Source organism: Notolabrus celidotus, chromosome 20 (genome assembly GCF_009762535.1).
Source record: "Notolabrus celidotus isolate fNotCel1 chromosome 20, fNotCel1.pri, whole genome shotgun sequence".
NCBI classification, from domain to species: domain Eukaryota; kingdom Metazoa; phylum Chordata; class Actinopteri; order Labriformes; family Labridae; genus Notolabrus; species Notolabrus celidotus.
In genome coordinates, this window is record NC_048291.1 from 11169586 (window position 1) to 11239649 (window position 70064).

General features: G+C 40.6%; 8 protein-coding genes across 8 annotated transcripts in view; 5 read left to right on the plus strand and 3 right to left on the minus strand.

Annotated features, from left to right (window-relative positions):
• The first annotated feature begins 430 nt into the window (after nucleotides 1-430).
• On the plus strand, nucleotides 431-3979 carry LOC117832033 (60S ribosomal protein L3-like). The gene is made up of 9 exons (XM_034710989.1): nucleotides 431-646; nucleotides 846-1014; nucleotides 1131-1266; nucleotides 2320-2506; nucleotides 2598-2758; nucleotides 2890-2991; nucleotides 3409-3504; nucleotides 3644-3763; nucleotides 3847-3979. The coding sequence occupies exons 1-9, from the start codon at nucleotides 490-492 to the stop codon at nucleotides 3904-3906; spliced, it is 1188 nt and encodes a 395-aa protein (XP_034566880.1). The 5' UTR covers nucleotides 431-489; the 3' UTR covers nucleotides 3907-3979.
• A 103-nt stretch (nucleotides 3980-4082) lies between these two features.
• On the minus strand, nucleotides 4083-18830 carry LOC117832021 (testis-expressed protein 2-like). The gene is made up of 12 exons (XM_034710966.1): nucleotides 18319-18830; nucleotides 13689-14998; nucleotides 11001-11201; nucleotides 9336-9618; nucleotides 8760-8947; nucleotides 8010-8210; nucleotides 7243-7342; nucleotides 6066-6198; nucleotides 5838-5975; nucleotides 5209-5418; nucleotides 5002-5122; nucleotides 4083-4759 (listed from the first exon to the last, which is right to left on the minus strand). The coding sequence occupies exons 2-12, from the start codon at nucleotides 14868-14870 to the stop codon at nucleotides 4613-4615; spliced, it is 2904 nt and encodes a 967-aa protein (XP_034566857.1). The 5' UTR covers nucleotides 14871-14998; nucleotides 18319-18830; the 3' UTR covers nucleotides 4083-4612.
• Nucleotides 18831-19575: 745 nt separating this feature from the next.
• On the minus strand, nucleotides 19576-23109 carry LOC117832037 (zinc finger protein 177-like). Its single transcript, XM_034710994.1, has 2 exons — nucleotides 22801-23109; nucleotides 19576-22299 (listed from the first exon to the last, which is right to left on the minus strand). The coding sequence occupies exons 1-2, from the start codon at nucleotides 22970-22972 to the stop codon at nucleotides 21425-21427; spliced, it is 1047 nt and encodes a 348-aa protein (XP_034566885.1). The 5' UTR covers nucleotides 22973-23109; the 3' UTR covers nucleotides 19576-21424.
• A 1255-nt stretch (nucleotides 23110-24364) lies between these two features.
• Nucleotides 24365-27261, minus strand: LOC117832031 (zinc finger protein 287-like). The gene is made up of 2 exons (XM_034710987.1): nucleotides 26958-27261; nucleotides 24365-26389 (listed from the first exon to the last, which is right to left on the minus strand). Exons 1-2 carry the CDS (start codon nucleotides 27139-27141, stop codon nucleotides 25191-25193), a joined length of 1383 nt encoding a protein of 460 aa, XP_034566878.1. The 5' UTR covers nucleotides 27142-27261; the 3' UTR covers nucleotides 24365-25190.
• Nucleotides 27262-28981: 1720 nt separating this feature from the next.
• Nucleotides 28982-31778, plus strand: LOC117832050 (methionine-R-sulfoxide reductase B1-A-like). The gene is made up of 4 exons (XM_034711014.1): nucleotides 28982-29113; nucleotides 29664-29806; nucleotides 30897-31011; nucleotides 31216-31778. Exons 1-4 carry the CDS (start codon nucleotides 29059-29061, stop codon nucleotides 31233-31235), a joined length of 333 nt encoding a protein of 110 aa, XP_034566905.1. The 5' UTR covers nucleotides 28982-29058; the 3' UTR covers nucleotides 31236-31778.
• A 339-nt stretch (nucleotides 31779-32117) lies between these two features.
• LOC117832049 (methionine-R-sulfoxide reductase B1-A-like) lies at nucleotides 32118-33953 on the plus strand. The gene is made up of 4 exons (XM_034711013.1): nucleotides 32118-32304; nucleotides 32393-32535; nucleotides 32710-32824; nucleotides 33446-33953. The coding sequence occupies exons 1-4, from the start codon at nucleotides 32232-32234 to the stop codon at nucleotides 33475-33477; spliced, it is 363 nt and encodes a 120-aa protein (XP_034566904.1). The 5' UTR covers nucleotides 32118-32231; the 3' UTR covers nucleotides 33478-33953.
• Nucleotides 33954-35967: 2014 nt separating this feature from the next.
• LOC117832034 (alpha-1-antitrypsin homolog) lies at nucleotides 35968-51471 on the plus strand. The gene is made up of 6 exons (XM_034710991.1): nucleotides 35968-36029; nucleotides 49003-49065; nucleotides 49386-49959; nucleotides 50126-50396; nucleotides 50562-50709; nucleotides 50920-51471. The coding sequence occupies exons 3-6, from the start codon at nucleotides 49395-49397 to the stop codon at nucleotides 51157-51159; spliced, it is 1224 nt and encodes a 407-aa protein (XP_034566882.1). The 5' UTR covers nucleotides 35968-36029; nucleotides 49003-49065; nucleotides 49386-49394; the 3' UTR covers nucleotides 51160-51471.
• A 4316-nt stretch (nucleotides 51472-55787) lies between these two features.
• LOC117832035 (heparan sulfate glucosamine 3-O-sulfotransferase 6-like) overlaps nucleotides 55788-70064 on the plus strand; it is a 15773-nt gene continuing 1496 nt past the window's right edge. Inside the window, exon 1 of the mRNA XM_034710992.1 lies at nucleotides 55788-56546. Within this exon, the coding sequence (XP_034566883.1) occupies nucleotides 56029-56546 (518 nt within the window). The 5' untranslated portion in view covers nucleotides 55788-56028. The remainder of the gene's footprint in view (nucleotides 56547-70064) is intronic.

The following is a 70064-nucleotide window of genomic DNA, read 5'->3' on the forward strand; positions in this document are numbered from 1 at the left end:
TTTCCTGAGGGCTTAGAGACTTGACTGTTACATTATGCTGTTATTATCTCTTGCTAAACTAAATTAAAAGCATTAATATCATAACAAAATAATTATTGGAAAGTATTCAAAAACAGGATGTATACATTTTATTCCATGAATTACAGGAAAGGATCAACACTGTTTTTTTTAGAACTTCTGTTTGTGCAGAATAAGAACACAGAGCAAGTAAACAACAGCACTCTCAGTGTCAAGGAACGTTGAATAATACATGAAAGTGTTTATTGTTGTGTGTGCAATAAGTTATATAGAAGAGCTGAACTGATTTTTGGCAGGAAATTACAAGAGGACGGAAAAGGGCAAAATCCTTGCAGGATGAAATACCGAAACAATAGTCAATGTAAAATAGTATCATTTTGTGTGTGTTTCATTTGAATAAATGTTGACTCTATTTGACTTCTGCTGTTCTTCTAGTCTCATCGTAAATTTCATGCACCCCGTCATGGACACATGGGGTTCCTGCCCCACAAGCGTAGCAAGAAGCACAGAGGCAAGGTGCGCACGTGGCCCAAAGATGACCCTAGCCAACCCGTCCACCTCACTGCCTTCCTGGGATACAAGGCTGGCATGACACACACCCTGAGGGAGATGCACCGAGTTGGCCTCAGTATGTATGAATGGACTAACTGTAACATGGATCCATGGGACTGTTGGAGAAATTTAATGGACTTTCAAATGTTTCTATAGAATATATTTGTTCTCTGTTTGATATCAATGAAACATCTCACATATCTACTGCTTGATTTGGCTTCACTGCATACTAAAAACCATTAACATACACATTTTGCATTTTTTTCTTGCTACAGAGCAATCAAAGCGAGAGGAAGTAGAGGCAGTCACCATCATTGACACTCCTCCGATTATGGTGGTTGGGGTTGTGGGATATATTAAAACTGTCCGTGGCTTGAGATCCTTTAAAACCATCTTTGCTGAGCACCTAAGTGATGAGTGCAAACGCAGATTCTACAAAAGCTGGTGTGTGACTATTCTTAAATTCCCTCCATGTATTTTGCTGTCCAGCTGACACATTTGGCTCTTGGACAATAATTTGGAACTATAAAAGGTACCAAACAAGCTTGTTTGTGTTTCAGGTACAAGAGCAAGAAGAAGGCCTTCACCAAATACAGTAAGAAGTGGCAGGATGAGACAGGAAAGAAACAGCTGGACAAGGATTTTGCCACAATGAAGAAATACTGCTCAGTAATCAGGGTTATTGTTCACACTCAGGTAGGCCTGCCAGGTAACAACTACCAGATTCATGTCGGCCGTTTTAGCTTTAAAGTCATGGGAAGCTCAACTGCTGTTTTGTTATTGCTTGTTGTTGGGTTGCTTTTAACATAAGTCCCGCCTCAAAAGGTCAAATAGCCAATCATAGAAATGGAATGTTTGGGTGGCACTAAGGGTGGCCTATCAGATTTCTTGGTGGCACATACCATCCCTGGCCCTTCCTCAGCACACGCCCCTGTTCCCAGAAGTTGGTGTTCGCTTACATCGGGGATTGTCTGATTGTGGCTCATGAGTTATCGAACACATTATTTTAATTTTGAGACGTGGCTCAATGTCCCTCTAGATTTTCAGTGTTAATGACTTTGCAGTTGCTAATCAATCTGTGAGTGATAACATTATATTGATTTGTCAGATTCCTTATGTTTAAAGATACACAGCAGTGGATAATTGGAAAATCATTTGAGCTTCCACCCTGAGTGTGCCGTCAGAGATGCTACAGTTCTACTTTCTGGGAGCCTTTAACTGCACGTCGCCATATGTCTTCAGTCCATCCATGCATAAGGGCACAGGTGTCAGACTTACCCTTCTGACTGCATGCAATGGAAAGAAAAAGCTGCCACATTCCAGATCTCCGTGCAGCCTACAGTCAAACAACTCTAGGCCGTGATACTCCGCCCGTGGGGTGCACTGCAGGGTGACGTTTCAAATGGCAGTTTAAAAATAATTTTCATGGCAGAACCTCGCTGCTCAGCCATGCTTTGCCAAGTAAAAACATATATATTAATAGAAGCAGCAGGATTACACAAGATTTCTACCTTACTGTTTCATTAGTCTTTCTCTGGGCAGGTTTTAGCTTCAGAAGTGGGAACAAGACCAAAATATGCTTTTACATATCAGGGCTGGGATGACCGCCTGGTGTTGGTACGAGTAGTTTAAACATGATCCTGTGCTGAGTAATACATCCAAACATAGAAAGCTGGTGTTGATGTCCTTTAAGTATAGTAACTTACTATGCTTGGACTCCTTTCAGCTGCTGTTTTTTTCCATTTGCAGATGCGACTGCTGGCAATAAAGCAGAAGAAGGCCCATGTCATGGAGGTGCAGCTAAATGGTGGGAGCACCTCAGACAAAGTGGACTGGGCAAAAGAGCATCTGGAAAAGGCTGTCCCCATCGCTACTGTCTTCAGCCAAGATGAGATGATTGATGTTATAGGAATTACCAAGGGTCATGGCTTTAAAGGTGAAACACCCCCCGCCCATACCTCTGGTCAGGTGCTTGGAAGACAAATGTACTTGGAGATAAACTTATGTTAGGCTCTTTGTGCTGATAGGTGTGACAAGCCGTTGGCACACGAAGAAGCTCCCCAGGAAGACTCACAAGGGTCTGAGGAAGGTGGCCTGTATCGGGGCCTGGCATCCGGCCCGTGTGGCTTACACTATCGCTCGTGCTGGACAGAAAGGCTATAACCACCGCACTGAGATCAACAAGAAGGTCAGCTATTGGATCAAAGTCCATTTTGACTTACAATTCTCGGCTAAACCTTTAACAACTGTCATAGGAATGAACAATCATACCCATAATATTCCAATTATTCCAATGTCCTGTGTCCCTTTTATCCCCAGATCTACCGTATTGGCAAGGGTTTGCACATCCAGGATGGAAAAGTGATCCGGAACAATGCCTCCACAAACTACGACTCCAGCCAGAAGGCCATCACACCCATGGTACTCTCATTTTTGGGACAACATTTTTAATTTGCTCTTAAGAGGACAACAAATAGATTTCAAAATCTTCCAGCCTGTGTAAATGAAAGAAATACTTTTTATGAATCCCATACCGGTAATGTGACTATCTCACTCTTTTTTTTAAGGCTTGCAAGGTTAGACCCAGAACTTTTTTAGCAGAGTGGGACAGCCGTTGGTTTTTTTTTTCAGGAGAAGCTGGAATATGTAGCTGGGAAGAGAAACATCTTGTCTTCCTTGTTCAGTATAATACCAACGCAAAACTCAACCACAGATATGAAAGGAAAATGCATGACTACTGGTTAGAAGTTTTTGTAGTGCTTTCTCATCTTATGATACACTCAAAAGTTCACACTATACTTTATTTACCTCTTCTCCCTTGTCACGTTGTCTCTTCAGGGAGGCTTCCCCCACTACGGTGAAGTGAAAAATGACTTTTTGATGATAAAGGGCTGCGTGGCTGGGGTTAAAAAACGTGTTCTCACTCTCAGAAAGGTACAGTTTACATGTGCTTACAGTATGCAAACACTGTTTTCTGATTTTTAAGTTTCATAGAGAGAGCGTCTCCTTTACTCTCCAAATTTAAGCAGCACTTCTACAATATTCATACATCCTTGTGCATCCCCCTCTCTAGTCTTTGCTCGTGCACACATCTCGCAAGTCAAAGGAGTCCATCGAGCTTAAATTCATCGACACCACTTCCAAATTTGGTCACGGCCGCTTCCAGACTGCCCAGGAGAAGAGGGCATTCATGGTAAGTGTGAGAGAAGTTCAGAGCACACACACCTCCTGAGTTCTTCTGCACTACTTTAGCACTAACCTCTGGTTCACCTACAGGGGCCACTGAAGAAGGACACCCAGAAACCACTGCCGGAGCCTCTGAGTGAAGAGGCCTGAAAAAAAGGATCTTAAAATTTTAATTCAGGTGTCTTAAAGATAATAAAGCTGAGAGCAAATGCATCCTCTGAGAGCAAAGGCATTCAGTGTTTTTCTATTTCTCGTGTGTCTGTTGTAACTGCGTCAGCTGCAACCTTCTTTGTGCAGGTCAAAATTAACATATCACACAGAATGAGAGGCTTTTAAACAGGCTTTTATGCATGGATAAACCCACAAGCATATTAAGACTTTTAGGAAATAACATGCACCAAGGAAGCTTGATGGCACAAAATCATAAGAGAAACATTTTCATATTTTCAAGGTTTCTAATTTGTTCCAGTTTTGGATCTTTGACAGGATCCACACGTTGTGCATTCAGAGTCATCAACTTCATCATGATTTGACGTGCAGTAAAGATGGACAAGCTTTCAGTCTTGTATTTTAGTAAGGGTCAAAATGAATTCAGAAAAATTCCCCTTTGGAAAACCAGTGCTCTGCCTGGTTTCAATCAGTCATCTTCACAGTAGGGGGCGCTGTAGCATCATTCTCTCATCCTGACATCTCTGCAGTGTCGCCTTCTGGAGATGTCTATCCTGCACTGGTTACAGGGGACGCACTCAGGATAAACACAGAGTGGGAACCCAGCTGCAGCGTCCTCTGAATCCATCAGAGATTCATGGCAATCGCAGCACAACACCTGTTTGCGTCACATAAACACCATCTGTGGCTACTCCGAGAGGTACTCCTGGGACTCCATGGAAGACTGGTGGGACGAGGAGTGGATGGAGGATTGGTGTGATACAGACGGGTTGTCAAGGCCGGATGTCATCAGGGGCAGATATAGATCGTCCATGTTTGGCATGACAAGGACTTTCTGTTTTGGAACAAAGGGAAGCAAAGTATTCATGAAATGAGAAGTAAAACCAAGGTTTTTTTTTTGCAATGTGAGTTTAGACATATAGAAATTTGTCTTGGTGTTTTAGTGCACAGAAACAAATAACATAAAAAAGCAATAAGTATAACAACACAATGTAAATGAAGAGGCTAGCAGCAGATGGAAAAAATTGTGCCAAACTGTAGTTTTTGTCAGTAAGAAAAATACCTGACAGGACTCACCTGGAACTCACACTGCAGCTTCCTCTCAATCCACTCAGTGACATGAGTAAAGGTGACCTCCCTCTCCCCAAGCGTGGGACGCACATGCAGGTCTAACCTGGGAGGCACTCGGAAACTGTACCTGAAGAGACAGAATGAAGGAAAAGCAGAGTGAGAGAAAAAACTGCAAAAGTGTGATTTGAAATGACAAAAAGAGAAACTCTGTACCATATCCTGTCAGTAGGGGGAGGTGGGATGTTGACAGCCAGAGTGCCAGAGAGCTCCAGGACCTCCACACTGAGCATAAGAGGCATGTTAGACACCTCGGCTATCTTCTTCCTGATGTACTCGTTCTCTGTGGCTTTCTGGAAGTACTTGGACTTAGCTATTTTGTCCACAAATCTCAAGATTTTCCGACTCGTGCTGCCACCAGTGTGCCTGGAAGAGTACAGGGACACAAATGGAGTACAGCATGAGGTGTCAAGTGAGAATACCTTCACCAGGAGCGAAGTGACTACTATTGTTGCTGGTTTACATACTTGACATGTCCAGTTTTGTCAACTTAGGACCACATAAGGAGTGTAAATATCCATTTAAGGTTATACTTTTTGATACAAGTATATGGTATTTATATGAATGTAAATATATTGCTCATTATATATTTGAAAGGGGAATAAGGAGTAGATAATTGGGTTGAAATTTGCATTGTTTTTGTCAGCTACATAGTTATTAATGATATTATAATTTAAAAGAAGCCACTACTGTTGCAACACACCCAAGAAAACACTTTTTCCTTTAGTGCAATCCATGTCTTTTTTTTTTGTCATAGAAAAGAAGAATAAAGTGTGTTAATTTACCCTTCAGCTGTTACTACAGTGCTCTTATCTCCAAGAGACCCCTGTGTCTCAGACAGAGGGACCTCCTCTTCATCAGATGAGCCTGCACTGGATGACTCTTCATCACTATCAGCCAGGATACACAGCCTCGGCTTAGAGCTGAAAAACACAGTAATAGTTCTAGTTAGTACAAATTTAACTTATCTCTCTCTTTTTAATTGATGTAAATCAAACTGAGACAGGCCTCACCCCACTTGCTGTGTCTCTGGTACACTGTGAACCTTGTCCTCTCCATCTTTACCCAGCTTACACAGGTTCATCTTGGTCTCCAGGGTCATCTGAAGACATCCTGTGTACACCACCTCCAGCTCCAGCCACAAGCCTGGGGATAAAGAGAAGGCCAGAAGAACAAGACAGGTAATGCTTTGGAGTTCTTAAGAGACTTTGATCTGAAGCCAGAGTTTGGATAGGAGTCTTAAACAGCATCTCCTCTCAGTCTGGCCTTGCATTGATGTTGTTCCAGAATACACTTGAGACAAACAGAGGAAAGCTCAGGCATGTCATTGTGAGTTGAGTTGAGTCAAGTCAAGAGGATTTGTAATCCCTCAGGGAGGAGACAATGAAAAGCTTTTGGGCCGGGCATTACAAACTCTTTAATGAAACAAATGGGATCATAGGCTGAGCTGACTGCACCAATGTGTTTGAGAAAAGAGATCTGGGTACAGACTGTTGGGTACAAATCTTGTTTGATGTATCATCCACATGCACAGTGATAAAAGCAAGATTTTAAACAATCGCATAGATTGAAGGTCAGGGTGTCACAGGCCTACAATCCATCCAGCACACATAGAGGTATTGATGTATGGATGGTTGGAAACCCCTGTGAAGAGTTTTTACACAGTGGCAACCTTCAGAGTTGTAAAAATGAAGCAAATGCAGGACTGCAGTTCCTCAAGTGTCCACTTGAGGCTGGCTACAAAAGCTAAGGAGCCTCATCGATGACAGCAAAATTAAACATGCTTATAGCCTTTGACAAGAAACAGTTTAGTCTGAATAGCTTGACTCTTTATTCTTACACAGTGCACAGGGAGTGATTCCTTTATAACTCATTTGTTTTGATTATACATTATAAGTTTAAGAGCTTCGTATCTATTTGCATAATAAAGCGCAGCTGATTTGCCTGATTGGTGGGTGCGATGTAGTTGTTTGCAAAGATGCCAAAGGCACGTCTCAACTCCACCTCTATGTCTATTTCTAAGGTTTTTTTTTAGACAAACTATCTCTGCCATCCTGTAACTGTTGTTAAGTTTCAGACTATGGTGACCATCAACAGTGCCAAACTGCTTTGCTATCACTTCTAATCAAAGAAGCACCAAGTGTATAAAGAGCAAACAACATGAACAAGATTTATCACACACAGGTATACCTCTTCGGTCCAGGGTAGGTGTGGAGGTGCTGAGGACTTGAGGTAGACAGGTGCCCATGTCCAGATCAGCCAGAGTCAGCTCATTCATAAAATACGGCAACTACAAAGAGACAAACAACACCTCTGATTAGTTCATATGCTGCATTCATTGAATTACTTTCAACACAAGAGCAAGCAGGGGAACTCTGCAGTGTGTGCGTGTGAGTGTGTGTGTGTGAAGGACAAAGAAGCACGAAAGAAAAGTTAAAACTATGAAACTATGGAGTGTGTCAAGGAGGAGAGCAGGAAATGAGTAATGAGATGCTACGGTGCCATCAGTGCTTTTCTCCCCTCTTCCTCCTCCTGCCTGAGGAACTAGAGAGAGTGCATTATCAGCAGACTGTCAAATACACACACACAAACAAACACAGGCACACAGGCGCACACACACACACACACACACACACACACACACACACACACACACACACACACACACACACACACACACACACACACACACACAGAGGAAACAGAGCTGAAGTGCTGATATGCCTAATGTCCCCTCTTTTGACCTTGTGTTGAAACCAGTGCTGATGTGTTTGTCCTGTCATGCAGTGAAAATTTGTAGAGATGTGACCTCTTCTCTGTGTAGAGCAAAGTCCTTAGTCAGTGTGACACTGATGATGGTGGGAATGTGAATATAAAAAGCATAATGAGGCGCATCAATCTTTTCTGAATTGAGGACTTCATTTTTATTGCATAAGTCACCTTCTTCTCCCCCTCACCTTGATCTTGCTGAGTTTCTTCTGGATCTTGTGTGCCACCTGATCCGTCCAGTACTTCTCTCGGAGAAAGTCCCAGAAGATCCGTCCCACCAGGGAGTTTACCCAGGTGGACTGGCCCTCTGCAGAGAATGCTCCTGTCCCTGGACCTGCACTGGGCTCAGCTCCAGGCTGACCTCCAGAGCCTGGCTCTTCATTGTGAATCTGAAAGTGATGACAAATACATTAGGACACAATATCAGCGATAATTAGGTGTGAAAAAAATGGAGATGCATGATACAAATCTGTGCCATTGCTGTGCTAAAATAACTACAACCCCTATTTACGGTGACTCTCAGGACAGGTGTTCTCTTCTAGGGGTGCCAATAGAAAACAGCATGGGCCAGAATTAGCAGCTCTGTAAGGTTTATTGCTGATGTATTAAGATAGTCCTTTACTCGTCCCACAACGGGGAAATTGAAGAGTCAGCTCCTTTTATCAACATCCTTCCAGGAAGGTGAAACTGTATCTGCCAATATTTGGTTAAAAAGGCATGGATGTGTTCTGCTGAGCCAGCATCCTGGGCAAGACTGGTCCAACTGCAGAGCCGACAATGGAGCAGCGGCTGATATTGACCAGTTGTGATCGATGAGCATTATGTAGAGCACTAGTACAACATGCGGAGGGTAAGTAGAGCAAAGACAAGCTCCTACATCTGTGGACAATGGAAAGAGATGCAGTGATCATATGGATCTAAAAGTGGTGCTCACTGACCTTCTTGTGCGCTGTGGGGCTTCCCTTGTCACTGTCGCAGGGGCTTGGGATGGGGCTGCAGCTCTGGCTTACAATCAGTTGAGTCATGTAGTTGCTGTAGTCCAAAAGTGTTCTTGTTTTTGGGGCTCCTGCCAAGTCGTGCTGCTCCTCTGGGATTTCTTTAACAGTGTCACCACCACATAGCGTTTCTGAACGCAAGGGAAAAGAAAATATTGGAGGGAGTAGTTTCAACCCATACAACATTGATTCAGCAGTGATTATGTATAAGAATAAGTACATGTAATCAAAACAAGATTAGATAAATAGCTAAATAAGGAGATAAAATTGAAGAATCAAAAACAAAGTATACACTTATTTATTCCTAAACCACGTCTTCCACTCAATAACTGCACATTATTTACAGTATACAGTTATTTAAGATCTATCTGATGATCCAAATATTCACCCCATGTTTCCTGAGTCCCTCAACCTCTGTCAAATAGAATTGTTTAAATGTAGGCTAAAATTCTCTGCTACAAAAACAATATTTTGTCTCAATGAATCCCTCTGTCACCATGATCCATTACATCTCCTCACCCATGTTCTCCTCCCCACACACACTGCTCTTGGCTCCAGCCTGGGACGCAGACAGAAGGTGCTGGAACCACTCCTCCTTCTCTCTCCCCGTGCGACCGAACAGGTACAGAGTGACAGGGAGCTGGTGGTCGGGGACAGTGTGTGTCTCCCTTCTGTCTTCTTCTTCTTCTTGCCCCTCAATGACACTCTCCTCTGCGACCCCATCTTCTGCAAGAGTGATGCAGATGGGGTACTTCTTATTCCAAACCCGCTTGCGAGCCAAACCAGGCGGCAACAGAGACACCTATGACAGAGAGAAATGATACAGTTCAAGCGTCTATTTCTTCGTATTTACATTGTCATCAGTGAGCACACAACCGTGTCTACATGAATTATGCACAAACAATTAGGATTAGATTATGATGACATCACATCGCTGCACTTCTGCAGGATTGGACATGTCATTGTTCCTTTTGGGGGAAATGCTCCAAGAGTGTGAGGCTGATTGGATTCACACTTTCCATACACCAACCCTAAAAGGACTTAATGTCTGAGATTCCTTTTCATTGCACAGCTGATGTTTATATTTTTCAGTGTTTTTTTGTTTGTTTTATTGATCATGAATGTGTCTGTTGTCTCCTGCCCAGCTCCAGACAGTCCTGGATACATATAAAGTATGCAGATTGATAATCAGGTTGATCCTTTTACATTTAAATGACTGTATGTTTTTGTTTTTGGTTAGGGCCATATTTTATTATAGACACAAAGTTTTACTTTTTGCGTTAGGTTGATCTACATGCCATAGATGTGCATTTTCTGACTGTTCCTTTCAGCGAGGCTTGTGGGGCCTTTTTCTTGTGACCTTTAGAGCCCTTTAAACTTCATTTTTTTAGTTAATTTAGTAGCCATATGGTTCTTTTATTATGGACTACTTCTTTATCTTCATTTAACTTTATGGTATGGCACAGTAATGCGCTTCATGATGCTGTTCTTCAGGCCTCCCTTGCATGCCAACAGTTGGTCCAAAATGCTGCTGCTTGTCTTTTAAAAAGCTCACAAATGTCAACACATTACCCCCACCCTGACCTCTGTCCTTTGACTCTTTGTTCTTTTTTAGATTAATTCTAAGATTTTATTGTTTTTAATCTTTAAAACTGGCCAGCACCCCTCTGACCTCTTGCTTGTCTACAACCCCTTGAGGTATTTGTGGTTTGTGGATCAGATGCTATTTGTTTTCCTTATAAGACCAGGCAATATGATATGATGGTATTGACTGGTTGCAGGTTTGCAGCCACTCTCTACTTACGATGACCTTTTTTACAAACCTGATTAAGGTCTTGCCAAAATGCAGCCATGTGTCTATACAAGGATTGCAAGCAGGACTTTAAGTCACAATGTGAATTAACCAAACAGCTTCCAACATCAGTTAGCCAGAGTGTCAGAGTTATTCAGTTACCCTTTTGGGAGCTAATGCATCAATAAACTCCAGGGACAGTGGCCGGGTCAAGTTTATTCAGCACATCATCACATCAATCCCTCGGGTCTTTCACCTCGTGTTAGATGACATTGTGGGTGCAGAGAGATGAGAGTTCAGGTGAGGGGTCACTTTGCCTCTCGCTTGAACTCCCCTCTGAGGGGCATGACCCCGCTACCGGGACCCAGAGATGTGTCCACAAATGCACTGACCTTACAGTTAGCAAGCTGGTAAGTGCGTGTACGCAAAAACACAGCCTCGTGGGAGGACTCATCGAAGGACGCCCACCGGGGGATGTTGGTGTGTGGGTATGCAAGGCGCAGCCGGCTTCCCTCCAGGGTGACAAACACAGAATGGAGCATGGAGGGGTGAAAAGTCTCAGCATCATAGCTGTGTGTTTCATTCATCCAGCCCTGGAAACAAAAAAAGAAACAAGGAGTGTTAAGTCCTGCAGAGGCATCAGAAGAAGTCATAAATGAATAAGCATTTTCCTGTAGAACTGACCCACACTGAAAATTACACTGAAGCTGCATTTAGGGCTTTTAACTGAGTGTGTATGTAGCAGAAAATGTGCCAACCTATCATAGTCTCCACTCAGGCAGAAGAAATTCACAGTGAGTACTGCAAACTGCGACAACTCAGCTCAGCAGGAGGGGAAACACGAGACATGGCAGGATACACCTGTCTCATTCCACACTGTGGGAGAGCCTGCTGTTTGTTACTCTTCCATCCTCATAAAGTTTACCTTCTTTGAACCTGCTGACTCTGCATTTATGAAATCAAAAGGCCAGCTCTGTGCTCTCAGTACAGCTTTCAGGAGGTGCTCTAAGAAAACTATTATCAAATCAGCCAGCTAAATATGCTTAACCTGCTTTCATCAATGTGTTTTTTATGATCATTAGCCAAAATTATTCCATAACCCACTAATCAAAACTCTATCTGAAGTACTCTCCAATGCCTCACGTGATTACTATATTTTTCTGTTTCATCTCTCACTTTGCAGAACAAACATTAGAGCTTTCAGCTTATTTCCCTACAGCCAAATCAGGGTCAGAAAAAACAGAAAGGGCTTTGGTTTCCCTTATATAAGCAAGGCTAGCATGACTTTGCTGTTCTAAAAGCTCCGTGAGACTGCAGGTTAATATCAACAAATGGAAAATGCTGTTATAACATCTTACAACCTGCATACAAAAAATATGATGAACTATGAAAATCTCATTGGGCATTAGGCTGGTCTAATAACATATTCTATTACCCAACAGTGACCATCAGACAACATCTAAATAATGCATTCAGCTGTACCAAGCTAACATTACCAAATATTCTGTATTTCAAACATAAAATTGACCATCGTCAGCATTTTGTTGTTGCAGCATGATCTGGTTACATGCTATTTACTAACCCCCATAAGGAACAGCTGAGGCTCAAGGGAAATTAATTAGTACATTGGGTAACTAAAAAGTTGTCAACAACATTATGGCTAGCACAGTTTAAAGTTGAGAGCTAAACATGGTTTACAGGTGTCATACATGTGCAAAAGACGCGCTAAACTGCACACACACATTTCTGCAGACAACCATTGTAATTGAATTCAATGATCTCTTAGGTTTGCAATTTTGCAAGGGGGAATCAAGGCAGCACAACAAACGGCAACCTCCAGTGTTGAAAAAAAGAAAGCCAACGCAGATACGTAAAAAAGCTGCAGTTCCTCCTGTGTCCACTTGAGGCTTGCTGCAAAAGCCAAAGGGCGTTTTTCTACCGCAGGAACTTTACCCCTGAACTACGTGCGTTTCGACCTGACGAACCAGGGTCTAAATTTAGTTCAGGGGTAGATAATCTCCCCCCTGAAAAGCCCCTGCTTGGGGGGTAGCACTTTCAAAGGTCCTGGGTCTTTGGTTGAACGTTACGGAGTTGTTGAAACACAGAGGGAGTTCCTGGGAATGCATACTAGTTTAGTTTTTTGTTAAGATTTCAAAATATAATTTAATATACATTTTTTTTCTCCATATGTCACTGGACTGATTATTGTCTGTGGTCGAAACACTGACAATAATGGGGGCACAGGAACCTTTAGTTCCGGGGAAAGTAGTTCTGGGCGCAAAAAGACCCCAGAACTATTGGTCGAAATGCACCTAAAGTATCCCCATTAAGTCCCTTGTTAAAATGCCCAGTGTTCAGTCTGGTATCTCTACAGCTCAATACAACACAGGGGATTCTTGTTTTTTTTTTATAACATATCCATTTTGATTGTATTAGGTAAGAGTTTTGCTTGATAAGGTCCATAGCTAATGTGACAGATTGTGACAGCGTGTTGTAGTTCTTTGCCATGCGGTAAGACTATGGCCTCTTTGCCAGTTTCTAGATTGGCCAAAAGTTACTGAGAGTCAGCATTTCCAATACCGCAACCGCCATCTTTGGGCTTTATAAGAGACTTAAGAAATGGGGGATGCCATTACCAACATGTTATATACACTCTATGATACAATCACCACAAAGGCACCGTCATGCAAAATGCAGGTCTAATATCCAATTGTCATTGGTAGTGGCAAGTGGGTCAGCCTCACCGAATGGTTGAGCTTTGAAATTTCAATGGTCAAATGACAAACTTGAAATGTGTGCAAAAGAAAAGTGGATTGGCTTTGCTAATGGAAGACAACAAATCTATTCAACCCTTTCCTCACAAAGTACTAAAGGAACTGGCAGGCAATATTCACATTGCTCAATCACCTTTGACTCATATGAGAATGGTGTTTTTAAACCAGCTGTCTTCTGAAAGTAGTACCTGGCCTCTTGTGGTGCACAGTTTGTATAAAAGTAGAGAACCATAGATCAAATGTAACCATGTGAGCGTCATGATTACACACTCTATATTTTCACAGTGAGTTTAACATGTTTATTACCTCTAAGAACTCTTGACCTGTGAACTCCTCATCCAATGAATCCAGGTTCAGAGGTCTGGATTTGCTCAAACGAGAGCCCTTATTGCTTCTGGCAGATGAGCGCCGAGGGGCAAACATGTAAACTACCACCAGGCCCAATATGAAGCCACATGCGACCCCCACAGACAGACCTGTCACATAGGAGGGCAGGGGCAACACGAAGAAACCATAAGCCAAGAGACCCACTGGGAAGAGCCAATGAAAAGGCAGTGATGGCCTTGGAAAAGAAATTCTAGACTGGGAGTAAGCTCTACGATGAGTCCCTTTGTATCCATTCTGAATCTCCAGCACCTGTATCATATCCCCATAAGTCTGAATTTCAAAATGGCTGTCTCTGCTGTGCGTGTGGTGTTCTGGGGATGTGGAGGATTTTATTAATGAGCCGTGTTGGAGTCTTCTCAGAGGTGAGTCACACACACTTCTTTGATCACTATCAATTCTTCTACGGCACTTTGGCTCTGTATCTTCACCCCCGCAGTTGCCTTGGGAGGCCGTTGAGTCTCCAGGCCTCCCTTGCTTGGGGCTGCTGGAGCTTTCGTCCCCCATGATCTTACTCAGCATGCTCAGAGGATCCTGCATGGCCTCAGAAAACTTCCTCCGTGTGTCCTCCAGCTCAGCTATCAGCGAGCTTCCCCGAGGTTCAGCAAGAGGCACACTGCCAGGGGAAGGAGGTGATTCCCAGCAGTCGTCCTCATTATGTCCTCTCAGTTCAGGTTTGGCCTCTGGGATCCTCGGATGAGTAAGCTGCTTTCTGGGATGTAAATGCAGCTTGGAGTCCGACTTGGAGAGGTTGACCTCTGGCTCGACCCGGCGGGAAATCTCCGTGCTCAGAGACTTGACCAGGCTGAGCAGAGGTTTGCCTCGCAGAGAGCCGGTCTCTCTTGGCTCCAGATCCGTGGAGGAGGATTTGACGAGGTTGCTGGAGACGAGAAGATCTGCAGACAGATCAGCCAGAGAGCCCGGTGAAGAGGGGGAGTGGGACAGGAGTGGTGGGTGGGAGCGGTGTCCTTGGCTCAGATCCAGTTCCATTCCTAGAGTGAGGTCAGGCTGGTTCTCCCTGCCTGGTGGTTTATCTTTAGAGAAGGCCACGATGGGACCTTCATCCTGGTGGTCCAGGCTGAAAATGAGCTTGCTTTCCTCCATACTGGCTGGAAGAAGCTGTCAGAACCAATCTAATGGAGAAGCTGTCCTTGGAGACGAGGAGCTTGGTTGCAGCATTTGCAGATTCCAGACATCCTTCTCAGTTTTCTCTAAGTCCATCATGTTTGAGGCTGAAAAGATGGTGAGAAAAAAGGAAAATGTATTTAAATGCCGGTGCTTTGCAAACAGCATTTTGTGAATTTAGGATGTAGTGGATTATTTAAACAACTTCACAAACCCTTACTTTCAATCACAGCATATCACTTAACTTTTAGCCTCTCTGCTCCTTCTTAGCTGCTCTGACCTCTTTCCTATTCTCGTCCTCTCTGCTCCCTCCTCTCCCTTTTCTAATTTCCTCTCCTCTTTCACCTCCATGCCTGTCTTTCTAATCCCCTCTTGCACTTAATGCTTTGTCCTTTTTACTTATTCCTCTGCAGGGATTCAGAGAACTTTCTGGGTTTCACTCTGTGTGTGTTTGTCAGCTGCCAGTTCACATAAAGTGCTTTGTTTCTGGAATGATCATAAGGAGTCGTTAGCACAGAGACGTTAATCCCAGAGTCACAGCTAATCCCAAATTAGAGGCAAGGATCCAATTCATTAACCATGATCCCTTAGGGTTTTTTGTGCCTACTCAACAAGTTGGTCTTACTTACTGATCTTTACTCTACTTTTTATGCTCATTTAATTTTGCCTACGGGATAAATGATTGTTTTGTGATTTCTATCTCTTCACCAGATTTTCCCAGATGGTTCGATGTCAGTCTGCAACCTCATACTGCACAGAACACTTTATATTCTTAATTTAATAACCTTTAACCCTCTGTTAATGTAGCTATATTGTGTCTAGTTTTTTGTGAGTATACTATCCCCTTTTTGAACGTGTTACCTTGTGTTTTTATGCCAAATATTGGCACACAGGAGCCAAAGACAAATTTCTGCCTTTTGTCCACAAAGTAGACAATAAAGATATCTTTATTCAGAAGTCCTCAATCATAATCTCACTTGAGAGTGAACATTTACTGTTCTTCAACTCTGAAATTCATGGTTTGAAGTGCACATAGGTCTCTAACACTCCCTTTATAACTTGTTTGTATGTGACAATGACTAACAAGTATCATGCAGTCCAAATCACAGAGTCACCAGCTCAATGCGACCCAGACTGATAGTGGATTAACTGTGATCCTCTGTATTTAAGAGGCTTTTACGGCAGGAAATTAAGACACTTGGCGCATGAATTAAATCTGATGAATGGGCAATCAGTGGATCTGTCTGTTCCAGATACATTTTCAGTTACGTTGGCACTTACTTGTGATAACTGTCAGCTTGGCATGCATGATGCAGTGTCTGATTTAGTCATTTTATGAGCTAAGCAGTGCATCGAGAAATTTACAGCTTGAGTAAAGTGATAAATATCAGCAAGAACTCAGTTTCAACCAGCCAAAGATCCTTTTTTGAATGTTGTTACGGCCACAGGGATTAGCTTGGGACACACGCACATTCACTTCAGGATAATTTCTGTTGAAGACACAGTTTGGGGATGCTGTTTCTTTTGTTAGTTAGGTTAGAGTAAGTAGCTAGGTTTGTTTTATTATTTTCCCTGCTTGGAAAGATTGCAATCCAATCTCCAGTTAAGAGTTAGCTTTTTGTCATATTTCATTGATTGATTTGAACGGCACTCACCGACCCTTTTCAACCTGCACAATATGCCAGCACCCATCTAGGCGATATTTTGGCTTCACTTCTTACAATGGGAAGAGGTGGGGATGTGCCATCCATATTTCTATACAGTCAGTAGGTGTTGTGAAAAGAAATTACATCACAATCAACAAACATACTAAATCTACTGCGAGGAGCGCTTGATTGGTGTGGATTTAGGAATTAACCCCACAGAATATTTCTGTGTTTCAGAGGCCAGAATTTGACATTAAAGCAGCAGAAGGAAATACAGCAGTAGAATACTCCGGAGCGTTGATCGGAAATTGTCTTTTATGTTGGAAATGCTTTGCCCTATATGAAACCAGTTTTCAAGGCCACAGATTTGTTACATGATGGTCACATACAGATTATTTAACCTTATCACTGGCTCCTGCATTATCTCCTCACTGCTCTGCATGCTGTTTATATGGAGACATACTCCTTTTTGCACCAACCTGCTCAGCTGTTTGTCAAATCTAATCAACCCAAAGTGCTGCTCCGCCAGTGCTTATCCTCCCTCCAGACAGCCCTGCATTACCCTAATCAATTTCTGCTTCACAGTCGATTTGGATCGGTTCTTGCTGACAGGGAGAGGGAAACCTTTGCAGCCCTGTGGAGTACACAGTCAGCAAGGATTTGGCTGCTACCCAGTCAGGGCTGTGAATGAAATTCTGCAGGAACAAGAGGGATGAAAAAAACTAACGGACAACTTCTGCCTGGAACCCAGAACTTGGATTTGTCCCTTGAGGACAGAGAAAGAAGCAGACACAGTAATTAATTATCATTGAGGAGGAAATTCTAAATATAGTAAATTCTTGATGATGGAGAGAAAGCGTCTTTGATGCCCCACAGCTTGTTCTGCAATAATCAATAATGCTATCTGTACTGCAGAGCCAACTGACTCCTGGCCATTCAGTGTGGACCACACAGTTAATGCATTTAAAAGGAGTCATATATTTTTAGAAAATGCTGTCATTTGAACTGCAGGAATTAATCATAGGCTGAGAATTAAATAAATTCCCCACACAAGCAACATAGTCATGTTTTTACCTCTGCCTTCCATACAGAACACTTATGCCAGTGCCAGCCAAACCCGGGGGAAGCCAGATCAAACCTGAATATTTGCTTATGATGGGACAGGTATATTCAGGGGTTAATCAATGAGGATTAAGAGATGCAGCAATAACATGACCAGCAGAAAATCCTGTTTTGATCCATGATGTTGCCATCAGATTGAAATCCTGCCTCTCTGCCCTCCTGTTGGCCTCTCTATCTTTTTCAAACAACACAAGGGGATCAAAATGACTCAGAATATCTTCTTTCTTCGTAAAAATTAATTTCATAGAATCCCAGTGGAATACTGTGGGATTACGTGACCGTCCATGGAGCCTGGTATTACTCTTACAGAGAAACTGGACTATAATTCAGAGAAATTCCTGTGCTCTAATATGTCCTCAAAGTAACATTTGACCCAGACACACTTGGCACAGGGCTGTGTGATTGTCTGGGCTTCACATGATCAGTGTTTTCAGACCTTTTTGTCATTAAATCATCAAGACTGTATCTCTTCTACTACAAGAGACTGACTACTCATAGAGCTAAACAACCACTCAGGAATTAAAAATACTCCCTCCAAACTTTTCTTTGCCAACAGGAGTGGGTGCAATTTGAAGAGATGCGAAATTCATCACCACATGGTCAGTTTGTGATTTTTCAATCCTTCAAAATAAAGGCTCGAGAAGCAGGCGTTTGCTTACCTAATCCTGGCATGTTTGTCCAGCAGCTGCTCCTGATATATAGCGGTAGAGGTTTGTGCAGAAATGTGCTCCACGCTCAGGCTGCAGTGCTCAGTCTGGATGCTGCAGAGTGCGGGGAACTGCACCGGGGGATGCGCACAAGCCGCAGGCAGACAGGCAACAATTATGATTCAACTTTGCTCGAATTGGATCCAATCTTCGCAGCAAAATCCTCCAAAGTCCCTTAAAGGGGTTTTAAACAAACATACAGTAGAACTGAAACGAATCTGCGACTCGGTAACGGTATACCATAGCTGTATTGCTTCCGCTTCACGAGGCGTCAACCCAAAGCAGAATAATGTGATTATTGGTGTCCTGGCCGCAGACTGGACGAATCCCTAATCCAGATTAGACAGGAGAGGCCAACAGTTGACGGAGCGACTCCTCCTCAATGCTCTCTGCAGCGTCAAAACACAGACTGAGCTCAACTCTGACACTGCAGTCCTGTACGCAGACTTATGTAATTGCACGACCTAAAAAAAAATAATGCATGCCGCTCAAAAGCCTCTTATTTAAAAGCCAAAATCCTTATTTAAAAAATTGATTATAAGGACTCGGCAGGCAAATGTTTAAGCGGTTTGGATGAGAGGAAAAAGGTCATACTATGTGATATATTTCACCTCTTATATCACTTTTGGGACTTCAATTAGTTTTTTAATAGGAATATCCGTCATCATGGTCATACATTTACTAACCTGATTGAAGTTAAAGATAACTAAGGGATTTTAAATGGGGTCTTTGGCTTTCATTAAGTTGGGTGCATGTATTATTATTCTCTCCTTATCTTTTCAGAAGCAGCAGTCTAGAGCAGCATGCAGGACTTGAAGCCCAGATACATTCAGCAATAGAGATGATAACCTGACCCTGCATGACCTGACATTTATCTGCAAGCTGCACATAATTTCATGGACAGGTTTGTTTACACGGATCTCCAGAGGCTTGAATATCTTATTGTATCCTGCTGTTACACTGATACAAAATCTGTTTTGTAGGTTGACACAAATTTAAACCGGTTATTTCATTGTCAATGGGTTACTTAACAGGCCTACCAGGCACAGGCGCAGGTCCAACAGCCAAAGGGGTCAGGGGTCACCAAGATCAGACCTCACCGAGACGGTTAGCATTTGTTGTTTTAAAGTAAATAAATCAACACAAAATCCTGAAAAAGTGATGCAAAAAAAATTAACTGACAAAGAGACAAAACAAATGGACACAAAAGATATTAAGAGACATCTTCAAAAGGAAACAAAACATCTACAGTCAGACATGTACACAGAAAACAACAAAGGGTCACACAAATTCAGTCACAAAAAATGTAAGACACAGAAACAAAGACAATGACACAGAAAGCACCTACAAAGACACACAAAATGAATTGAAGAAGATTTAAAGAGTCAGAACACAACTACAAAAGGACAGAAGGCATCTGCGAAGAGCAAAATAAAAACAACGACCAAAAACACAAACAAATAGAGGTGCAAAACATAAACCAAAACATTTAACCACTTCAAAGAGAGAAAAACACACAAAACCACTGAAGACAAGCAACTACTAAAAGGTGTAAAAATATTTACAAAACAAGAACAAAGGCACAATAAATAAACTCAAAGTGGATGTAGGCAACTTTAAGAATACCAAAATGCCTGCAAACAACACAAATGTTAGTCCCTTTCAGATGCTGGAGGGGGATTTTACATCTGTGCTCAAAGGCTCACTGTCTCATATCCATGTACTGATGTGATGGAGCCTCAGTTGCACCAAAGACATGTTTACAAGGAGGTGTGACAGTCACATTATGTACATAGGTTCAATTTGAATTTGTGGATGAATTGCTTGGAAACACCTGTCAGCTTCTGTCCACATAACATATATGTATCTACTGCCACCTGCTGGTCAAACTGTGAAATGTTTGAGTGTAATGAATAAAAAGGTGGTGTTTTCTTCCAGAGAGTTGCACTTCTTTTAGGGGTTCATGGACACAAAATTAAAGCTATCTTTTCTATGCTGTCAAGAGGACCATCCAGCCTTATCAAGTGAAGCACAGACAAATTAAAAACTTTAAGGGTTGGAATGGATGCCTACAATCAAAGTACCTACAAAGATCGACACTACGGTGCCTCAGACGGGAACAATTCAGTAGAAAAGTTGACTTCATTCCTCTACAAAAAACAAATATTTTGCCAGCACACAAGAACAAATAGTTTGTCATTTGTATTTCAGATTTTCATGCGTTTTTATTTATTTCTGAATCAGACATATTTTAGTAAATTCATTGAGATGTTAGTCTCTTTGCCTGTGTAAAAATACATTAATTTGCTTTAATAGCATTAAGTGCGAGGCTTGAGTCTTATCCTGAAGCACAATAATAAAAAGGTGTAGGTTTTTGTGAAATGTATAGAATGAGCAACATAAAACAACACTATGTTATCTGTTTGCAGATCTGCATGTCTGTTTGCCACTGATGAAACAATAGTACTGATAAAAAAAGTATTTAAAGGAAGTGTGCCCAACATCGAACCCTGTGGAACACCTTCAACAAATTTATAAATTCAGTTATAAATTCTGAATGCAGTTTTTTTTTAAGTGGGTAACTTGTCAATAGTAATTGTATAACCAATGGGGGATCCTGGTCAGCTGTGCCTCTTTATTTAGCAGGTGGAGGAACACGTATGTAATACATTCACGAAACAGTGCCAAACAGAGAGGCTTTCAGACATCACAATGTGGTGTAGTCACACCAACATTGGTGTATGGGCTGGACTCTCTCTGCAATGGTTGATAGCCTTGCTTCCATTCTAGTTCCCTGGCCGGTTTGTCAACAAAGGGGAGAACTAACCAAGATCCTCAGCGAGTAATACACTTACAAAGTTTCCCTTCACTCAATATGTAATTAGTTTCATAAACTAGCTACATGCACAGACATTTTGGAGCAACACTTTTAAACGTTTCTGAACTGTAGAGAATACTTTGTGCATCCTGCCGTGAGTGCATACTTTTGTCAGAACAAATTCATCTTATTGATTTTTTGTTTTTACCACAGATCTCACAGGAGAATTTTTTTTTCCTACTACAGAAAGCTTTTGTGTCGTTTACGGGAAACACCGCAGAGAACTTGTTTCCTCTCTGATCCACATTGATTCTGCATTTCCCCCATGTGTATCCTCCTCTCGTGAGCTGAGAGATTCTGTTTCTGGCTGAAAGCTCTTCCACAGAATTCGCAGTAATATGGTCTCTCCCCTGAATGGGTCCGTATGTGCACAGTAAGATGCCCTTTTTGGATAAAGGTTTTCCCGCAGTCTTGGCATCTATAGTCTCTCACCCCTGTGTGTATTTTTGAATGCGTTTTAAGACAACCCGCAGATGCAAACTTCTTGCCACAAAAATCACAAACAGTCTTATAAGCACTTTGCAAATTATTTAGAAGCTCCTCATTGGACTCATTTGTCTTTTTATGTGTTGTAATGTGCTTCATGAGAGGACGGATGTACTGGAAACCCTTTCCACATGTAGGGCAAACAAGGAGGTCCTTTATACTTCTAGCAGAAGTATTTCCATCAGGTTTTTGTTTCTTCACGTTCATCTTTGCTCCTTTATTCTGCGCCCACTCCTCATCGCTGCCATTGCCATCAATCTCAGCTTCAGAGCAGTCCGAGGAAACCGGCTGCATTTCATCAGAAATGTTCGCCTCTGGCTGATCTTGTTCACATTTCACAACTTCAACAGGAGGAAAAATAACTTCCTGTATCTCACTGTCCTCCCCGTGTTCCTCCTGCTCAACTTTTAACCCAAAATCAATCTGGACAAAGCCTCTTCCTGCGGTAGTCTGAGCGGGGTATTGGACCTCAGCCTCATTCAAGTCAGACTCTTCTTGTGTTGATGGATGTGCTAAGTTCTCTGGAAGCTCCCCCTCCTTATTTAGAGCACCTGTGGTCAGCTGAGGTTCTGTAGATATAAAGGTGATGAAGGCAAAGGTTACTTTATTTGATATAATTTGATACCTTGAAGTTGAACTTGATCAATTGATAATTAAAATATTTTACCTGAAGAAATATATTCACAACTTATAAGATAGTCAGTGAAGTAAATTCATATATATTTTTTTTTTTACCACATCTCTGAAATTACCTTCAAATTCGACAGCTAAGGGGGACAAATAAATACCTTAACTCAGATTGCTAAGGAACCAATTCTGCACCTTCGCTAGACTTGGTATTATTAGGTCATCGTGTATAATAACACGATGTTCAAATGTGGAAATTATTCTTTATTCGTGAATATGTTGTCTTAAAACAGGGAGACTTTCACACTAACGCCAAATTGGACCTCTTCCAAATCAGAGCTAACCCTTGGACTAATCAAACAAAGACTAGATTACCTCAGACATTTTAGACTATTTTAGTGGTTAAATATTGTAGGAAAGTTGTTCAGACTGTGGACCCAAACCTGATATCTGTTGCAGACAGTCCGGTTTTGGATGCTGGGCGTCAGGGTCTTGTTTGGGTCGTTGTGTGCGGGCTTCGTGCAGAGCTAACGTTATTGTTTTCTCCACCTCTCCCAGGATCTCTTCGGCTGCTGCGTACAGCCGCTGGTGGACAAAGGACCTCAGCTGGAACATTATTGTTACCGAAATGCACAAAACATCGAAGATAACACGCTCCCAGCAAAGATAAAGTCACAAAACAACCAAACTGCGCAATGTGACGATAACGCGGAAGCAAACATACATCACGTGACCACCATTTGAGATCCAATATCAAGAAAGATGGCTCACTTCTACTTTGTTTCATCGGTGTTTTTACACCAACGCATTTCTAGAATTTTCTGTCCTTGTGTGAAGCTTTTTGTGTACTGTATGGTCTCGAAGTGAAAAGCAGGGGCTTATTCCTAGGTTGGGAGTTATTTTAGACCAAACAACAGTTAATGTATTTAATTCTGTTTATGTTTCTGATAAAGTGGATGTATTTGAGTACATTCCATAACTGGCATTTCACATCTTAAATGTGGTTACTACCTAGGCCCTGAAGGACAAAACAAATTTACAAAAGATGAAACACTTTTACAAAGTTGGAGACAAATTTACATTTTGGAAAACATTTTTACATTTTATAAAACAAAATTACATTCGCAAAACACTTTTACCCAGGCCAAAACAAATTTACATTTAAGAAAACTAATTTACAAAAGATGAAACACTTTTACAAAGTTGGAGTCAATTTTACAAACGATGGAACACTTTCACCGTTAAGTCTGACTCCTTTTAGCCTGACTCTGTTTAGCCTGAGGCTATGTGGTCTGAGGCCGTTTCATCTGATTTCTGACACATGATGAAGGTTTTGCTGAGATATGACGGAGCTTTTCTGGAGACACGATGCTTTTTCCCCTGAGGTCTGACACCTCTCTCTGAGACCTGAGGATGTCCTAATATGTAAACCATGTTGCTCCGTTTGTTTTCTCTCCATCAAAACAAACTAATTGACCCCTCACTCGATCACTTCTGGATCACTTCCAGTATTTGGTACATTCCCTTTCCGTAAAAATTAAATGTTAATTTGTTTCAGAAATTGTAAAAGTGTTTCATCTTTTGTAAATTTGTTTTCTTAAATGTAAATTTGTTTTGGCCTTGGAAAAAGTGTTTTGCTGATGTAATTTAGTTTTATAAAATGTAAATTTGTCTCCAACTATGTAAAAGTGTTTCATCTTTTGTAAATGTGTATTGTCCTTCAGGGCCACCGTAGATTGCAGACTGCAAAACGTAAAGTAATGGCGTAAGGAAAGTATTTTTTCCTCTATGGAGCTGAAATAGTCCATGTACCTTTTATCTTGAATAAATTAATCAATGTTGGCCTATCAGCAAGAATCTTCCTGTTGGCCATTGCTTCACAATATGACATGTTGCCCTCTGTCTCTTTACTAAGCAGTTATGTTTGCAGTAACTGAAGGAATATAATTAAATAATAATCATTATTAATAACTGAACCTATCGGTACAGATTGACAAACTATTGTAGTAAGTTGTTATAATTTAAACTTTATTGTCCCCAGTTTCAACTTCAACACCAGGAAGACATTACCCAGAAAAAAATTGCAAACACAATATTTGACAAAGTACTGCACATGAATTAAGTGAATTCTGTTTTACCTCCAGTGATCTGTATAAGTAACAACATTTTTCAGATATATAAGTCAGTTTAAGCAAAGAGCTCATTTAAATATTTAGATTGTGAGGGTTTCTTTATATCAGGCAAACACAATCTTTAGACTTTTTTTCCAAAATGAAAATTTGTATTAATATAACATAACAGGATATTCACAATGTCAAAAATGTGTCTGTAATTTAATGGGGAGGGACAAATACCTCCTTGGCAGGCACAATGTGTAACAGATATAATTCGGCACCATCAGCTTTGTTTGGAGGAGTGTTTACAATACACACATTAAATAAGAACAGCAAGTTGATCATTTTGTTTGTACTGATTGGTGACCACATGTGCATTTAAATTCAAGTGAAACCTCCAAATTACAGGTCTAGTCAGTCATGGTGACTAAAAACACCTGAATGAAAATGAAAACGAACTTTGGGATCCTAATGGGTTTGCAAATGTCATGGCAGCTTTGCCAAACTTTGATTTGTAAATACAAAGTGTTCAGCTTCACAGTGGAATAACTTATGTCTAGCACCTCATAATGTTCTAATGCCATCAGCTACATGAAATGTCCTTGTGATTCGAATAAGTTATTGTTATGCTTAAAGACATGGTTGGCAGTAGTTCAAGCAAATTACAGTAGTCTTTTATTGTCTAACTTGTGCACACGCCAAGATGGTCCAACTGGTTTTTATTCAGCAGCTTCCTGCTCATGAGTTTGCAGGTGCACCTTTAGGTTAGGTGCAAACCTGTATCTCATACCACAAACATGACAGGCATATGGCCTCTCTCCTGTATGCGTGGTCCTGTGTCTGGTCATCTGTCCACTTTGGCGGAAACGTTTACCACAAATATCACAGGGGTAGGGTTTTTCTCCTGAGTGGTATCTCATGTGCGTTTTGAGATGACTGCTTGTGTTAAAAAGTTTGCCGCACAGGTCACAATGATATGGTCTCTCCCCTGAATGACTTCTTTTATGAATTGTGAGGTTCTGGCTCTGACTGAAGGCTTTTCCACATATATCACAGTGATATGGTTTCTCTCCAGAGTGGGTCCTCACGTGCACAATCAGATGCTCTCTCCTATGAAATGTTTTTCCACATTCTTGGCACACAAAGTCTCTGATGCCTGCGTGTATTCTTTCATGCAGCCGGACACAATGTTCATTTGCAAAAGTCTGGCCACAAATGTCACAAAAATATGTTTTGTTATGTCGATTTTTCAAGTGACTTATCAGCTCTTCTGTAGACTGACATGTCACCCCACAGATGGTGCAGTCATTTTTGTTCTCATGTGCCTTTATGTGCTTCATTAAAGAGCCGATGTACTGAAAACCTTTGCCACACAAATGGCAAAAACTGCGACCCTTTTCATTTTTACCAGACTGACTGTCATAAGGCAACCTATAAGGTAAACTCTTTTCAATGCTGCCACTCTGTGCTTCCACTTTCCCCTTTATTGAATCAGTCTGTTCTCCTTTGCTGTTTACAAACTCTTCATCACTGTGGTTGTTCTCTATCTGAGCTTCAGAGGAGTCCAAATAAACTGGGTGCAATTTAAAGGAAACTTGGTTCTCTGGCTGATCTTTCTCGCATTTTACAATTTTAGAAGAGGGAAAAACAAACTCCTGCATTTGACTGTCATATCCACATTCCTCCTGCTCTTCTTTTACCACAGACATCTTAAAGTCCATCTCATCCAAGCTGTAGTTCCAGTTACCATTATTCAGGTCTGCGCTGGCTTGAGATGGTCCCGGGGCCTCAGGGCACAGACTGAAGTTACAGTCGTCTGGGGCTGAGGGTTCTGAGGGTTCTGGGTTTTGCTGTGGGAGTGGGGTATCATATTTGTCTTCACAGTCCACAGTGCTGCTGGTCAGTGAAGGCTCCTCTGCTGCAAATGCAAAAGAAGCAAAAGTAACTGCAAAGGCTTTAAATGTTATGTTAAATAGTATGCACATCATGAGAATTAAAACGGCTAAATATTTTTATTTTTATTTTTCATCTGTACCATCCAAGATTTTCTAAATTGATGTGTTACAGATATGTCTATTGATGTTGAAGCCTGTGATAAGCTTAGATCATTTGTACCAACATATAAACCTTTAAAAACTGTCAGTTGTTTCATTCATTTTCTAATTAAGTTTATATGTGATCAGCTGTCTTGTTCTGATAGCCTGAAATCGATTGCTTATTTCTTCTAAATTTTCGGCAGTTTCCTTAGTCAACTACAGATATCGCTGAGAAAACACAAATACATCGCTCTATGATTATTTATTATTAAAAAAAGTATTAGACAATTTCAGCAGAGCATTTGGAGTACTTTAAGGGAGTGAGGACTGTACATGAACGCATGCGTGGACAGCCAAGACGAACATCCATAGTTTATAGCAAGATAAACATGTGACATTCTCTGGCCATGTGAGAGAACCATAATGACATGTTTAACCAGCGTATCCAACCTTGTTTCTTTCGCAGCAGGCCCAGCTGGTGTCGCAGACTTTCCACCTCCTCTTTAGATCGACTAACTTCAGCCTCGTACAGGGCTAAGGTTATGGTTTTCTCCACCTCTCCGAGGATCTCCTCTCCTGCTGCGTACAGCCGCTGATGAACAAACGACCTCAGCTGAAACATTGTGCTGCCCATGTCTAAGGAGAAAGCTGTTCCACCAAAACATCTGCGTTAGTGGCTGGATATAGCTGGATGATAAACTCAGCTAAGCCTATTCAAATAGGTCAATTTCACACAGCCTGTGCTCCGTTAGCACTATTCCAACTTCCGGTTGTGAGCGTTCAGAATGAAAGCATAAATTGTAACTAGAGACTGGAGGGAACACAAAAAGTTAAAAATCTGATCTAATTTAATCGTTCTTTTTTTTCAAATTACATGAAAAGAAAAGTGCCTTTCACTTGCATTTGCAAAAATATGCCATTTAATACACAATGTAATACATTTACCCAAAGTGGCACACTTACAGCCTTTAAACCTGCCTAAGGACAGTACATAATATGCATTATTAAGAATAAAATAGAGCAGATGGAGGAAGTACCAGGCTCTTCATTTGTAAGATTAAAGAGGTGTTAAATGATAATAGAAGTTGCTTTGTGCAATAGCAGGTTGTTTTTAAGGTGTCCTTACTACTGTAGACATTTTATGGCAAGTGGGGCAAACATTCTGTTACGAATATTTCTCTTGAACCTTTGTCCACTCCAGGGATACCAGATATGCCCATCTCACACTACATGTAATACGATAGGATCTTGAGGAAAATTACAAATGTTCACAGGAGAACTGGGTTTAAATGTATGGCTAAATGTCTGTTTAAGGTGTCTCTATAATATACTGATTGACAAAAGTCTTGTCACATAAGGATATAATGGTAAAGTAGAAGAAGGTTGATTTTTCTGATGAATCATCGCCTGAACTGCATCCCGATTGCCGCAAATACTGCAGAAGACCTGTTGAAACCTGCATGGACCCATCACCCAGAAAACTGTCAAGTTTGGTGGAGGAAAAATCATGGTTTGGAACTACATCCAGTATGGGGTGTGTGAGAGATCAGCAGAGTGGATGGCAACATCAACAGCCTGAAATACCAAGAAATTCTTGCTGCTCATTACATTCCAAATCACAAGAGAGGGCAAATTCTGCAGCAGGATGGTGCTCCTTCTCATAGTTCAGCCTCCACATTGAAGTTCATGAAGGTGAAGAAGGTCAAGATGCTCCAGGATTGGCCTGCCCAGTCACCAGACATGAACATTATTGAGCATGTCTGGGGTAAGATGAAGGAGGAGGTTTGGAGGATGAAACCTAAGAATATTGATGAACTCTGGGAGTCCTGCAAGACTGCATTCTTTGCCATTCCAGAGGACTTTGTCAATAAGTTATTGGAGTCATTGCCAAGATGCAGTCCTCCAAGCTCATGGGAGTCATACAAGATATTAATTATTTTTTCCAAGGCACCATGACTTTATGTTCTGATGTTATTGTAGCATGTTTGTGTATTCAAAGTAAAGCTTATGTTTATTTTCTACATTATTTTTGTAAGCAACAATACTTTTGTCCAAGCAAAATCTGACCTTTCTGTCCTAATTAAATGAAAAAACTCAATGAATGATAAAAAATGTTATTTTGGTAAAATAGAAATAATTTAGCGGGCTTTGCCTTTCCAATTGATCAACTACAAGTAAAGTTGTTATTTGTTGTTCCTACGACTTGGATAAGTGACAAGACTATTGTCAGGGACTGTATGCTTTTGAAAAGCATGATTTTAGTTACATTGCTCAACAAATTCATGATACTTTTAGGATAATCAATTTATTGTGTAAAGTAGGCGAAAGCATTTTTATGAGTGTTCATGTCTGATATTGATCGTTCGTTAAACATTTAAATGATATGACTAATGATGAAGAGCACACAAACAATAGCAGTTCTACTCTTTTATTCTGAAGGCTGACGTACAAACCGGATGTGTCCTTGTTTTAAAGCTTCTGTTGGTTCAGCTAAACTTTCAGTGACCCACACGGAAAAGCCGGATAAACACGCCGACCTGAGAGCAGAAGAATGGCGTTTTGTAATTTCTTCGGTGGAGAGGTCTACAAAGACCACTTTAAGCCAGGTAACATTATTACTTTAATTATTAAGTTAACTTTACTCTACATTTCCTACTTTCGGGTAATGTCTGTAAACTGGTCAGTTTAAGTAGAGTCTACGTCAACAAAGCAGCTAGCCACTATTAGCTAACGATTAATGATTATCTTTACCAAAAATGTGTGTTTTTATATTTAATACACAAAATTGTTCAGTTTTAACTTAGATAATGTCGACTCCGCACATGGTCACAGTATCTGAATTATAAAACTGCCTCAGCTTGATGCTTTTGTAACTTGCTCTGGTTACACAACTACTGTGCTACTAAACCAGTTACTGTTTCACTAACAAGAAGTTGAACTTCTGCTGAAGATACACCAACATTCAAACACAAATGAAACGTTTTCGATCAAAAATGTTATCTTAAAAACTTTGTCATTTGTTAATATGATTTGAAACACAGGGTAGAGCGTGGGATTGAGTCTTTCTTGTGGTGTTTTTTTCTTGGATTTGTATTGAAATAGTTTGCTTGTCTTCTTGCACTCTTACCATCATCCCTTTCATCCTCTCATATTCAGGGATGTATGCCTGTTCCAAATGCGACCACCAGCTGTTCTCCAGCAGATCAAAGTTTGAGCACTCGTCCCCTTGGCCAGCCTTCACAGAGACCATCACTGAAGACAGTGTGTCCAAACATGAAGAGAGACCTGGGGCATACAAGGTACAGTCAGCAGAAATAAGAGTGACCTTATTACATGTTAACTAAGTATTGACATTAAAAAGACTGTTTATGTCTAATGCATTCACTGGAAAAAATGCCCAAAAAACGTATTTCAAGGAACTTTTACTTTGAAATAAGTTAAAAAAAATCTGCCAATAGAACAAGTGAAAATTTGCCTGGTAAGATTTCTTAAAATAACATGTCATATTTCTTAAAATTAGCAGGGAAAACTTAGTCTAAGCAATATTTTACCAGTATTTTAAAGCGTAGTGTCACAGAATAAGCCAGGAATGCTAACAATTTGTATTTTTTCACTCAAAAAAAGATTTTTGCCCTAATACATTTCATGTCAACTTCTTCATTTGAGATATATTCACCTTAATTTGAGTTGTATTAAAGCAGCACTTCTCTAGGTTTAAGTCCATCTTGTTATTGAAATAAGATTACAAAGTTTAATTTGAGATTTTGAGATATAATGTCTTCTAATAGTGAGCTGGATATACTAATATTCAGTCATGTTGTTTTTAGGATAAGCCAGCTATGCTCAAAAGTAGGTGTTTCATTGTGTGCATGTAGTTTGAGGATGTATATTTTTTTATCTGATTTAGAAGAAACAGTGCCTGAAAACTGTAACCCACCCTTAAAAACAACAACTTTTCTTTCTTTCTTTCTTTCTTTCTTTCTTTTATCAATGGAGCTGTTTTCAGATAGATTCTCCAATAAAATGCATTTACTTAAATCAAGTAAAGTGTTTGTCTTAAATCAAGATTGTCCGTCTTCTACAAATGAGATCTCAGCTTGAAAAATGTATGAAATGTAAAAGAAACCTTGTTTCTTCTAAATTACAACTCAAAACAAGATCATTTCAAGATTGTTTGACTTAACAAGATATTTAAGATGTCTTAAAACAAGTCCCTCTATTTTGCTCAAATGTTACTTGTTAAGTAAATTGATCTTAAATCAAGTGGGATAAGACATTTTGACTAAAATGAGACAATTTCACTTGGTAAGATTTTGAGTTTTTGCGGTGTTCACTCTTTACATATATTCAAAATAGAAATCCTGACCGATGAATGATGTGTTGTTCCAGGTGCGGTGTGGGAAATGTGGAAATGGACTAGGCCATGAGTTTGTAAATGACGGACCAGCCAAAGGTCTGTCTCGCTTCTGAATATTCAGCAGCTCACTGAAGTTCGTCCCTAAAGGTATGATAGCCAGATTGTTACACAACAGGTTGTTGCCTTTGTTTTTACCCTGTTACATGTTACTTTGTTGGCCCTAAATACATGTTACAGTGTGATTTCAAAATGCAGAAACCTTGCTTTGTTTTTAATTATTTACAAGCTTTTCAGTTTGAGTTTATTCAAGACAAAGTTGCATCATGTCCATGTCTCTCCCCTTCTCCACAGATAAGGTAGATGGACAGTAAGGTGAGCCGTCAGAGGCAAGCACTGCCGGACGTTTAGACGTTTCTCTGTGTTGCTGAAGGTGCGGACAGCGAATGAAGTGTTCTGGGAAAAAGCCTGATTAGGGAGCACCAGGGCACTGATGAAGGATGACCTCACTGACCAGCAACAACAGAAGACCAGTCACAACACTTCTATTATGTAATCTTCATGTGCAGGATAGACTCACTTTGATTACACGGTCACTGCCTCACCACTTTAACAATTATTGAAGTCCATTTATTGTCTCTTATGTTGTCTCATGGTAGAGTTCATTCTATTTTTACTGAGAGAATCAATGTTTTTATTTATGACCTGCAACCTTTTAAAAGAAATGAAACCTTTTTAAAAGACTGTTTGTGGTATTTTAATAACTGGTACTTTTCCGTAATGGCCTTTGTCCAGTGTTTGTTGTACTAGATGCAGAAAAAATATGTAGCTATATTTTCACTCTTCAGGGGCCTACTTTAAATTGATCACTATGACTGCTATGCAAATATCTGAAATAAATATTTTCTCTAACTAAACTAAGACTTTGATGAGTTATTTATGTCAGACTCTTGATATACAACTCTTCATTTTTTTGCTGACTGAGAAGTTTATGTATGTACAAAATATACAGTCTAAATGACTAAAATGTATTCTAGTCACCAAAAACGACAAGACTGTAATGTTTTCCTGAAGTCAAGAAACCACACCTTCTCCACCAGTAGATTTTATATTAAATCATTATGTATTTTTTAAGTTTAAAGCCCCACAGTTGGACTGGTTGTACGGTCAGAATAGACACTTCTACCTAAATGTTTAAGTGCTGCCATCTAGTGGAAGTGATGAGAATACAAACTGGTCTTACACAAGTAGACAGGGCTGCTGACCTGCTGACACATGATCTTGAGCAGGTTTGTTCTGGCTTTAGCTTGGTGACTGTTTTGAAAACACATCTGAAACTCAACAGATTTTCAAAGACAAGAACATTTGAAATGGATGAAGTGGATGAAATGTCATTTTGCTCTTTTTATGGCGGAGAGGAATACAAAAACCACTTTCAACCCGGTGAGTATCAAAGAAACATTCACTTGCAAGCAGTCAAAATTAAACTCAGTGCTTCCTTGTCTTTTCATTCACATCTGTTTTTTCACAGGTATCTATGTGTGTTCTGAATGTGGGCATGAGTTATTCTCCAGCACATCAAAGTTTGAGCACTCAACTCCTTGGCCGGCTTTCTCTGAGACAATCCAAGAGGACAGTGTCTCCAAACACCCTGAAGCATGGGGACCTTTAAAGGTACATTGCTGTGTGTTACTCCAGTTTAGATCATGTCCCAATGAATGCTAGCACACAGTGTTAGGTGCACCATGCTGGTATAAATAAGGTTACCTTTGACACTGTACTTGTAAACAACCATGATCTTATCGATGTGGTGTTTTGATTTGAACCATCTGGATCTGATTGTTGCAGGTTTGTTGTGGGAAATGTGGCAATGGTCTGGGTCATGAGTTTTTGCACGATGGACCAAGAGAAGGGCTTTCACGGTTCTGAATATTCAGCAGCTCACTGACGTTCATCCCTAAAAGTGAGTATGAGTTGTTTATTTCTTTCACACATGTTACAAGGTCAAATGATCCACCTTTAATGATGCCACTTAACCCATGAGGAGTGGGATGAGGGAGATCCAGGGTCAGGAGTTCTCTGTTTAGAGCTATTGCTTTTTTTTTTTTAATAAATCAAATAACCGTAGAGACTGACTATGAAGAGAAGAAAAAAAGCAAACAAAACATAAACATGAAGAGGCAAAAACACCCTCAAGATAATCATAATGACAATAAAGAGATACTAACTATCATGTAGAGATACAAGACCATCAAAAAGGGACACGAAATGAACAAAAAAGAAACATCAATATCAAAAAGAGATGTAGAATGATCACAAAAAGATATAAACAACAACTGGAAACACAAAATGGTCACAAAATAACACAACACTACCACCAAAGTGAAACAAGAGGACCAGAAGAAGACACAAGACCACAAGGAGACTGCATGATCACTGACACAAAAGAGAAAAGGCCAGAAACAAAACAAGAAAATTAAAAAGACTTAAAAGAGACTTACATCCACTAAAAATAATTTGTAATCAACATAAAGCGGCAAATGTACAAATCAAAACACTCCTTTGTTTGTCTCTGTCTCCATAGAAAAAGCTGATGGACAGAAAGCTGAGTTGTGAAATAGAGGGCATTTTCTCCTCCTGCTGAAGGTGCAGACCACGGATGAAGAGCTCTAGAATAAAGCCTGACGGAGCGCTGGAGCTCTGATGGACAGTGGCCTCACTGTGCAGCAACAACAGACAAACACTCTCATTACACATCACTCCACTCCTTTAGACTGACCCATGTTACATTTAATGCTCCTCCTTGGAAAAGAGGAAACAATGCTTAAAATAGAAGCAAAAGTATCCTATGGATTGTGATACATTTTGCACATTGGTTGCACTCTTCCTTGCAGTGACTCTTTGAGGTTGTAATTGTGTGCTTTCACCAGTTGATGGTGCTGTATGCCACAAAATGTTTCACTTTGATACAACTCAACTCAATACTTTGGCTGTTAAAGAGACAGCTTGTATGTTCATGAAAGGCTTTGGATTGATTGTGTGTGTGTGAATACATCTGACAGTTCAAAGTCCTACTGTCTTGTTTATACTGCTGTTGTGTGTTGTGTTTGGTGTATGAGTACTTTGTGTGTAGTTCTTGTGTTTAACATGCCATTGATAAACTGCCTTTATACTACAGATGTGTGCGTTTAGCTGACTAAAAGATCAAACGTCAGGACCAGAATCACTAGTCAATTAAACTAGTTGGCTATATTATGAATATTTTTTATCATTGTAGGCCCAAAAGCAGGTCATATGTTGTGTCTAAGCTGTAGCACAGCCACTCACCACTAGCCAGGGCTGCTCCAGTTAATGGCTAACCGCCTTAAAGCTACAATGCTGTTCTACCTGGAGGCAAGCACAGCTGACAGGTGGCATCTTGTTGCATAATGCAGTTAAGCAGTATTCTGATGAACCTGAAGAACATCTCCCGGCTGCGTCCATCTCTCTCCAATTCAGTTGCCCAGACCCTCATCCATGCTTTCATTACCCAGCAATGCACTGGACAGGCTATAATACGTGCAGAACTCAGCTGCCAGGGTTCTCACGCACACCAAGCTCTGGCAGCACATCACCCCCACTCTCATTCACCTCTACTGGCTCCCTGTAAAGTATCGCATCACCTATAAACTCCTCCTCCTCACTTACAAATCCCTGCATGCCCTCGCCCCCCAATACCTGGCTGACCTCCTCCACCAACACAATCCATCCCGTAACCTAAAGTCTTCGGACCTGGGTCTCCTCTCCATCCCCCGGACTAAGCTGCGGACCTCTGGGGACAGAGCATTCAGTGTGGTAGCCCCCACGCTGTGGAACTCTCTCCATAGCGCCCCAACCCTGGACAGTTTTAAGAAAGCAATCAAAACGCACCTTTTCCTCAAGGCCTATCCCCCAGACCCCCTAACTGACCCCATTATTGATATAGAAGTGGAGATAAGGTTGTTTGTAGGCTGTCTCTGGTTAAACTGGCTTATCACCACTCAGCCGGATCAATGTGGATAGTAACCTGCAAGAATAGGACCGAAGGCTAGTGGAGCTCTGCTAATGAAGGCCACATTCACCAACCCACTTTGACATTGTCCACCCACAGACTCTGTGATCATGAGTTTAGCCATGTTTAATAACTGGTGCTTAATTCTGACTGTTTTCTGAATGTTTCCTCACCTTTAGGTTGCTTATTTAAATTTTCTTGCTGAAGTAGTTCTTCTCTGTCTTTGCTCATGTTGCCTTTACACCCAGCCTCAGTCCGCGTTCCTCTCATGAGAGGGCTGGGTGTTTTTCTACCTGGCAGAGTTTTCCAGATAACACTGCTTCTTTGCCGGTGAAGTGATGGAATTATAAACAAAGTAAGTATGCAGGGGTATGTTCAACAGCTCTGTGTGCTGTTTAAACGGGCCGAGCAGGTGTGGAGCTGCATGTTTCAAAGGCTGGAAGATCAGAGGGGGAGATGAAAGCTGAAGTGTCAGGCGGAGGATTAAGAAAGGAAGTGCAAGCATTCACAGATTGCCATGATGTGCAGTAGAAAAGCGTTTAAAGCAAAGGCTGTCTTGTGAACCCGACGTGATGATTATTTTGTCTGTAAAGTCAGATCATAAATTCTTAAGTCAACCTCAGATAGAGCAGCTGTTCGTGAATGAGCCTTTGTGATTGGGATTGTCACTTTTCTTCGAGGGCTGAAGCTCATAAATCCGTCAGACTTGGAATTAAAAACATCCTCGCCTTAAATCTTAATGTTGCCTCTGAGTGAAGCTTCCTTGTAACTGATTAAAAGTCTTTGTCATGGATTTTCTGCAGCCACACACAGCTGGCACACAGACCAAACTGTCCTCAGGGGATGGTGTCTGGAAGAAGAAGGGAGAGTTTGAGAGAGGAGGAGCAACAAACCCAACAACAGCAGATGGACGGACAGACAGACAGAGACCAGAGTACAAAGGTAAACCACATGCAAGGGATACAGAGGAAAAGGAAATTGCCCAAAACACAGGAATGTAATTAGCATTAGCTATCTGCGAGTCCACTCTTTCTGGCTGGCATCAGAGCACAGCTGTGTGGCCGAGAGGAAGCAAACAGGAAGGAGGAAGTGCTGATCGTCTGATCAAATCCACTGACCTCTGCCTCTCATCCTGCTCGTAAGCAAACGGTATCCTTAATTACATTAAACTACCACAACTCCAAATCCTCCCTCTGTCCCAGAGGACAGGCCTAGAGGTACAGCTTAAATATGTGTGTGTGCTACTGACTCATTCTCTGAACATCTTGTTTTAATTGTAACTTAGACCCTTATGCTAGACATTTTAGATTACCAGATTGTCTGTTGGACATTTCTAGAACATTTCCAGTCACAGTGCTGAATCTTTCAAGGCTAGGGGTACATTATTTGGATAGTTTAAAATATGTGGGAATGTAGCTTAAAATAGTAGAAATGCATAAATGATATCAAAGCTGATGGGCTTATTTAGCAATAATCCTTTATAGGCATTGGTAAACCTAATTCGAAACCAGCTCAATTGGCTGTTTTGACCATAAGATTAGCCAAGCTAGCAATGTTTTGTTCTAAAAACATTCTGATATTGTTACAGAGAATGTTTCTTTAATATTTTCAGTGAGAAGTTTGCTTTGTGTTCACAGAATGTTCTCTAGTAACATTCTCTAAAAACATTCAGAAAATGTTAAGTGACAACAGTGCTTGTATATTATGCCCAAATTTTCTTGAAACATTCTCAGCGGGAAGTTTTCTTTATGTTCACAAATTGTTCTCAGCTAACGTACTCTAAAACATTCAATAATCTGTGAATCAAAGAATGTTATCAAAACATCCTTTGAGTGTTAAAGATAAAACATTCTATCTTTGTTCTGATTAAATATCCCCGGAATATTCTTAAATAAAACATTTTGTGATTTGAGGTGTTAGAAACATCCTGAAAGCATTTTTTACATGTTTCTTGAGAATGTTGCTTCTTTGTTATTAAGTAACATTATGGGAACATTTTATAGAAAACATTCGCTAATCTTTTTCCTAAATAATATTATCAAAACATCATCTGAATGTTAAAGACAACTGTTCTTCTGTCATTAATAGTTAAAAAAATAAACATTATTTAAATTTATAAACAGCCTTAAGATGTTCTTTGAATATATCACTCAGAACCTTGTCTTGAAACATAATCAGAACTTATAGGGAATGTTGTAGTGGGAAGATTCCCTGCTAGCTGGGAACTTCCTAACTCTGGTCACTAGAGCTGTGCATGTGAATATCAGTGTAGTGCCGCTATAAACGATATGTTTGAGTGTTTGAGTCAGGAGATTGAGGAAGAAAAGCAAAAGTGCTGCCAATTTGAAAATTATGGGGCGACTTACAAATACATTACCATATCAGAGTAAGCAGTTAGCATACAGCTGGGGACTCTGCAGTGTTAGCTAGTACCATACTTTTACAGGCTACTCCTTACATGTTGATGCTCAACCCTCACCACCAATGAAAGATCATCAAGAGCCAGAATTGAACTCAAGCAGCCAAGAAAAGACATCAGCAACTCAATCAACTTTTCTAACCTGGCTGCAAACAGACTAATAGCTGCTTTATGACATTTTCCTGTGATTGAGTTGGAGCACAGACTGCTTAATTTCCTTTATGAATACCTGAGCATAACCACTTCACTTTCAAAACTCAACATCTGTAAAATTACAGACGCTAGAATAACAATGTTTCAGTCCTAGATTAAAGCCTAGGTCCCTCCTTCCGATCCCAGAACATTTGCAGACCTTGCTCTCAAATATATATATTCTAATAGAGTATTTAATACAACCCATGTGAATCCCATAAAGTCCCTTGTAAGTGCTTGAAGTTCACATGAAATCATATGAAATAATGGGGATACAATGGGAACTTTTGATAGTGTCCTAAACGTCTTCTTTGTAACAAATCTATGCAACCATGTGACCTTAAACTCCTCCTAAAGGCATATAGGAACATTTTATATGCAGCACATCCATATAACTTCAAGGGAATGTCATGCATGGTCCTCAGAACGCCCCCTCCTGTGTGGGTACAAGCCTGTTGCTTAGATGTGGATGTTTACAGGAATTGCACCTGCTTCTGCTTTCAGCAACAAAGAAAAATACGGTCCCACTCTGTGTCCAAATGCCATGACATCATTTCCAGCTCAATAAGGTAGCATTTCCGAAAACCATGTGTCATCCAGGACTTTGCTTCACACACTGCAGAAGCTGTGATCACTTTGCCAGAGGGATAAAGCTCCTGCGTGCGTGACTGTAAGAGAAATAAATACAAGACTTCATCAGGGACTAATATCTGCAGTGTGTGAGTTACCCCACAGTATATGATGTCTTCATTCATCCTTACATGGTGGGGCTGCCTTCCACATGTTGAAACCACATATGCCGCTCCCTTGGTGTAATGAATGTAAAGATAAACAAAGCTTTAATACATGACTCTGGGATGGGATATCTGCAGCAGATCAAAAGAACGTTTCGGAAACTTAAGGCACTCCAGGTTGGGCATTGTTGTAACTCTGTCAGCACAGCATGTGTGTGAAAGATGATATTTTTTGCTCTTCCTCCCTGAACAGCCCACTATGTGAAATGATGTGTAGTTTACAGAGAGTGTAAACAGATTTTCTGTGGTGCGGGTCTGAGAAATGCACATCTCGACAGGCTGTTTTGGTTATAAACACTGTAAATGAGAATGAGGAGTAATAAAAATACAATTATGTTACGGAAGAAACAATGAGAAACCATCTATTTTCTGTCCCTTCCAACAAAATGTAGACAGTTTAGACATGCAATGGATGGTTTGGCAGAATGCAAACTTGGACTGCAGAGCCAGAAAGTGCCCGTAAAATCCAAAATATGAGGGCTCCCTGTGAGAAAATAAACAATGTGAGAGATTTCAAAGCAAGCCTTCAATGGCTGCTGCTGCCTCATTGTCATCTTTATCACATGATCACATACCTGTTTCTGAGCTGTGCCAGCTTCAATAACAGAGGGGGTTTGGACATTTATGTATTTGCAAACATGGCTCACTATCTGCAGTCTGATCAGGGAGATAGGACCCCCACACAGCAGCAGGGGTTGGCCTGAGAGCCTCAAAGAGATAGTTCAGGTGTGTGGCAGCGGTGTTGTTCGCACAGATCAGGGAGAGGGTGCTTGTGTTTTTGGAGCGCTGCTGGATGGATTATTGGATAGAAAAAAGGCTGATTCAGTGCTCTGATGTCAATACTCTTTATCTTGCTTGATCAGAGATGGTACAGATAAAAAGAGGGTGAAAGAACAGTAACAGTGGACAAACTTTGTGCTCCATATCAGACTACTTTCCTCTGCTTTGCCTGTGCTGATTTCAACACGAAGAGGAAGGTACTGCCTTGACAAACAAAGTGCCCCAGCTCTCCTGCGCTCACTGAACACAGTTTAGACAAACAGAGCTGCAAGATAATTCAATGGCAGAAAACATGTAGCAATATCAGGCAAAGGAATAATTGACGAAACCACTGTGTTGCCATCAAATGGCAAAATTGAGGCCAATGTGGAAGGTGTCCACTTGAGCCTGGCTCCAAGTTACAAGGGTTGCACAATTTGCATAATTGGGGGCGTGGTTAATTTGACTGACAGGTGGGCACATTATAGCTAGCTCCATCTTTTGCCTCTTGTTAGGTTGACCAAAAGTTAGCTTGAGTCAGCGTTTTCAATAAAGCGAACGCCATTGTATAGCTTCAAAACTCTGATTCAGAAACCAATGGGTGACTTCACCAAGACTAGGTCCATAGTGGTTGTGTAAATGAAGCCTTGGATTTGGCTATGTTAGCTTTCTGGAGCCAAAAGTTACCAATTCTTTTTGAGGAGAGGTTGGTGCTTAAAAAGGACAAGGTGCTGGCAGTTTAAGCTGCCAAGTTTATGCTGTATAATTTCCTCATCCTCTCAGTAGTGGGGTTCATTGTGAAATTACAGATGCGTGGTCATGGCAGAGATTATTCAGGCTCTGTGGTGAAATTGCTGTTTGAAAAAAGTCTTTAAAGTCGTTAAAAAAGGAAAGGACTAAGAAATAGTATATCAGATTTTGTATTATACCGGGGCCCAAAGCTATTCATGTGTAAGGGTGTAATTGTTGTGAGTGAAAGGTGGGTGATGCTAATTGGCTGCTGACCTCTAATTCAGTCACAGAACTTGACCTCTTTGCTGTGTTTGTTTTTTGGTGCCTTTCGGGGATTTTTTTCCTTAAAAATTATGCTTTTTTGTGCTAGTTATTGTACAAAAGGCTGTCCAAGAAGTCTATACTCTGATATTTAGCACGAGTTAACAGGTGTTGGTGGCTGTGCTGTTCTTTGTTTGTTACACATTGAATTAGTTGAGGTGGCCAACGCATGGATGTACTTTCAGCCAGAGAGGGACTGTGGAAAAACTGTGTGCTTTGTGTCAAACAAGAACCGTCTTCCTCTGTGAGTGCAGTGAGAGATTCACAGTCAGGGGCTGGTAAAAATGATCAAATGGAGCCTCAGATTAAAGCGAGCCAGAGGCAAGGAAACATTTATCAAACATGCCGTCTTGAGAGTATGGAAATATCAGGATGGTTTTGGGATTCAGCTGAATGATTTAAAAGAGGTTCTGCTCAGAGATACACACAGTCAGAGCTGTGATGGACTGTGGAAAAGTCTGTATTTGTGTCAGCGGGTGTCCAGAAATGTCAGAGGCCTGTGACGTCTGGAGAGGTTTATGGCATTAAAAACATCGTAATGAAGACACATACTGAATACAAACGAGGAGAAGAAGAAAGTTATTACCTCAGTATTTCCCTGGTTACGGGTGCCACAGACTGTCCTCCCTGACCCTCACCCAAACTCCACCCACCCACCCACACGGCTAACCCCAGCTCCCTGCAATTTGTGGCTGCTCATCCTCTGTCATCGTGGTTAGTAATCCCAGTGTAAATCATCCACATCATACTTAGTGTGTTAGAGACAAGATGACTGCATGCATGTCTTTGCATACTTTTTCTTTCCCTATGTATGTGTACTTTTACAAGGCACAATACAGGCTGTGTGAAATTTTGGGAGCCCTGCGACCCCCCACATGCCCCAAATGGGTGGTCCTAATAGTCAGAATTGCTCCTTTGGTCTTGCTGATTGTTCACGTTGGTGCAGAAAACGTTCAGGTGCCTGCTCTTAATTATTCTTCAAGATTACTACGCAGTCAAGAGCCTATAATCTACATTGTTACCAGTCATGGGACAGTAATGGACGTGTTTTTACCGTGGTCATTTTAAGTAAGGAGCAGAAGCTGTGTTTTGTAAAAGGGACAGAGCGATGCATTTGCACATCTTGTACAAAAAAACAACAAATAAAGAAGGAAGAAAGAGATAAAGAGCTGGATCTGATGTGTGGTATCTCAGTGTGCCATTATAACATTCTTACAAAAAACAGTCATTACCTTTCTGGTTAATATGTAAACAAAAGACAGACACTACTCTCATGTCAGTCGGAAGGTACAGCCAGCAGCAGGTTAGCTTAGCTTAGCTTAGCTTAGCTTAGCAGCAAGAATGGAAACTTTGGTAAGAACTCCAAGCTCTATCCAAATGTGATAAAATATAGTAGCGTCTTTGCAGTTCGGCGTACTGGTACAACCGCTTTGCATTGCGGGTACAGAACGATGGACCTAAGTTTAATGTATTTGCACATTTCTGCAATGTTATTGAGTTGCTAGATCAAAATATTTGCTCTCCTACTGCTATTCCAACTGGGCATAGAGTTAGTATGCAATTGTTTTGTTGTGGGAGGTTAAACCATGGCACCATGATTCTACGACAGCATGTGTGCCGTCCTACGGAGCGAAATCACGCTCACTTAAGCTAATGTGTGCTAGTGTGTGTGTGCCCATTGAAGGTGACCAATTCACTTCGGTCACGCCACCAGCCTCCGCTTGTCACTTGTTATCTTGAATGTGGGAGCCTTTTCAAACAAAAGATCCCCACATGGTTTATTTTTGAAACAGTACATTACTATTTGATTTGTGTGGGTGGTTTTGACATCATGAGGGAGAGAAGCTGTTAAAAAGCGGTGCTGCCAGCTCAGTATGTGATGCTGTACAGGCATTCCTGCATGTTTCGAGCTGTGAATTGTATGGGTGACATAAACAATGATTGGGAGGGGATTTTCTTTTTTGACATGTGTGTACAGATAGGATAAATTATATTGAACTCATTATGAATAGCTAATGATCTGCGAATGTATGTGTTTTTTAAATCCATCATATTTTACTCCAATGATTTGATATTTCACCTGCGTTAGTGTGATCACATCTCGATCCTGATCATTGTATGAGAGAGGAAAATTCCACGCACATCTCCAGCTTTATGACCTTCAGCCTCTTTTGTGTTGAATAAAGATTCTTAAATACACAATTTCTAAATCTTAAGCGTCAAAATTTAGCACATACAAACTTGAATTCCACACATTTGCACTTTCTTCCTTAACTTTTGTGCCAGATAAGCAAACACCCTCTTAATTTGCCTGTCAGTCACTCCCTGTAAATGTGTCTCTTGATCTCAAAGCCTCTCCCGATCGACCTGTCAGTGTCCTGGATCTGTGGGAAGAACATGTTACGCCAAAACTTAAGATATTAGGAATACTCTGTGCTTTCCCCTGAGAGTTTCTGTAACAATTATTTCAGGAAGTGAATTATTGCTTGGTCAAAACAGAATCCAAATTGATTTTAAATATATTTTGGCTAAGTCTGTAGGAATTCCGTCCTGCCGTTATTTGGATCAGCAGCTCTGTTGTGTCCCCAGAAACACAGACCTCAAAAACCAAAAGTGAGACCAGATGAGAGCTCAGGAAGGAGAGGGAGATCTGTGAGTGTGTGCATGATCGTGTCTGTGTATGTGTGTTGGTAAAGGGGGTTAAAAAGAAGAGGTCAAAGACTCAGAATACATTCCCACAGGAATGACAGACAACCCAATGTGATTATCAGCTTTACGACAAAGTGAGGGTGTGGTGCTGTTTCAAAGAAAGAGGACAGATATCCAGCTTTGACAAGTCACCGCAACTTGAAATTATGAACCTGTGCTGATTTGTAAAAGGAAGTCTTGGTTGAATGGCACCATAATTTAAGAAAATGTCTGACATATCGGGAAATTAGGTTTTTTTAATGGTTGAAAAAACTGGTTCATGACCTCTGGTAGGATATGATTTTTATGTTTTTCCCAAGTTTTTGTAAAAATTAGGCAATGTGTGATAATGAACATGCTTTGGAGCAGTTGGTGGCCAACTGTTTTACTTTTGGGTAGAGTTAATGCGTTTCTTTTATACTGTTTTATCCAGGCGAGGAAATATATAGTTTCTGAATAATGTGGAAAAAAAGCTCAGAACTGGGAGAACTTGTGAGTGTCCCAGCAACTCAAAACAACAACTTGAAAGGGTGGTAAAGTTTTTTCAACACAGTGTCAAGTTCATTGTTGCATATATTTTTTTTAAGTCTCGGGTTTAAGATATTTTATTAACCTTATATTATTTTTGTTAGTAGACAGCTAATAGCTTTTATTGATGAGATGTTTTTTATTTATTTATTTTTTTTACTTCACAAATGGCTACAAAAATTGACAGATTTAACATTTTCATTCTTTTAGTGTTTGGATTGCAACAAGATGTTCAACGCATCATGAACAGATTCCACTCACCAACAACCAGAGTCTACACTCCAAAAAACTAGAAATCTTGCGAAATATCTTGTGGTCAAACAGGACTTAAGAGTAAACAAAAATGGTGGATTACAGAATGGTTATGAAGCTAAACATTTATAGTCATCTGGTAGATCCATTCATCTACAATTAGTGTTCAGTTCCTCTCTTTTACAGTTTGATTGTGATATGTTTTACAGGACAGGTATCAACATTTCTGTCGCTGCCACATATTAACAAGTTGGTCCTCCATTTCTGACATGCATCTAGCGTGATGGTTTGCATTTACAACTGTCGCCATAGTTGTGTTTGTTGTGCTTCCATTCTTAGTCTGCTTTCCTCTCAATTGGCCATCATATCGTTCCACTTGACATCCCACAGTGTTGCGTGCTCAGCTGTCCTCAGGATCCCCCCCATCCCCCATCTGAGATCGTAGATATTGAACATGTCTCATATGTACAATCTCAAATCAGTGTGGCCACGGTTGTCTTCTGAGCAGATAGGGGAAGTGAAATTACTTGTAAAATACCTCACACTACAGGAAAATCTGGCAAGATAATCTTAAGAACCACAAAAAAATATCACTTTGCAGACTTTTGTTGGAAGTTGGGGAATTGGGTCCAAAATCAGCCCAATAAGCCTTTTTTTATCCAAGCTAACAAACTGCTGCTGAGTGTAGCCTTATATTAGACTGACATGTGAGTGGTATTCATCTGCTAAGCTAGGCTCACTATTATAATTTGATATTTGACTTTCCTCCATCAAAGCAAATTCTTCTGACTGTATTTGACTAAAGTAGAAATTTTGACATAATAAAGAGCACAGTGTTTGTCCCAAATATTGCTGCAAATATTTTTCACTAAAAATATTTGAACAACTTAAATAAATCAAACAAAACAACAATCCATCTCTGGAGTGAAGTGAACTATTTTAAAACCTCACTTATCTCCTGAAAGGCTTTTTTTTTTTTGCCCTAGAAGGTCACATATTTGGTACACTCCTGTCCCCTTCAGCCAAAACAACCCTCAGCACCTTTGCTGATGCTTTGCTCGCTTAAGTCGCACATGATTTTGCATTCCTGTGAAATGCAGATCGGCCCCACAGGGAAGAAGCTCATCTCCTGTTTCTGCAGAATGACACACACGCACACACACACACACACACACACACACACACACACACACACACACACACACACACACACACACTGGCCTGCAGGATCTCACATGACAGGTGATACTGTTTTAGCAAACCTGACTCAACAGTAGAGGAGAGGTTTTTTTTTGGCGGGATAACAGCTCTCTTTTCTCACAGTAGATGTGACAGGTTGGAATTTAGAAAACACGGGAAACTCCAGAGTGTGGAGAGACAAACTGCTGTGGTTTTACACCAGTAATTACAGTCAGTTAACACCCATCTGATTGCTGTGTTTTTATTTACAGCAATCGTCACAGTTTTCACTTGTTGCCCAAAAAGAACACAGCATATTAAATCGGGACACTTTCAGCCAGGCCCCGCATTCACATGCTTCTTTGGCCCCCGATGAGTGTGAAAATACTGAGCATGTCTATTTGGGTGGCGGTTCTGGCCCGGTCACAGTAGTACAGTGTTCGATACAGCCGTCCGTGTCAGAGAATTGCAAAAATGGAAAGAAAGTTGTTTTTCACACAGTGGGAGGAAATAGATGGTGACAGTGACACATAAAAGGCAGGGCTGTGGTTAAGGGCTGACGTCATGGCAATCAACATTTAAGACGAAGCGGCCTTTCAATGAAGGAAAGCCACACAGAGCAGCCCACAAGCATTTCAGTAAGTAACAGTCTGGGATCGGGTACCACAAGCGGTCCGTGTGCACGCAGAGTGGAACAATGGGGAGTCCGCAAACCTCTGGATGCATGCATGAGACCTTAGAGGCATTTAAGTCTCAGCACGCATTTTCACACACCTCACATACACGGCCAGGAAAACTCCAGCCATCAACCTTGCACGTGTTTGTTTCTTAAATCTCCACTTGTGATAAACTAACTCCTCAGGGGTCATTTATGCTCTACTTCAGACAGAATAAGGATACAGACGAAGCCTTCTGTCCTTACTCTGTGTTCATATCATCTCTATTTCTAGACATTTTTTGTGAGCTTACAGATATGGACCAAAAGTTGCAGTACCACCAGAAATTGTGGGGGCAGTGTAAAGCAGTGTTGCTAACAGTTGAAGCCAGACCAGATAAACACAACAAAGGTGCATACTTTTGAAAATAGTGGAATTTTTAAAGGAACTTTAAGTTGGTTAGAAACAATCTAACAATAAACATGATGTAACCTTGCTGGGGCATAGTTATACAATCATTACATATTGTATTAGGAGTTCATCTACAATTCCCAGCTCTAGTTTCAAGATTAAAACAAATTACTGCAACTGTCATCGTTAGCACATTAGTCAATTGTCTTTATCATATTCGTATTTAATAACCTTTTTGTCAAATCATCTCACCAATCAAAAAAGGCTCACCTTCACATCTCTTTCAAATTTGCATCCACACATCTTGTGAATCCCCCAAAATAAGCTTCAAGGCATAAAACTTCACACTAAAATGATTAAAGTTGTATCTTTCAATCTCTTTCTCCCTCTTCTCTCTCATTCACACTTGTCCTCTATCATGCAGACACAGACATAAATGGAGACACACACACAGCTTCCCCCAGCACCCCTCTCCTTCAGCCTCCACCCTTCCCCCCAACATCCCTTAAGAGCAAACCGCCAGATCCCACTTTTCACCGCAGAGCCGAGGATTAGAAAAGAAGGCATTTCCCAAATGGTCTGCGGCTTGTTTGATGACATGATTGTCATTCAGTTTAATTCCCTTCTGTACTCTTGAGATTTGCAGTGGCCTGATTTTGCTGCTGCAGTGAAGAAAGTGAAGAAAAAAAAGAAAGGTAAATAACAGTTTAAAAACACACAAGGCTCCTGTACAGACTTGCTCTCTGGAAAGGCATCTTCATTTTATTGCCAAGATAAAAGACACATTGAAAATAGTTGAGTGCAGCTGGTTGCTTGCGGTGCGAAGAACTTGCATGCGTGTCTGTTTATCTGAAAAATATTCTTGGGGTCATATCACTGGAGGTGTATATAAATTGGGTAATTGAACCTTCTGGTTTTCATTGCTGCCCAAATCAAACCCTCATGAAGTTAAAATGAATTACAGCAAACTCTGATACAAATAACTCCCATGTTGAACCCAATCTTTCATGTATGCTTAATGTTTTTAAAGCTTCAAGGCCGTCATAACTGGATGTTGCATAAGAGCCTAACTTCTCTCCTCTCTGATCTTTACACATTCGTACCTTTAGTGATGTCTCTATTAAGCTGCAGGACAGGTCTATGAGCCTGGAAGTTCCTGAAGGCGAAAAGGATCAATGCACCTGTGAGGAGGTGGTGAGACATGAGGGATGGAGGGTGGGAGGAGAAGAGGAAGACATGGGGAGAGATCAGAGTGTCTTTGTGCTGTTCTCCACCTTCTGGTCCATCCATCATTGTTTCTGACTTAACTTAAGTCTGCAGATGAAAGTTTTTGGGGAGGTTCCAGGAAAGGGTGGGGCTCGGCTGTCGCTTTGTTGTTGGCTTTTGTATTCAGCTACCCAAGGGCTCACAAGTCGAACATCTGACATAGAGCAGGGACTGTGTATGACGTGTTTGATTTCTTTAAAGGAGCTGATTCTGCCTATGTGTGTGGAATCTATTAGTAGAAGGCACGTTTTAAGGTGTCTGAATAATTTTTTTCTCTGTTCGTAGAACAAGTTGTATCATCTATGAGTGTTTCAGTCAGTTTTGGTTGTTAGTGGGAAAACAGTCCAAGTGGAGAGTTCGAAAGCAATAAGAAGAGTAATGCTCTAGTTTACAGGAGGGTGACTGAGAAGAGTCACCAAAACTTACCCCAAGGAGACTTTATTATGGAACATTGTGCTCATAATAAAGATGAGTAAATACGAGTAACCTTGCTGATGTTTTCACGATTTGCTGAAACTCGAAAAAGCATTGTGTCATATTCTGTTTTTCATTTGTTAACGACAACTATCACTTTTTTTGACAACAAAACAACAGTTCAAAGTTCAGGCATCATTCTAATGAGAAAATAGATACACAAGCTGAATATCATCCTCATAATTTGAGTAGAGCTCTTGAATTACTTTGCTCTGCTTTGGCATTAAGCGCCATTCGATGGTGGGATTTTGGACCTCACACAAGCTGACATCCAAACAGTGTCTCCCTCACCATTTTGACATTTAATATTAATCTGTATTCTAAACTTGTGTGTCATTTTCTGAGATTGTTTTTAAATGTCATTGTCTATAACAGATCTCTTCTGTGTTTTTTTTTAACCAGAGCAATTTAAACAAAATTTTAAATCTCTTTGTAGGAACAACTAAGGCTAGGGATCAACAATGTTCGTAAATATTGACTGGGCACAAACTTGTTTGGTACCAAAGGTTACTGCAAACTCCCAGGGCTCTTATCAGTGTGCCGCATACTCAATCTCTATCGTAGCGACTCATTTGGTAAAAGATGATGACTCTGCAAACTTTTCTCAAATAAAAATCATCAGGTTATTACTGTGAAAGGTGTCGTGAGGGACACTGCATTTAAACAGACATGACACTGCATGGGCTGAAAAACCACGAACTGAACACAGTTTATACTGCATCCGCAAATGCACCTTACATGATGTATGTACTCCTCTGGGCCTTAGCCGATTGATGACGGATCGAGGCGGGGTGGAAAACTACCAAGTGGTCTGACAAATCAAAGGACAGGGAGGTGGAGCCAGTATAAGAAGCCTGTTTGGGTTAGAGCTCATCTCTACCTTCCCATACTCTCTTTTTTCATCAAGGCAGAGCAAAGGGACAGAAAGAGAAGAGATTAAATGTCTTTAAATTATGTATTAAAGAGGACGTAGTACATTAAGTCGACTTTGGGGTAGGATACTGTTCAAACACAGTGGTGTAGGTATTGCTGTGCTTAGCAAACTAAAGTGGACAGACATGGATCAAGCATGATTCAACATGGAATAAAAGGAAATCCTAATGAAATACTGCATTCTGTACCAACCTAACGCTAATTATTAACTACCATCACCATGAATACTTTCACTAGATACTAGTATTCTAGTATGATTTGATGAAAGTAGACATTTATTTTTTCAAAAGGATTTAAACAAGACATGATTCCAAATCAGTTATTTCATACCAAAGGTCCCCAAACTGTTTTTTGTGGTTACACTATGATGACTGGAAACTAGTGTCTATTATTGGCACTTTACTTGTGATGTGTTCATTGCACTGTTTACTTTGTGTAAGAATCATGCTCTGCCAGGACTCTCCACGCACAGGATAGAAAAGTTTGCTCCTTGTTAATTTTTACTAGATCTGTCTGCTGACTATATAGTGGTGAAGCTTCTGCCAAGGGGCACTGAAGAGGACAACAACGGTAAGCATGGACTTCCCATGAATGAATGTTTTTAGAGCTTGAATTAAGGAGTTAGATCTCAGTTTTTTCATAATGCTGTAACACAATATGAGTTACAAAGGAAATCATAGGCTGCAAGAGTAACCAGGGTTAAAGGTATTCACCCTTTGAGCTACTGTTGACTTTTTCCTTGTTAGTTTATCTGCTGTTTACAATATTTGAATGGCTTCTTACCATTTGATTTATTTGTCTTTTGCTTCAATAATTTCTTATTAAAAAGGTTGGACATCTAGTGAAGAAATTTGAACAAGCACTGATAAGAACTTTCTCTGTTTCGACAGACAGTAGAGATGCATGGTATCCTCAGAAGCTGTGCACTTACTGCACTGCTGCTGGCTGCAGCCTGGGCAGACCACAAGCTGTCCTCCCCTAATGCTGACTTTGCATTTGCTCTCTACAAAAGTCTGAATGCAAAGACTGCTGCTGGACAGAACATCTTCTACTCACCACTGGGCATCTCCACCGTGCTTTCAATGGTGTCTACAGGGGCCAAAGGTGCAACCCACTGCCAGTTGGTCACCAGCTTGGGCTACAGTGCCTTAAACCAGACCCAGGTCAATGAAGAATACAAACGTCTCTTTGACAGCCTTGGACACAGCCAGGAGAATCTTCAGTTGGATGTTGGCAATGCTGCTGCTGTCCGCTCTGGCTTCAATCCTCGAGAGGAGTTCTTGAATGATGTTAAGCAGTACTACTCTGGTGAGATCTTCACTGTTGACTTTGACAATTCCACTGAGGCTGCAGCAGAGATCAACCGATTTATTGCAAATAAAACCCAGGACAAGATCACAGATATGGTGAAGGACCTGGATCCTGATATGGCTATGATGCTGATCAACTATGTCTACTTTAAGGGTAAGAATCAAGTTTCAATTGATGTCTTCTTAGGAAGACAAGACAAGACAGGCCAACACACAAACTCTTTACATGCATGATAAACTATTTCAGTGATCTTCACAAGTACAATGAATGTAGATCAAACCTCCCCTGTTTACAAATAGCACCTTTGTGCCTTGTACAGGTTTGTGGGAGAACCCATTTGACTGTGCTTACACAAGAAAGGCAGAGTTCCACGTGGACAAGACCACCAAAGTTCAAGTGGACATGATGGGAAAAACAAGCAGCTACAAGACCTACTGGGACAGAGAGAACCAAGCCACTGTCGTCATGCTGCCATATAAGGGCCCGGCCTCCATGATGATTGTCTTGCCTAATGAAGACAAGATGAAGGACGTGGAGGGCTACATCAATAAGGACTCCATCAGACACTGGAAAAACTCACTCTCCATGAAGTGAGTGGAATCTTATTCATTTGTTGGCTTTAGATAAAGGATTTCAGAGACTGAAAGGTCCACCGATCTTTGATAGCGATGTCCTCGTTATCAGAACTGTCAATCGAATGAGACAAGCTGTGCATGCCAGCGATTCTGACATTGGTGATGTGCTTTGTTTTTCAGCTATGTAAACCTGCAACTGCCAAAATTTTCCATCTCTGCTGATGCTGCTCTGGAGAACACCTTAAAAGAATTGGGCATTACCACCGCCTTTGAGGAAACAGCTGATTTCTCTGGCATATCTGAGGAGTTCAAGCTCAAAATCTCAAAGGTAGGAGAAGTTATTTTTTCATCAAGTCTGTAAGCTCTTGCAAACAACATGGACTTTCTTACACGATAGTATAAGCAATGGTTCAGGATAGTGATTTGTAGCTCCAGATAATGCTAAAAATGTTAAAATGACTTTTTATAAAAAGATCCCCAATGTTCATCCATAGACATCCTATTATTTCAACCAAACTCCCTAACTTCTCCTCCATAGGCATCCCACAAGGCTGTTCTTAGTGTCAATGAGATGGGGACAGAGGCTGCAGCCGTCAGCACCATGGAATTCACATTCACCAGTTTGCCCCCCTCTGTAAGAATTAACAGACCCTTCTTGGTTTTCATTTTGGAGAAGTCCACCGGAAGCATCCTATTCATGGGCAAGATCAACAACCCCACAGCCCCACAAGATGCTCAGAATTGTGAAGAGCCAACTGTCCCATCTTTTGATTATTGACCTGCTAAAGGGTAGTAAGACAATTTGCAGAAACAGAACAGAAAATTCTAAAGAATAACATTTTTAAGTGGTAGCTCGAATTTGCAACAAGGTCGCCAAAGAACAAGAGATATACAAAAACTGAAGAGGCACTTCACACTCAACATGGTAAACTGGAACAGCACATTTAAAAACGTATCACCACAATCCATTCATAATACATTTAATGTGTAACTGATGGAGTGGTTCTGTGGACCTAGAGTTACATACTGGCTACAAAGTAACTTAAACTGGAAGCTCATTTTCAAATAAATGAAATCACCCTTAAATCAATATTTTGTGTCAACTTGTTTATAGCTGTATTTGGTAGCTGGGTAATGTTTAGTGAGTGGGTGATAATGCAGAGTAGAATCCTAACAGTGTGAGCAGGACCCCGATTTCAGGCAGCGGTCTTGTTTCACCCTGAAGGGATAATATTACATAACCCTTATATAAATCTCTATCAATAGACAGCTGAATTAAAGTGCAGCTCACAATTTGGTCATAGATGGAAGTGAGTAACCTGTAAATGCATTATTACTTACTGGACTTCATTGTTGCCACTGAATGAAACATCTCCAGCATTTAACCCTTAGAGGTCTCGGCCTATTTTGACAGGTTTTGAGTCATTTTGCTTTTGCTTTTGTAAACAATATAATTCGTTTTTGAACAAGCCTATGCTTGGTATATCTTTTTGCAGCACAACATCACCTATATGATCTGACTATTGTTTATTCATTTCGACCTACTGTTTCAACATACTGGGGCAAAAACACACAAAAGCCATAAATTCCGATTTGAAAAAATGTATAATTATTTTAATGAAAAATACAAACATGGTCAATGGAGCAATTTAAATGTTGAAATGTACAACTAGGTGGCAACTATGAATACATTGAGGTAAAATTGAGATTAATGTTGAACCAAACTCCCCTGTAGTATTTGTTTGCCTTCCTCAGTTGTCTTTTGGATCAATCTTTGAAACTCCCCTTATGTTAAAAAGTGAAAAAAGCTAAAGGATGCCAAATCTCCAAGTGTCTTTTTACTTGCTTTTACTGCCGAGCTTACATATGGCTTGAATAGTTCTGAACATTAATCAGGTACGCCAGAAGACCAAAAAAGTTTGCCATTGCTTCCAGCAGCTTTATCTTTTAAGTTTATCCCTTAAAAGAACAGATATAAATGTGTGTAAGTAACAAGTTCTAAGATTAACCCAAATTAACTGATGTGATTTTAAAGGATTCCATGATGCACATTTTAAGTTTGTAGTTCATTGGATTTCTTATTCCTATCAGACTAGATAATAAGTTTCCATTTGTAGGAAACTGCAGCCATGCTTCTAAACCACCACATGAGTATCTCCTGGGCGGTGGTGGTTTCAAAGACCTGTCATGAAGCCTAATAAGACTCTGCTGAGTATCTTGCGGCTATCGCAAATGGCCGACAGCTTCTTCTTCATCCTGGCAGCTACAAAATAAGAGTGGAACAATCTGCTTTTGCTAGGGAGGATTGGTAATTTGCTGTAATGGCTGACACATGTACAGACCATCATCAGGAGGCCTCTAGCTATGGAAATCTCTATCAGTGCTGCACACAGGGATGCAGCAGCAGCACACCTGCAGGCCACAGCGATTGGAATTGAAGTCTTGGCTGCATGCATGCATAAGTGCCTGCACATGAATTTAAATGTAGACAGAGATAAAGACATATACACACAAAACATCTACAGAGATATCTCAACCTCAAACATATACAAACGCAGTTCAGAAATCACATGTCGCATTTGTTTCCTCAACACTGCTGCAGCCTGCTTGTTTCTTTAATCTTTCTGTTTATATTTCTGCGTCCAGACCTGTCAGTTAAACTCCAGCTAGAGCAATTAGCAGGAGGGAAAAGCAAATAAAATGTCTGATGAAAGCAAAGCCGGGATCCTGACCTCATTCTGGCTGAATCTGCCGCTTTACCCAGCAGACAGTCATTTCCAAAGCTGTGAATTCCTCAGTGCCAGGCTGGCCTCTCTTTAGATGGATTTACAATGGCTGTTTGTGCTTTAAAACATATCATTATTCTATATTTGCCTGGGTCATGTCAGTATACGGAGACCTTTGTTTTAGCAGCCTTTATTTTCAAACTGGTTTCACATCTCAGGAAAAGGAAATTGTGATCACAGGCTTTAACATTTTTTCTTGTGACAAAGTTTACCCTTCTTAGAAGAACACTTATTTTTTCTTTATCCCAGATGAAGACAAGAGAATGGATTCCACTCTAGTGTATGCTAATTATGTTGATAAGGTCAGAAATTAGCTAACCTAGCTTGATGCAAAGACCACACTAAAACACAGGGCTGACATTTCGTATTGAATTGACTATATGTCTTCTTGTCTCTCGTATCCAGGTCTTCTTATACTTCCATGGTTTAAAACAACCAATGTTTACCAAAGTGCTTTACAAAGTACACAGGTACAAAAAGAATCACCATTGCAGAATACATCATGATGATAGGGACATCTGTTGGGATAATAATGTCCTTACAAAGGGCCAAAGAGAAAATATGGTTTCTGCTACATTTAAAAGCATGCAAGAGAGGGGGCAGATTTTATTTGAAGTGTTAAGCTGTTCAACAAGTTAGGGGCCACGTGAGCTGGCTGCTGGCTGTATAGATTCATGTTTACAAGAAAGACATGAGTGAGTGAGTGAGTGAAATCTGCCTTTTCACAAAGTAAATAAAATATCTTACTTTTTTTTGCAAGAAATAAAGAGAACACATTTTTTCCAAGGATTTAGAGGATAAGAACTTACTGTTGCCACTGAATGAAACACCTCCAGCATTTAATGTTGAACCAAACTCCTGTGTAGTGTTTGTTTGCCTTCCTCAGTTGTCTTTTGGATCAATCTTTGAAACTCTGAGGCAAGGTGTAATATAGAGGAAAAGAACTTCCAATGTCCAGCGGTCAGATTTTAGATTGGTGGCCTTGGAGGACAAGGAGCTCCTGTCATGCATACTCAATTTGATCCTCTATTTGTCAAGTTTTTACTGTCAAAAAATTCTACTAAATTTCTAATACAAATTATTTTAAATGCAACAACCCTACTCTCTTCTTCTTCTTGATGTATTTTGTGCAGCCACTTACGAAATACAGAAACCTATATGTTACTCGTTTGTCCATTCTTCTGTAGTAACATAGAGGTGCAAGTTGGCAGTGTCTATGGAAGGGGACCTTCTCTTTATGCTGATCTAAAAGGCTGATTCTAAGTTAACAAAATCAACAGGATTTTTATTTTCAGGTGATTCCCTACCAAATAGAATCTTTATTTTATCAACACAGTGAGATGCCAAGTTTATTTCTTTATTTTTTGTCAGGCATGGGAAGACCACACACTGATTTCAACATTAATGCAGTGATGGCTGGGAGTTATGACATTCTTCACTTAAACAATTTAGAGAGGGAAATCCAACATTAACAACAACATTTATATTCTGTTAGCTTTGCACAGAAACAGCTGATTCAAATGTATTTTAAGGGCTACTTTTTGTATTATGTGAGTTCATTTTGCAGCCTGAAGAATTTCACTTAGACTTCAGTTAAGAAGTTGAATCGGGTCTTCTACTTTTTAAAAACAAATATGTGAACTTTGAGTTAAGAGTGTCTGTAGCTACTTTTGCCCCTCTGATGATCTCTGTCTGAACCATACTGTGCCTCAGGTGTGTGATTATTTGTGCACCTTTTTCTCAGACAGATTATCTCAGCCCCTCTTTTCTCTCTTTCCATCCTCTCACCCATTCAAACAGCTGTTCGGTGTGTTAGTCAAGTTCAAAGTCTGAACTCTGTCTCTTTGCCAGGAGAAACTCTATACCTGCTCCAGCTTTACAGAGTCAAGGGGAATATCCTGGAGCTGATATTTCCCGCACAGCCCTGAAGATGACACGCTCAGTCTCGGATACTGTATTTAACCCCCCCCTCCTCACTTCAGGCCTTTTGTTGTGGAGGTTTGTGTAGGAGACTTGTCACTGTGTTGAGTATTTGTGTTGGTTCAGTGTTGGCTCTCATGGTGCAGAGAGAGTACAAGAGGTTTTGGATGGATGTCCTCAAGGCGTCTTTTATTCAGCTGACTGAGACATCTATCACACTGGTTCAAAAGGGCCAAGGAGGATTTTCCTCTGTAGGGTCAGCTTTCATTTGGAAAACACTGATGTGCCTGTTGCCCCAAATCAAGTACTCAAGTTTGTCTTTTTATCATGTCACAAAGCTTCATTCTAATGTAGACTTCTAAACTCATAATTAAAAACACATAATAACAACATTTGAACCTCGAATACACAAATGTGTATTCCACTTATTTTGCATCAGGTGGTTTTATGGACATAATTTGAGGTAATAATGCTTAATTTCTAATAAGTAATAGCCTACAATACAGTATATATTTGTTTTGCATATAGAAAGAAACACCAGTTACAACTTACAACCTCTATATGCAGGCATACTTGTGTATAGCGTGTGGAGGGAGGGGTGGAGTAAAAAAGGGCGTATAGGAAAAACAGGAGAAACCTTGAATGAGATTAGTAGACCTCTGAGCGTACAGACGCATCAGGCTGGAAGCCTTCAAATAAACCCCTCATATCTCTGGACAAAACTTTCTCTGTGAAAAGGAATAATCTTGGACATTTCTCAAAAAGAGAGCATGAAGATCACTTTTGACAGCTCCAGTGTGCCAGACGCTCTCCTTTGGATTCCTCACTTTTGCGCAACAGGCTCTGCAAGATAAATTTAACAGGTTAACTCCGATCAATGCTGGAGGAAGAAGCATGCTGCCCCCGTTTCGTTTTTTTGGCATCGAGCAGGAGATCAACCCATGGGATGTAGTGGATGCAGAGTTAGGTTCAACTTCGGCAAGGTGCTCTCCAAAGTCTCCGTGTTCTTTACCATGGTCCTGATCTTCACCTACTTCTTCTACTGCCTCACTGGATTCTGCGATTCCGCTCCGAGGACTTTATACACCCAGCAAGGTTTGGACTATGACATTTTGGACGATAATCGCCGCGTCCTGGACGACCTGCGACCTCCGGCGCGTCTCCTCCCCGACGCACCCTCGCTTCGGAACCAGACAGCAGCATCCGTGGACGCAGAACAGGTGGACGCGCCCGGGCAGCTGCCTATTCTTAACGCCGAGGAGAGCGCCCAGATCAGCGGCATCCCTGTGTCCAACACTTTTGGGACCAAAAGGTTTCCGCAGGCGATTATAATCGGCGTGAAGAAAGGAGGGACCCGCGCTCTGCTGGAGTTTCTCCGCATCCACCCGGACGTGAGAGCGGTGGGAGCAGAGCCTCACTTCTTCGATAGATTTTATGACAGAGGACTGGAGTGGTACAGGTAGGGAACATACACAAACACATTCACACATAAACATGTGCGCACGCAAGTTTGGGGTGCATTTCATCCCAGTTCTCATCTTAAAGCCAGTAGAGTCTGTGTGCTTAAAGCTGCTATTCTAACACTAAATTTACTACTAGGGTTATTCTAATTGCGGTCTCGTTTTTGCCTGTGCACTAACGACTGTGTCTGATGTCTCACTCTCATGGCAACTTTGTGTGCGCCCTGTTGCGCTTAGTTTTGTGGGTCAGTCACCTTTTGCCTCTTTTCGTTTTATGTCCATTCTTGCTGTCCTTTTTGATGCAGTGTTAAATGTAACTGACTGACTGACTGTCTGTCTGTCTGTCTGTCTGTCTGTCTGTCTGTCTCTGTCTCTGTCCAACACGATTGACAGGATTTGACTATTAATAGATTTTTAAATCAAAGTTTTGGATGCCTTCTCAGACAGACAGTTCGGGATGATGTATGGGGGCTTTAAGGGTCAGATCACCCGTGCATATGTGCTGATGTCTCCTAACAGTAGACCACAGCCATCCATACACTGACTGGCTCTTATATTCAGATCAATATAACGTCGGTATTCTCCCTGCATGCTTCACTGTAGATCAAAAGACGAGTGGGGGACTCCAGGAACACTTCGTCATGTTGACAGTCATCTAAACATCATTCATAAAACTCAACATTACATCCTTTATAAACAATCTCATTTTCTACGTTTACATACTCTAATAGGTTTTACACGTATATAGGATATTAACCTGCCTTATTCAGTTAATTCCCAATGGATCATATCTGCAAAACGAATGACTTTTATGGTTTCAGGCACATAAAATGTTCATAGGTTACTTTAGCTCTGACAGCAGCTGATTTGTGCAGATCAGAGCTGTAATTTAGGTCTAGTTAAGATCCCCAAGAAGAGGGATTAAGGTCTGGATAATCATCTCCAGATGTTCTCCAAGCTCCTGGAGAAGATCCCAGTTTAAGTTTACAGCGGACCCTGAGTCAGAACAAGATTTCAGACCTTTGAGCATGAAAGGTTCTACACAGGAGCAAAGTTTGACAGCATTACAGTGATAAACAAGTGATGTGCATGATGTGTCTAGAATTTTCAAGATCAGCTCTTGGCTTTTTTAAAACTTCTGGGCTGCGTGTGTTTAGTGAGAACATATGACACATGGAAACACTTTTACCGCTGGTGATTTTAGCTTGCTGCAAAGCTTCCTCTCTTATTTTCCTCATTAACACACACATGCACCACATACACACGCATGTTTGTATCCCTCCTCTTCAAGATGTCTCTCCCCTGCTGTCTTTCTCTACCACTTCCCCCCCCTTATTTTCCCATTCCTCTCCCTCCTTCTACTCAACCATCACATCACTTTCTCTCTCTCACAGCTTCTTTTTTCCTTACTCTTCCCTCACTTAAGAGGATGTCTTTAAGTGTAAATACCTGTGGTAGACCTGGTGTTGCAGGGTATGTTTTATGTGTGTTTTAATTAGCCTGGCTGGTGCTGTAAAGCTGTTAGGCTTTATGCTGTAGTTTTGTTGGTGCTGTAACACTGCAACGACACTAACATGGTCTGTGAAGGGCACTTTAGTCATAATGTTGGCTGCAACCAATATTTTTTTTTCATTATCAATCAGTCTATTGATTTGTCTCTTAGTTAATATTTATATTTTTTGCACAAGGTGCCATATTCAACACATAAAACACAGGGATATGTACTTTGTAATCATGTTAGACAAATAATGGCAACCAGTCATTGGGATTTTAAATTCAGAACCTTTTTTTCAGTTTGTTTCTTAAAAATGACTAAAATATGGTTGAATTATCAGTTTATCAGTTTATAAATTATTTATTCTAAGTTTTTTTCAAATTTGTTTCATACCACTTATTTTCTCTGGAGTATGATTTCATAAGGTTAAGTTGAAAAATCAAGCAAAACATAAGAAGAGAGAGTCAGATTGCAGTGTAAAACTCTGTTGTGATGCTAATATGTACATGCAGCAACAAGAGGCTCAGAGGCCGCTATGAAAAAACAACCCAGCATTTTTAAGTGTTGAAATTTTCACTTCCAATTGTAAGATTTCAGATCACAAGCTTGTGAATATAGCTTTTGAGGATTTGGTCTTCTAGTGATGTTTTGCCAGATTTTTTAATTTGTGATTCTGGCCAGAGGTAACCTCAGCTGAAACTGAAGGTTGGGAGGAGTTAAAGTATGAACAGAACAACAACAGAGCGAGCAGCAACGTGATCCTGAGTGAAATCACTGCAACATGATTCCTCCTGCTGAGAATGAAGCTGAGGAATCAGGAGAAATCTGTTTGCTGTCATCAGCAGTGACCCATTGACACGTCAAGGGGCTCAGAAATGTGTGTGTGTGTGTGTGTGTGTGTGTGTGTGTGTGTGTGTGTGTGTGTGTGTGTGTGTTTGTGTGTGTGTCAGAGTGACAGCAAGGACTCATCCGTGTGGAACCAGCAAGTCCTCCTCCACCTGCCTGTCAGAGAACAGAGGGTCAACTCACTGTCACATCTGGGAGCTAACACCACACAAACACACACTCACAAACATACACACACACACACACACACACACACACACACACACACACACACACACACACACACACACACACACACACACACACACACACACACACACACACACACACACACACACACACATTGTCCTGCTCGGATTCAGTACAGTGCTGTGCATGACAGGCTCTGAAAATCAGCCCTGAGCTTTGACATTTCATCTCGTTGAAGTTCTCCGTGCTTCATCTGCAGCTTTCAGGTCAACAGGATCATATTTCTGAAGACACATGGATGTAAATATTCTACTGGTTCCTCAAATTAATCTCAGCAACCTACTTGTCTTATTAATTTATCGACTCTCCCTTTCTGTGTGACCTTTGCATCCTTGTGTATCAGCCAGAATCAATATACAAATCAGAAAATTGTTAATCATTTAGCCATAATCCTAGAGTATAATTGATGGTTTGTTGTTTTTTAGTTCCATGCCATACATAAGAAGTATCCAACCCTCATGACTCCCACAGATGAAAAAATTTATATTCTGCCTTCCCTCCTTAGCTTGGCAACTAAAATTCTTTGGAAAAAAAATCATATAGACACTCAGCTCAAGTTTCCAAGGAAAAAGATTAGAGGCACTTAACATTTTTCTTTTTATTGGGGGTTGGACTAGTAAAAAATTTAAAGTCAGAATAAACAAAAATGTCAAACCTCAAAACTATTTTTTTGGGTTGGCCACACCTCCAAATGTAATTTTTAGTGCTCCTAACCCTCATCCATGTTCCACCCTGATTGTCATATTTCAGAGAAGCTATAGACATATTTTTTAACTTTATTTTTTATAGTAAAATAATTACAAATATTTGAAGGGTTAGTCCTAACAATACAAAATATTTTTTCCCTGCTGCATCTTTGAAGTTGTGACAAAAACTTGCTGTATCTTCCTCTGTGTTTATCAAGTTAACCAGGAAAGAGTCCAAGCCTCTGATTGGTTAGTTCTGAGACATGCTTCATAACGAGGAAGTGTTGCTGTGAAGATGATGAAGTGTGGAGGAGTGTAAAAGCCCTTCTCAAACTACCCCCTACACTCTCTTTCAGTTGGACAGCACTCAGCACTCACAAGTCTGTGAGACAGGAGTGCAGACTACAACCAACTACTATCCTCTAAAAGATTGAAAAGTATATTGAAATACTCTTTGTCAAAGAAACTGTCAGCAACTTTAAGTGGCCAAAGATCTGAATCCAACCTCAAAAAGTGTCCATGTGAAAAGCAGTCTACCTGTCCAAAGACGTAACCTACATTTAACCTTATTTCATGCTCCATGCTGTTTCTGCTGTACAATAATCTGATCACCACAAGTCCTTGAATCTTATTAAGTCCTCACATCCCTTGTGTTGGCATGGACAGGATATAATGGAAGAAGATCAACAGTCTTTTCAAAGACATCATATTTTAAAAAACAATCATTTACAATAGCACAAACTGTAGGAGATTTAACAGATGGATGAGAGTTATATATGTAGTCACTGCTGTCAGATTTTGACGGTCTGCATGCTGGAGATACTTCACAGACACAGCAGTGCCCTCCTGTACAAGTTGTTCCAGCAGCATTGTCTGAGACGAACTTAGCTCACATTCATGAGTGTTTTCCATCTCTTTTATCTGATCCAGTCACTCTGTCCTCACCACCCAGTCTGTCTCTCCATCCTAAACCCTTTTTCTGGTTTGCATGTGTGCAGCTGAGCCCATTACGAGAATGGAAAAGCCACAAATTGTGCATTGAAAATGAGGCAAAGATTTAACGAATTTCTGTGTTGTTGCTTTTTATGGCTTTAAGGGGACTTCATGGAGTGATGGGTTTTATATGAGCCATAAGAGCCACCACAGAAAACAGAAAACCTCAGCTGTCTGACACAGTGGTTCTGATTGTCACGATTTTGTTACTATGACATGGTGGGATGAGTAATCCATGAGTTAAATCTTATTTTTTATTGGTTCTTGATGATATTGAAATGAGGAAATTTGTTGTTTACCTGTTAGACAACAAGCCATTGTTATACAAATATAGACCTTGTAGATGGAATAATTGGGTTATTTTCTGCTTTGCTTCCAAAATAACGTCCTAGGATCCAAATTATTCATCTCTTTATATGTCTGATTTATATAAAGATCGTTGCTCATTTCTATTTGAAGTTAAAAGCCAGTCCACCACATAAGAAACATCAATATTTTGAAAGCTTGTCAATTAGCTGACCTACAGTCTTGACACCAAAGGCCATGCCTGATTGGATGGCTATTAAAGTACAGTGTAAATCCTATAAGGTCGGCAGGTGACAAGAACAAATCATACTGGCCCTTTAAAAGAGAATTCCACAACAAGGAACCTTGAATGGGGACAAAGGGTTAAACCAAGAGGGAATTATACTGGTGTTTGGAGTTTGGTAGAGTCACATTTTTATATGCTTCGTTGCAAAATACATCAAGTCAGTTAGTTAGATTTTGTTGAAGGTGAAAAGTAAAGATAGCAAAATGTGCTTTTAAATCTAGACTTTTAAACCTCACAAGTATGAAGAACAAATAATCAATTTCATTTGACTTCCTTTGTCAAATGTTTTATGACAATCACATCTACCAAGATCAAAATATCCTTTGACCTCTTGATTTTTACTGAGGAGCCACAATGTAAAACATGTAAATGAAAATACTTTAAGGATAAATTTAGATTATTTAACTATAATGAACTGAAATAAATACAGCACATATCTACTGCCTGTTAGACTGCATGAAATAGAAAGGACAGTTCTGTACAAATAGATTACTACTGTCTAAAGACTCTATGTACTACGGAGCCCCTAAAGTGACATGTGCAGAATTTTTTTTTGGTAAGTATCTCGTGCGCACCAGATACTTTCTCGTGCGCACCAGATACTTTCTCGTGCGCACGAGATACCAAGTTAGCACTGGAGATCAACCAGTTTCAATCTAAAAATGACAGTACATCAGTTAGTTGAGCTTTATTTCAACCTTGGGCTGCTTTGTATCTTGTTACATTTATATACGGACTGTTCAGTCTGCATTTACGAACTGTTTGTAATTTGTGAACCTCACTGCATTTATGAATGGAAATTTTGAGACTGCAGGGCAATGTCTGTAACCAATCAGATGTCTCACTCCTATGCAGCCAATCATAGTGTAGATTCCAGGGTATGTGGTTGTGAAGCGATCCCTTTAGCCATGCCTGAGACCAGAGCGCACCGAGACCAGAGCGCACCGAGACCAAGACTAGTCGATATCATCCCGCATTTAGGCAGTTATTGAATGAGGACTATGTTTGATCCTTTGTTACAATGGGTAGCCTATCTGCTGACGTCTCTGCAAACGTTTTATCCTCAGCCCGTTACTGTATTATTGATCAGTCTGACGTTCGTTTACTTGCATATGAAAGTGCTTTAATTCCTTTAATTTGAACATTATACTGAAGAACTGATTTAGCCTGATTTAGCACGAGAAAGTATCTCGTGCGCACTAGATACTTAAAAAAAAAAAATTCTGCACATGTCACTCTAGGGGCTCCGTAATACACTTATGTAATGTTTCTCATCTTTAATATTGAAACAATTGAAAGGAAATGTAATATATATAGATAGCACTTGATCATTCATGGAGACGTGCTGCACAGTAACTTGATGTCATCCTAAACTTGAAAATGCCCAACTTCAAGTTTGTTATCCAAACATTTTTTTCACAAGTAGCTGAAGAAATAACTTTCAAAATGGCTGAGCTTTCTAAAAAATTGAAGTGTAGTCATAAGTTGTTCATTCAATTTAAAGTTACAGTGTGCAGTATTGACCTAGCAGTCAGATAGATTGAAACTGCTCAGCCCTACCATCGGTAAAGTGGCAGTAGATTTTGAGGACAAGCAGCTCCTGTAATGCATGATAAGTAAGATCCTCAAGGTGTCAAGCTTTTACCAGCAAAAACATCTGTCAACACAAACTCTTTACACCAGAACTACACACTGCTTTAAAGTTTTTAAATGTTTTCAGTCTATGTAACACTGTTTCATATTAGTGATGTCATGTTTGGCAAATTTAAGACAGAACTTTGAATAAACTTCTCACACCAAGTTGATAGGTTGATACACACTCAGCCCTAAGTTGAGGAAACTCAAAAAAGCTTTGCAGACTGTTACTTTTTTTTTAGTAAGTTCTCAGCTTTTCTTACAGTGCTGCATTTATGCATGTTTGTTACTTCAGGATTCAAACTATGCCTCATGTTCGTCACTCTAAATAAAAGTGAACTCTAGTCTGCATGCTGCAACTTTTTCCACAGCGAGGGTGATTTTCCCTACACCTCGTTCGATGTCGAGCCCTGAGGTCATTAATGATAGAAGCTCAACACGACTGATTGGTGTAACAGACCAGGAAGTGGTCTCTGTAGTTTTTTAGCCGTATTGTGTTTTAATGGTGGGTTTTGGCTGGAGTCGGGTCTAGGTGGTGCTATAAGGATTGTAAAGGCTCGCACTCACACCCCATATGGCTGAGATTAAAATTATTTGTGGTGCATGAAGGGACGACTGTAAAATTTTGGGGACGTTTCAGCCGTGACGCTTTTCGCAATGGACTGCAGTTGGCTAGTGAGAAAAATTCAGTGTTTAGAAATCCTGGTTGGTTTCAGTTTGCCAAGAGGAAATGTTTCAGGTAGTTGGTAGTCATGCTCAGTTGTGCTAGTCCAAGAGAAGAATCACATAATGTAGAAAACAGAGGGGAGGGTCCAATGGAGAGATGGGAAGATAAAAAACATCTATTGTCCGATGGTATCATACTCAACACCTACGTAGTTTAAATTTAACCTGAATTAATAAAATAGCAAGTTGGATATTTTTAATAAAAATCTAAGAGAGCCAAAATCATCCTTTGCATATCATCATATCAATATCAGCACTAAATCTGAAGGTCTTACTTCAATAGGCTTTGTTTGACCACATATTATGTCCCTTACAAAAAGTCTGACTAATTCAAATCAAACCTTGCTGGTGTTTTCTAGATTCTAGGTTTGTAAGGGATAATGTATAATGATTGGATGGTTATGCACAGTAAAATCCTGACAGGGTGAGCAAGGGGGTGCCCAGAGAGAAGCCCACACACTCCTACAAGATATTACCCCTATTACTCAACCCAACCCCCACACGTATACACACACTTGAGCTCAGTGCTCTGGTACCCTGCTGTAAACCACTACGGATGATAATTTAAAACACTTCTGACTCTGTGGAAGAGCAACACTTTAGCTAACCTCCTGTCGAGAAAACCCTCCTCTCCCTCCATTACTGCATCATTATTCACCAGAATTTTTTTTTCAATAACAATTTATTGAAATGAATGTTTAAGGAACAGTCTTAATGCCTGCCATGTGGTTTCCTGTAGGGATCAAACCATCTACCGTCTCTCTGTGTGTCCCTAAAGCCTTGGGAATTCACCTCTAGGCTGTGACTTACAAGTGTTTATGTGTTCGGTGTGTGCGTGTGAGTGACTGTGTCACTGCCTTTTAAGAAATATTGTTTGTAAAATTGCTCTGTCTCAGCATGTCCTCAGGCTGCCTTTTTTTTTACATGCATGATAATTTGTGTTTCTTTCCAACTTCAGCATCCATGATGCTTGGAGGCCTCATGGCTTCGCTCAGGTTTCTGATCAGACAAAGAACATGCAGACAGTATAGCGGCATTCAGCCTCAGAGCTCCACAGACAATGATGTGTCTTTGGTGGTATCACATCATCAGTCATTGGTCTGTTTGCGTTCTATCATGGGGGACTCAATGCTTTTTTAATATGGTCCACAAAAGTTAAAGTGAAAACAGTAGTTTGAAGCTCTAGAAAAATGTATTTATTTGGGACAGGAGTGGTGTTGTATCACCTCTTCTTTTAACAGCACTGTAAATGTTTGGGAAGTGAGGAGACCAGTTTATGGAGTTTGAAAGGGAAATGTTGACCCATTCTTGCTGGAAATAGGATTTCGTCTGCTCAGGGTCTTCTTTGGCATATTTTTTTCCTGATGCCCCGAATGTTTCATTGGGTGACAAGTCAGGACTGCATGCAGGCCAGTTTAGCACCTTGACTTCTGCTAAGGAGCCATGTTGTAATATGCGTGTTGCTTTGAAAAAAAAAAAAAAAATCTGGATGTTTTGGTCGCTCCCAAACATGTATATATTGTTCAACACTAATGGAGCCTTCCCTGAGATGTCACTTCCTTAAATAGCAGAAAACAGATATCTTGGCACTGTCTTATGATGACTCACTTATTATCAAGTAAAATATTTTCTCAGAGCTATCTATGTAAAAAACCTTTGCTATCTATCTTATCCCTGCTTTGTTTTTTTTTTTGTAGTTGGTTTGGTTGTTTTAGAGGAAAAACTGACGCATTTTTTTATCCAATGCATCAAGGCATAGATTGAACTCATCCTGTCAGCCTGACAGGCCATCCATGACCCTCAGGCTCCTCCTGTAACCCTCTGCTGGGAAATGTTTTCTCTCAGTTTGTTGTTTGCTCTCTCTCTCTCTCTCTCTCTCTCTCTCTCTCTCTCTCTCTCTCTCTCTCTCTCTCTCTCTCTCTCTCATTTTTACAGCCTTGATTTTCCGCTGCCTCATTAATGAAGTCTCAGCTATGAAAGGGTTTGGGGATGCAAAAGTCTCCTTAAGAAAGTCAGTACTTAACAAAGATGGCCCAGAAAGTGATTATGACAACCAATGGAATTTATAAGTTCTACTTTTCTTTATGAAATGACACAATGATTTGGTTTTAAGGATCTCTTTGTCCATGACCGTATCTACTCTCTGAGCTGAATGCCTTTTGTTAGCACACTACAGGGGATGGAGCTGCAGGCCTTCAGCGGGAGAGCCCATAATCTTGGGGGCAGGAAGTTTCCTACCCACATCCGTGTTTTCCAGTTGGTATTTAATCATCTGATCCAGACTGCCTCAACATATCAGTACTGTAATCAGCGCTGTAGCACTTTAGGGAAGAAATGTGCTACATCCTCTGAACAGCAGGGAGTTCAGGCTAATGTGGCTAGTAAGCAAGGCTTTCCAAAACTGGGCTAAATAGAAAACATGCTCATGCCTTTCTTGAGTTGCATGCAAAAACAGAATAAATTAAGGTATTTTTACCAAAGTTAAAGTATATTTTGTTTTTGTAAATCATGCAAAACACAGCAGATTTACATATATGACAAAACTGACATGAGATTAATCATCCCTGACGTGTTTACAGTTTCTGCTGAAACCACAGACAGGATCAGATTTATGATAGAAAATGGCTTTTATTGATTGTCGGATAATGAGACAGATTGTGATGAGGGAGATCAGGACCTGGTGAGAGGAGAGAGAAGAGGAAAAGCCACAATTCATTAACTATTCATGAATATGGAAAGACAACTAATGGTCAATTACTAGAGTGACACTTGTGTGAAGAAGTGAAGGACAAATCCAAGAGTATGGATGAGAGAGGAGAGGACAGAGCCAGAGGCAAGCGCTCAGTTTCTCCTCAGTAAACACTGACACCTCTGTGCTGCATGTGTGTTTGTGCACAGGCGAGTAAACACACAGGCTTCATGAAGGTGAAGGTACACACACACACACACACACACACACACACACACACACACACACACACACACACACACACACACACACACACACACACACACACACACACACAGAACAATCTGTCATATGGAGACAGACATATTGATCAGACACAGATAATCGGGACAGACAGGCAGTGAAAGGCCATTTGCAGCTCTTGAAGCTGGATGATAATCAATTAATGGTCTTTTATTATGGGGATCATTTAATGGGATGGATTGAAATATCTTCACTTTAAGTAAAAGGGGGGACTTAAAATTAAATATTAATGTATACTTTGTAAGAATGCAGTCCTTTTCCCACATGCGCAAAGTTCTGGAAAATTTCCTCAGTTTTACCCAGATAGGGATGTTTGAACGCAAACTGAAAATACATTTTACAGGACTTTATCCAGACTTTTTCAAAAGTTATTATTTGGGGGAATTTTAGTCTTTACCTGACTGGACAGCTGAAAAGAGATTAGGAATGTAGGGGGCAGAGAGTATGCAGCAAGAGATTGAGACTGAGGTAAACTAGGGAGCCGTGCAATGGGTACCACAACCACTATACATCGGGCATGCACTTAAGCCACTTAGCTGAACTGCTACCCCTATCCTGACTCTTCCCTTCCAACCCCTTATCAACATCTGCAAGAAATCAGTGAACTGATCAAAGCATAGTTGTGTGTTGTGTTTGTATTGTGGAAACCTCTTCACACATGATGTAATGATGTAAACAGAGAAACAGCCAACCCTTTGGAAGACCCCTTCTCCTCCTGTGCTGTACCCGCTGCCCTTGACTTAAACTAAACAACGTAGGGATGCACCGATCCGATACTGGTATCGTATATCGGCCGGATCGGACTCAAAAAGCTAGATCGGTATCGGTGACAAGGGGCCGATATATAGTGCTGATCCATATGGCAGATCTATTCATCTCAGTTCTATGCTTTTCTGTGTTTACAACAGCCATGTGCGTCTCCTACGTCATCAGCGCTGGCTGGTCTGTGCATTTTTGCCCGGTGGAGCATGATGAAGGATAACTACATAGGCTCTGCAGTTTAGGTGCATGTCTCATTTGTTTTGCTAACAACTCAACCGTAAAGCAGTGGTAATGTTTCGACGGATGGCAGTCTTGCTGAAAAATATAATGGAAGCCCAAAGGAGGAAGTTTACGTCAGCTGTAGCCTACTGCAAAGAAGCAAAAAACCCTCTATTAATGGATTCAAAGTGTGAAAAAATGGACAGGTTATTGAATTTAATTGTTCCGGATCCTTGAAATAAAGGGATTCCACCTCTGGTTTAGCACTTGGAACCAAGGTACAGTTCACCATCATGTTAATAATGTTTCTGACACTGCTCCACTTGAACTCCAGCCTACCTTAACAAGTCAGCTCGTTTGCATTATTTTGTGTCATGATTCTAGTTTTAGTGTGTTTCCCGCACACAAATGATACCTGGGCGGGGTGCCAAAGTTATATTTCCGACCACCGGGATCGGATCGGCTAGTATCGGTATCGGCAGATACCAAAGTCCATCCATATCGGTATCGGGACCTAAAAAGTAGGATCAGTGCATCCCTAGTATCAAGTTGTGAGAGCATGCCCAACACAGATAATCCCCTGCAGTGAGGCCCATGTGTGAGGACCAAGTTTCTGAAAATATCAGGGTCTGAATGTCCTGAAATAATCTAAAAAATGTCAGGAGTTCATGGTCGGAAAGTTGGGGGAAACTAGCACAAGTAAGCTAGCAAACAAGGTAGCAAACAAATCTGTTTTGCTTCTTAATAATCATGGCCTCAATGATTTACCACAGAAAATCTCACTAGAGTAACCAAAAGTAAATTTCCTTGGATGTCCATCAGTAATCAGTAGTTCTGGTTAGCTTCGTGTCTTCAATATGAAACAAATAAAGCACACAGACACATCACATGTTGGTTTTATACGAAACCACATGAAAGCTCTTAGTTTCCAGTAAAACAGTGACAGGAACAACACACAATACATTTGCTGTTTTATCCATTGCTCATTCTCTGTCTCTCATGCAAAACAATTTGTTTCTAAAAATCCAAACCCACCGTGATTTTGCCAGATGCAGTTTGTCATTGTCAGATGTATAACGAACAAATGCCGGATCTGTTGAATCCCACATTGCCCACAATGCCTGTGTGCCAGACAGAGCTGAAATGAAAGCAGTGTGTGTGTGTGTGTGTGTGTGTGTGTGTGTGTGTGTGTGTGTGTGTGTGTGTGTGTGTGTGTGTGTGTGTGTGTGTGTGTGTGACTGCAGGCAGGGCAAACAAAGAGTTTATAGGACAACAGGTGCACACAATTTATGAAGAATTATAAAAAACTGCGATGGAAAAAAAAAGTTTAAAGGTAGAAAATAAGCAGATAAGTACTGTATGTGGATTAGCAATTATAGGTTAAGAGGATAGATTGATATACACTGACTGCCATGTGAAATTAATCTTTGCAAATAGCACATAATGAGCACATCTTTTGAACTGCATACTCCACTCACCATCTCTCCACATTGCAGCCACATGTTTTTACACACTGAGCTCAGCCGCTCGCCATCCTGGTTGCACTTCCTGTAGATTTTGCTCTGTTTTGGTCTGTTTGGGCTGTTGTAAGAGCCTGTAAAGGAGGTAAGGGTGGTAAGGGGGGTTCACTTTGCTCCTGCAGGAAGAAGAGGAGGGGTGCCTGTAGGAAATTGCTGTTAAGTGGTTCTTGAGGCTTTGTGGTTTTGACTCATCAGGCAAAGAGTGAGTGGATGGTTCTGCTGCACGGGCCTTACAGAAAGACTCAAGATTGGCTGTCTGGGGCCCGGGTGCATAAACACACTTTAGTGTAAAAGGCTTTAATCACAGATTTTGAGGTTGCTTTAATGTTTCTTCTTTGTAATGTGTTTACATTATCTCTTGATGTCCCTTTAAACTGCAGTCAGTTGAGTGGGACTTTGGGTGAGGTTTCAGTTCTCTCCTTGGAAGGACAAAGTCACACTGGGAGAACCAAACCTTTATGGTGCAGTTTTACGAAATTTGAAGGAAAAGGAAACTAGAAGATTTTAGGGTATGTTTTTTTTAAAGGCGCATTACTCATTATTTATATATGGTCCAACAGGAACAGCTGAAGCTTCAGTTTTAGTTTCTTTTCTTAAGGGTTTGGTGGAGACCAAAACAGAGCTAAAAGAACAGTGAATATTGGATACAAATTTGATATACTGTTCATGCACACATATAACTGCAACTAAGTGTTTATTTTGTTCCATCTTGTAAAGGGGTTATTATGAAGAATGTGAACTCGGTGATTTATTTGTATTCAACTGTCTTTCTTAAACATCTGAAGCACAGTGTGGGATTTTC

Coding starts and splice junctions, on each gene's coding strand:
- LOC117832033 (XM_034710989.1), top strand. CDS start 490: ATGGGGTTCCTGCCCCACAAGCGTAGCAAGAAGCACAGAGGCAAGGTG. Junction 1,267..2,319: donor GGGTTATTGTTCACACTCAG/GTAGGCCTGCCA, acceptor TTCCATTTGCAG/ATGCGACTGCTGGCAATAAA. Junction 2,507..2,597: donor CAAGGGTCATGGCTTTAAAG/GTGAAACACCCC, acceptor TTGTGCTGATAG/GTGTGACAAGCCGTTGGCAC.
- LOC117832034 (XM_034710991.1), top strand. CDS start 49,395: ATGCATGGTATCCTCAGAAGCTGTGCACTTACTGCACTGCTGCTGGCT. Junction 49,960..50,125: donor CAACTATGTCTACTTTAAGG/GTAAGAATCAAG, acceptor TGCCTTGTACAG/GTTTGTGGGAGAACCCATTT. Junction 50,710..50,919: donor TCAAGCTCAAAATCTCAAAG/GTAGGAGAAGTT, acceptor TCTCCTCCATAG/GCATCCCACAAGGCTGTTCT.
- LOC117832021 (XM_034710966.1), bottom strand. CDS start 14,870: ATGGAGGAAAGCAAGCTCATTTTCAGCCTGGACCACCAGGATGAAGGT. Junction 5,976..6,065: donor CCAGAGACACAGCAAGTGGG/GTGAGGCCTGTC, acceptor TGTGTTTTTCAG/CTCTAAGCCGAGGCTGTGTA. Junction 5,123..5,208: donor CCCCCTACTGACAGGATATG/GTACAGAGTTTC, acceptor CTGTCTCTTCAG/GTACAGTTTCCGAGTGCCTC.
- LOC117832037 (XM_034710994.1), bottom strand. CDS start 22,972: ATGTTCCAGCTGAGGTCCTTTGTCCACCAGCGGCTGTACGCAGCAGCC. Junction 22,300..22,800: donor CTGTCTGCAACAGATATCAG/GTTTGGGTCCAC, acceptor TTATATCTACAG/AACCTCAGCTGACCACAGGT.
- LOC117832031 (XM_034710987.1), bottom strand. CDS start 27,141: ATGGGCAGCACAATGTTTCAGCTGAGGTCGTTTGTTCATCAGCGGCTG. Junction 26,390..26,957: donor CCTGCTGCGAAAGAAACAAG/GTTGGATACGCT, acceptor TTGCATTTGCAG/CAGAGGAGCCTTCACTGACC.